Raw genomic sequence first — 72,089 nt, forward strand, 5'->3', positions numbered from 1 at the left:
CATTTAATGACCGTAATTCAAATTTGAACTACATCTACATGCAACGCATAACCATAACGGTTTGAAAAATTATATTTTTGTGTACTTGTGTGAGAATTAAAAAATCATGAGACGATGTAAATATCCGGTGTTCAAAAAAGAAAATGTAAAGATCGGGCAAGACAACCGGCCCCCACACGATTGGCACTCTATCTCGCGGATCGATATTTGGTAGGTGAGTGGCGGGGATCATTAATCAGACACGGTTCTGTATTGGAAACCGTCAGCTAATATGTTCACACATGGATTTTGCTGCGGGAATCATGTGTACTTCAAACTATAGTACTCGTAAATTTCGGCGACCGGCGTGTGTACTGTCCCCGTCGATCTAGATTCTGGCCGCCAATAAATACTACCTTGCTCACGTCGTCCCGCCTGCATTCTCATCTACATCCTCCCCTCGCTCGCCCTCTCTCTCTCTCTCAAATCTCTGCCATGGCGGCCGGTCCGCCCACGCGCCGACGAGGAGTCGCCACCCCCGAGGATGCTCACTCGATTAGCAACGACGCGGACCCCCACGCGCCGCCTGATGAGGTTGCGCCGAACCCCCAAACTTTGGATTGGTTTTGGGGCCAGTACAATCTTTGTCAGTGGAAGTTGCTGCCACCGGCTAAGAAAGCCAGGCAAGTGGCGTTCAAGAAGGAGATGGCAGAGGAGGAAGCCAGGTACCAAGTGGCCTGTGAAGCCCGTGATGCCGCCTGGAAAAAGGAGGCGGCGGAGCTTTGGGGGCGGGCGCGTCGTCGTGCCAAGGAGTTGTATGAAGACGGGTACTTCGCGTGGAAGGTCATAGGCATTGGGCGCCTCGTCGCTGCGTGAAGGTGGGACGATAAGCTCCAGCGTGCCACCGACGAGGAGCTCCGATGGGCGCCCAACGAAATGGCAAGATCGTCCATGCGCGTCCACAAGCAAGAGGCAGATTGGTACGTCAAGCGCTGCGAGGCGGAGGAGGCGGAGTACTGCCTCCGCACTGGGAAGACGCCGCGCACCAGGGAGCTGCTGGCGAGGGGCTGCCGGAATACTGGCCCTAGGAGGGATTATTAGTTTTAGTATTGTTCGTTTTCAATTTTATGCATTGTCCCTAGTAGTTAAGTATCATCACGTATATGTGATGATATTATATATATATATTCTGTGATGAACTAATGAACAATTAATATATATATATATATATTATGAATTCCATTTTCCATCTATTTTTGTATACTAATTTGAATCTAGCAGTTATCATCCACATATACAGGACGGAAAGCGTATATACACACATTGAAACAGAACATATAAGAATGGAAAACAAAGTACACACATTGAAACAGAGCAATAAACAGAGCAATACTATGATTGTTGTGAATACATAGCTGAGGGAGTCCTGGATTAAGGGGTCCTTGGGCGTCTGGACTATGTAACGTGGGCCGGACTGATGGGCCGTGAAGATACAAGACAGAAGACTCTCTCCCATGTTCGGATAGGATTCTCCTTGGCGTGGATGGCAAGCTTGTCATTCGGATATGAAGATTCCTTTCTCTGTAACCGACTTTGTACAACCCTAGTCCCTTCCGGTGTCTATATAAACCGGAGGGTTTAGTCTGTAGAGGCAATCATAATCATACAGGCTAGACTTCTAGGGTTTCAGCCATTACGATCTCGTGGTAGATCAACTCTTGTAATACTCATATTCATCAAGATCAATCAAGCAGGAAGTAGGGTATTACCTCCATAGAGAGGGCCTGAACCTGGGTAAACATCGTGTCCCCCGTCTCCTGTTACCATCGACCTTAGATGCACAGTTAGGGACCCCCTACCCGAGATCCGCCGGTTTTGACACCGACATTGGTGCTTTCATTAAGAGTTCCGCTATGTCGTCACCAGAAAGCTCGATGGCTCCGTCAATCATTTACAACGATGCTGCCCTGAGGGAGGTCTTTCTCCCCGGCCAGATCTTCGTATTCGGTGGCTTCGCACTACGGGCCAACTCGCTTGGCAATCTAGAGCAGATCAACAGCTACGCCCCTGGCCATCAGGTCAGGTTTGGAACCTTGAACTATGTTGCTGATATCCGCAGAGACTTGATCTTCGGCGGATTCGAGCCCACGGCAGCCGCTCCCTGCCACCGCGATGAACATGACCTAAATTTGTCATCGGACCATACCCAGGAGATAGCGCCTGCAAGTGCTCCGGCCCTAGATCCGGAGCAGATTGCAACATCCGAGGACGGGAAGCTCAACCCTGCCATGGAAGCCGCAGACTCAGCGGCGTTGGAGCCGCACACATACCCAACCTCGAGCGGGATCTGCTTCACCGGAACCTCGGATTCGTCTCCGGCCATAGGTTCTGAACCACGTGCATCCGCGTCCGTCGAGCCTGATCAGGCGCCTATCGTCGAACTCAGCTCCGCGGACATCTTCTGGCACTCACCTTTAGGCGATGTGCTAAAATCATTAAAAACTCTCTCCTTAGCAGGGGACTCATAGCCGAATTATATCCGATTTGAACTGGGCGCTGATGACGGGGAATTTCGCTTCCCACCCACCTCCCACTTAATAGCCACTGTCGAAGACTTAACCGACATGCTCGATTACGGCTCCAAAGACATCGATGGTATGGACGACGATGCCGAAGAGGAGCAGGCCCAAAACCCGCCATTTACCGGGCGCTGGACGACCACCTCCTCATACGACGTATACATGGTGGATACACCCAAAGAGAATAACGGTGATAACGAGAAGGAGCCAGTCGAGGATAAACCTCGTGAGATACAGCCAAAGCGCCGACGTCAGTGGCGCCGCTCTAAATCACGCCGTGGAAAAGATAGCAATACCGACACGAGAGAAAACAATACTCCAGACAATGTCGAAGACAAAGAAGACCCCATCGAGCCAACTTCCGAACAGGACGATAGGGAAGATGTGCAAGTCAGCCCTGATGAATAGGCCATAAACGAAGACTCGGGGGACAGTAACTATCTTCCACTCTCCGAGGATGAGGTGAGCCTCGATGACGAAGACTTTATCGTGCTTGAGGAACCCTTCGAGCTAGAGCGCTTTAAGCGCCGGCTAATATCCACTACGAGGAGCCTGAAAAAGAAGCAGCATCAACTTCAAGCTAACCAAGATCTGCTCAATGACAGATGGACTAATGTCTTCGCAATCGAGGAATATGGCCTCGAGCGCCCAACCAAAAGTTACCCGAAGCGAAAATTGTTGCCTCAATTCGATGATGAGGTGCTAGAGCCCGTACCATCAGCGCGTAATGCGGCTGACCGACCACCACGTGGCCGGGACAAAGCGACAACTCAAGCCAAACACCAGCCCATACTACCTCGCCGTAAAGACAGAGACATAACAGCTCGGGGTTATACATATGACCTGCGGCAGGACCTGGAGAACAGAGCAGGTCAGACCAGATCGATCTACGGATCGCGGGGGCGTCCCCCGATGCGCAACGACGGCCATCTGGCCGGACGTGACAAACATAACCACACCCGGGCGGAAAACCGCAGAAGGACTACATCCGAACTACGTCGCGACTTGGCCCGATATAGAGGTGCCGCACACCCCCTCTGCTTCACCGATGAAGTAATGGAGCACGAATTCCCAGAAGGGTTTAAACCCGTGAATATCGAATCATATGATGGGACAACAGACCCCGCGGTATGGATTGAGGATTTTATTCTCCATATTCATATGGCCCGTGGTGATGATCTTCATGCCATCAAATACCTCCCACTAAAACTCAAGGGACCAGCTCGGCACTAGTTGAACAGCCTGCCTGAAAACTCCATTGGCAGCTGGGAGGACCTGGAAGACGCCTTCTGCGACAACTTCCAAGGTACATACGTCCGACCTCCGGATGCAGATGACTTAAGTCACATAGTCCAACAGCCCGGGGAGTCAGCCAGGAAATTCTAGACTAGGTTCTTAACTAAAAAGAACCAGATCATCGACTGTCCGGATGCCGAAGCCCTAGCAGCATTTAAGCATAGCATCCGTGACGAATGGCTCGCCCGACACCTCGGCCAGGAAAAGCCGAAGTCCATGGCAGCCCTCACGGCACTCATGACCCCCTTTTGCGCGGGCGAAGATAGTTGGCTAGCCCGTAGTAATAATAATGCAGGAGAACCTGGCACCTCTGAAGCCAAGAATAGCAATGGCAAGAAACAATGGTGACAATATGGATGACACGACGGCAATGCCGGATTTAGTGGCTCCAAGTCCGGTCAGCGGAAGAAGCCATACAAAAGGAACAATCCGGGCTCTTCCAGCTTTGACCGCATACTCGATCGTCCATGTCAGATCCACGGCACCCCTGATAAACCAGCCAATCATACCCACCGGAGTTGTTGGGTCTTTAAACAGGCCGGCAAGTTAAATGCCGAGGATAGGGAGAAGGGGTCGCAAAGTGAGAACGACGACGAAGAGCCCCGTCTGCGGAACACAGGAGGATAGAAGAAGTCCCCCCCCCCCCCAAGTCAAAATGGTGAACATGATATACGCTACCCGTATCCCCAAGAGGGAGCGCAAATGCATGCTCAGGGACGTCTACGCGATGGAGCCAGTCGCCCCAAAGTTCAACCCATGGTCGTCCTGCCCGATCACCTTCGGTTGCAAGGACCATCCAACCAGTATCCGTCATGGCTGTTCAGCCGCACTGGTCCTCGACCCAATCATTGATGGATTCCACCTCACGCGAGTCCTCATGGATGGTGGCAGCAGCCTGAACCTGCTCTATCAGGATACAGTACACAAAATGGGCATCGATCCCTCAAGGATCAAGCCCACAAAAACTAGCTTTAAAGGAGTCATACCAGGTGTAGAGGCCCGCTGAACGGGCTCAATCACATTGGAGGTTGTCTTCGGATCCCCGGACAACTTCCGAAGCGAAGATTTGATCTTCGAAATCGTCCTCTTCTGCAGCGGCTATCACGAACTGCTCGGACGAACCGCATTTGCTCGATTAATGCGGTGCCACACTATGCTTATCTCAAGCTCAAGATGCCCGGACCACGCAGTGTCAGAACAGTTAATGGAAACACGGAGCGCTCCCTCCGTATTGAGGAGCACATCGCTGCCCTAGCAGCAGAAGTACAGAGCGGCCTTTTCAAGCAGAACCTTAATTCGGCGGCCAAGCTCCCGGACACTGTCAAACAAGTCCGGACTACTCTGCAGCAGGACAGTCCAGCTCGCCAAGAGCTCGACTAGCAATTTGGCCTCCGTCCGAGTCCCGACCAAACGGCGGCGTTCGTACCGCGCGTACATAACTACGCACTCAAAATACCATGGGCATAGATGGAGGCATAACTAGATTGTGGTCCATAATACGGCTCGACCTCCCCTGGACACACATACTTTCACATTTTCTTTTTTCATCCTTTTCAGGTTTCTTTTCCACAGGCCTTTCCTGATGGCATGATCATCGGTCCTTTCGACGATATAAGTGAACCTCTAGGTGGCTTTTTGACGATCACTCTACCTGTTTTCAGGACCCGCACGCAGCTCTCCCTTGGTCGTGGCATGTTAAATAGCCCTGTTGCTTATCGCACTACTTGTACAAATACGCTTTGACGTATTAATCAAACTATAATGGAAAAAGTTTACGGCCCAACTTCTGCGGCACTAGCTTACTACTTCATTTTTTCTCGATAATCTTATCAATTGCACCCGTACACTTTGGCACGCCTTAATTCGCCAGGGGCTTCATTGCACCCCATACTACGGCAACAAAGTCTGAACACTTTTTACAGTATAGTTTGGCACCCCGAATTTAGCATTATATGCATTGGCTCCGAATCATGTCTTTGGTCAATAGTTGGGTTGCCCGGCTCCTGTGCTTACAACATTACGTTCCGCTATATCGGCTAGGGTAGTAATGGGAGAACTACCGCGATTGTGTCCTGGTTTATCCGGATGAGCACCTCAGTAGAGAAAGCCGAAAACTGACTGTCATTATGCTGCGTGAGTCGGTTAGCTCTTCGGAGGTTACAAATCTTTTGCGATTTTTTCCTCATTATGCGACGAATCGGTCTTTACCCGATCAGGTGTTTACAGCACCCTAGTTCGGACTCACGAATACTAGGGGCTGCGCCTAAATTTCTATTGTCAAACTCCTACGGCTAAGTGAGGGTGATAAAGCCACATAGTCCGATTGCCTGGTTCGTTGCGCTAAACACCTCCTTCAAGGACCAAACCCTTGGATCAAGAGTGTTTAGATTCCATCCCGAACACCCCCGTACTACCTACGTGGGGGCTGAAGCCGATGACTGGCTAACTCTCAGATTTAGTAAAAACGGCCACACAGGAGGTAAAATTTCAAAAAATAAACAAGCATTATATTACATATTAGCTCTGTTTCATAGGACAGGATAATATGAATGTATTCATTCAAAAATAATGTCCTTAGCACATTGCTCCGCTACAATGCGGGATCCCTCCAGGACATCGTCAAAATATCGCTCGGGCGTGCGGTGCTCCATGCCCTCGGGCGGTCCCTCGGTCGCGAGCTTGATGGCATTCATCTTCGCCCACTGCACCTTGACACGGGCGAAGGCCATCTGCACACCTTCGATACAGACTGACCGCTTGATGGCGTCAAGCCGGGGGCAGGCATTGACTAGCCACTTCACGAGCCCGAAGTAGCTGCTAGGTTTGGCTTCGGCAGGCCACAGCCGGATTGTCAAGTCCTTCATGGCCAGTTCGGCCACCCTATGCAGTTCGACCAGCTGTTTTAGCTGATCGCTAAAGGGCACCAAATGTCCTGGCGCAAGGTATTGCGACCAGAACAACTTCTCTATTGAGATCCCCTCTTCGGCTCGAAAGAATTCCGCAGCGTTAGAAACACTGCGCGGCAGATCCGCAAACGCCCCTGGAGAACTCCAAATCCGGGTTAGTAAGAGATACCTCTTCTTCACATACTTGCTTTGCATAATAAAAGCCTTACCCGCCGTGATTTTCTTGGCCTCTTGGATTTCCTGGAGGGCGCCCTGGGCTTCAACCCAGGCCTCTTGTGCGCTTTGGCGGGCCCTAGCAAGCTCGGACTCTTGATCCACAATCTTGCGCTCCAAGGGCTCGTATTTCTTCACGGCGTCCTGGAGTTCTTGCTGGATCTCCCCAACCCTGGCGTCGTGCTTTTCGCGGACGGATTGTTCTTCCGCCGCTCTCTCCTGAGCTTTTGACAGCACGGCCTTGAGGGTCTCCACCTCGGTCGCAGCTCCTACGACATATCATGATACTGTGATCAACATGAAACAATTCATATATTTCTATATTTGAATAGGCCATTGCATACCTTGCTTGTGCTCTAGCTGCTTTTTTACACGACCGAGCTCTTCCTCGGTCCGCTCCAGACTCTGCTTCAGTCCGAAGACTTCGGCAGCGTGGGAGGTCGCAGCCAGCAACGACGCCTACTTATTCACATAGACATGTATGGTTAGTCTCTTGCAAAAATTATTTGATCCTCTGTCCGGTTTTTCTTTCCGAACACTGAACAGAGTCTCAGGGGCTACTGTCTATACTGTGACATTCTTTTCACATAATTGCGTTGCTTACCTCAAAGCCTGTTAGAAGGCTTGTGCAGGCTTCGGCCAGTCTGCTCTTCATGGACTGAATCTTCTCAATCACCGTACCCATGAGGGTACGGTGTTCCTCGACAATGGAAGTACTTCGCAGCGCTTCCAGTAGAGTATCCGGTGCCTCTGGTTGGACAGAGGTCACCGGCGGAATGGGCACACCTCCTTCTTTCGAAGGAGGCTGCTTGTCGGATTACGGAGCCGTATAGGTGTCCGGGGCCGTATTCGGCTGGGGGCCAAATTGGATATGGCCCGCATCGCCAGTCTCCATGGGGATTCGCTCCCCCATGTGTCCGGCGGCCGAGGTTTCACCCTCTGGCGCCGCCCTGACGGCCTCCTGCGTCTCTTCCTGGCCTGGGATCCTTCAGGACAACACATCAGTGTCATCCATGGCCTTGGGAGAGGAGGCCGCCGGAAGGGACCCGCTGTCCATCACCTTCGGGTCCAGCGAATTCCCCGAAGATGAGGATCGCTCGAGGTCGGAACGAGCCGGACTGCAAGTGCATGATTCAACATGTTAAAACTATGAAGTAAAGAGGCTAATATGTGAATGCGTCAGGGTCTTTGAGTACTCACGATTCGGCCAGGGGCTTATCTCGGGGGCGTCGCTCTGGGCTGCTATCGATGTCCCACGCGGAGTTATCCGCGACGCAGACCTTCCCATTCTTGGACGCCTCTGCCTCCAGATTTGTGGAGGCCGCCCTCTTCTTCCTTCCCCCTCAGGGGGAGAGTTGCTTTCTCCTCCTCCTCCTCGTCCTCGGCGGCGGAGGAGTGAGTCTCGGTGCCTTCGGACATCACGTCCAAAGCGCCCTTGCGGCGGATACCACTTCTGGTCTCCTTGGCCTTTTTCTTGGCCTTCTTCTCCGGCGCCTGGTAGGGTGCCGGAACCAGCATCTTTGTCAGAAGCGGGATGGCTGGTTCCTTGGGCAGCGGAGCCGAACACTGAATCCACTCCGCCTTCTTTGTCTAGCCCTGAAAAAATAAATAGGGAGGCTTAGGTGCCTTCCCTGAAAAAGCAAGTAAAGGATACACCGTGAAATGCAAAAGACTTACCAGACTGGCGGGATGGACCAGGTCGTGCCACGGTCCTCGGTCGTCTTCGGCCACGTCTCTTTGGCCTTGAAGAGTACCTTCCAGATATCTTCGTGCATAGTTCCAAAGAACCGTTGCAAGGTCCGTTGCTCGGCCGGATCGAACTCCCATAGATGGCAAGCCCGACTCTGGCATGGAAGGATCCAGCGAACTAGCATCACCTGGATCACGTTGACGAGCTTGATGTTCTTGTCCACCATGCTCTGGATGCGCGTTTGCAGCGCTATCTGCTCGTCCGATGAATCCCAATTTAGGCCCTTCTCTAGCCAGGAGGTGAGCCGCATTGGGGCGCCGGACTTGAATTCGGGATCCGCGGCCCAGGTGGCCTAGCGGGGCTCCGTGATATAGAACCACAGTTACTGCCACCCTTTGACGGTATCCACGAAGGAGCCTTCGGGCGATGTGACGTTGGGCATCTTGCTCACCATGGCGCCTCCGCACTCTACGTGTTGGCCACCCACCACCTTCGGCTTCACATTGAAGATCTTTAGCCACAATCCGAAGTGGGGTGGGATGCGGAGGAAAGCCTCGCACACGACAATAAATGCTGAGATGTTGAGGATGGAATTTGGGGCTAGATCATGGAAATCTAGCCCGTAGTAGAACACGAGTCCGCGGACGAAAAGGGTGGAGAGGAGACCCTAGCCCACGGACGAAGTGGGGGATGAACACTACCCTCTCATGGGCCTCCGGGGTGGGGACGATCTGCCCCTTGGCCGGAAGCCGGTGGGTGACTTCCTTGGCCAAATACCCGGCCTCCCGGAGCTTGGTGATGTCCTTCTCCTTGACGGAGGAGACCATCCACTTGACCTACGCTCCGGATCCGGACATGGTCGGAGTGCTTTTTTGAGGCGGAAAAGATGAGAACTTGGGCGCTGGAGCTCGAGAATGGGGGGGGGGGGGCAGAGAGAGAGACAGAAGGCGTGGGTGAAAGAAAGGAATCCTTATCTCCTTATAAAGGCAGTGAATATCAACCGCCTCCCCACTGGACTTAAAACTCGCCTATTCCCAAGGGCCGTGCAGATGGCACGGTTGGATTACCCACACCCGTATTGATGAGAATCCCGTAATAAAGGGACACGATCTCTGCTGCGCCAAGACGTGCCAATGGAAACCGCATCTTGAGGCGTGGAGTGGCAGGCTAAGAAACGGTTTGAAATAATGACCGGGAGGTGACATGGTGTCACGCCACAAAAGTTCTCGGTGGATTGGACTCGTGAAATATTATACTCTCTGCGGTTGTGTGTGGTACTTGTTCTGCAGAGCCGGACACGTTCTTTGTGTTCGAAGGCTGTTTTGGAGTATTCGGAGAAGGAACCCGCCTTGCAATGCCGAAGACAATCTGTGTGCCGGACACATCGTCATTGAAGCCTGGTTCAGGGGCTACTAAGGGAGTCCTGGATTAAGGGGTCCTCGGGCGTCCGGACTATGTAACATGGGCCGGACTGATGGGCCGTGAAGATACAAGACAGAAGACTCTCTCTCGTGTCCGGATAGGACTCTCCTTGGCGTGGATGGCAAACATGGCGTTCGGATATGAACATTCCTTTCTCTGTAACCGACTTTTTACAACCCTAGTCCCCTGCAGTGTCTATATAAACCGGAGGGTTTAGTCCGTAGAGGCAAGCATAATCATACAGGCTAGACTTCTAGGGTTTCAGACATTATGATCTCGTGGTAGATCAACTCTTGTAATACTCATATTCATCAAGATCAATCAAGCAGGAAGTACGGTATTACCTCCATAGAGAGGGCCCGAACCTAGGTAAACATCGTGTCCCCCGTCTCCTATTACCATCGACCTTAGACGCACAGTTCGGGACACCCTACCCGACATCCGCCGGTTTTGACAGCGACAATAGCTATGCACGTCGAAACGACTCAACAAAATAAAACGTGTCCGTGAGACCATGACTAGCAGCCCTTGCCTATGGTAGCACTTGGCTCTGCCTGAACTCGTGCAGGCGTTCGTCCAAGCGGTTGACACGCTCGCGGTACATCTGGAGCGCGATCTCGAGCTCCAGGTTGGCTATTTCATCGGAGATCACCAGCTCGAGGATGCGACGCCATGTTCCTCTATTGCGCCCAGGTGGACACCTGGGCCAAGGAGGCGGTCGAGCCTATCGACCAGCGCGTTGGCATCCAGCGGGCCGCGAACAAGGTGAACGGCGGTACCCATGACGGGCGTCCGGTGCAAGTACGGCGCGGCCGGCCTCTGGTGCAAGTACGGCGCTGAGGGCCTCTGCCCACTCCTGGCAAGGAATGGGGGTACTGACGGGACGTGTACCCAGCTGCGACGCCGTGTCGACTGCAGGCAAGCACCGATGGATCCGCTCTTGCTGTGGGGCGCGTCGCGCCTCTCACGCTGCGGCGCTCCAACAGTCTCGCCGTGCGGCGAGCCGCAGCCTATTGGCGCAGACGCGCCTAGCTTGCTCTACGGCGCGCCATCGATCAAGTTATGCGGCGAGCTGCGGCCTATCGGCGCTGACATGCCTATCTTGATCCGCGACGCTCAACCGCCATGCGCGAAAGGCCTGCTCAACCCTGGCGATGACGCGCATCACGGCGTCGTCCATCGCGTTGTCGGGGAGCGCCTCGGCCCCGACAGGCCGTGGCGCCTGCTCGTTTTCCTCGTGGGTTGGCATGCTTGGAAAAGGTGGATGTGCTACAGGCTGCGCTTGTCGCCTCCGTGCGTCGCGCGCCGCCTATGCGTAATATCGCTGGGTGGCGGGAAACAAGTGAGGAAATGGCGGGAAACGGTGGCGTGTTCATAAAACACCATCTATTGATGGAAACTTAGCATAGAAGGAACATCAAGCTAGCACAAGAAGTAGATGATGATCAGATGAACACGGACCACACTAGGGAACCCGTCGGTGATGAATTCATCAATCGCAAATGATTGAATACTAGCAAGCGTTTGCCCACAACACACACGACCTATTCCATCACAAACAGGTCGGCTGGATCAACTGTATGCCACGTATCACACATTGTCAAAAAGTAATGCGGTAGACCTTCTTTAACACCTGTTAAAAATAAAATAAAATAAAAACAAGGACCTCGAGGTTAAATTAACTCATGGGATGGATCGTATCAGTTATTTAATTTGACAGATATGACCCATCCTATCAGTTAATTTAACATCAACACAACTTCCCATCCAGTCACCCATTTGATGGCTGCTCCAGCGTGAGCACACTTAACTTAAGAGTTCTCTTACATGAGCTACTGGTGGAACAGCTAGTCCTTGCTGATAGGATGCCTCTTCGCATCCTTATGGCGTATCCGGATGACCGCCCGTCCCCCAATGGCCAATAGATGTTGTGTAGACAGAGCATATCACATACATCTTATTAGAAGCAATCGTCTGTGTTATTATCGGTCTTCGCACATATTTCTGATTATAGACCTGTTTGCCGTGTATCACACACATCTTGTTATATTGAACCATTTATGTTCTCTTGTCTCAACGCAAACAGTTCATCCGAGTGAACCGCATGATGTATATCGCACACACCTTCATCTGGCTGCCCGTTTCTTTTGTGTTGCCTAATCACAAACAGTTCATCCGAGTGAACCGTATGCTGTATATCGCACACACCTTCATCTGGCTGCCCGTTTCTTTTGTCCCTCCTCATCGCAAACAGTTAATTAAGCTGAACCGTATGCCCTGCATCGCACATGCAACTAAAATCTGAACCGTGTTTGATGCATCCTCCATCGCAAACGTTTAGCACCTTTTTTGACGGTTATTTTACACCGCCGTCGCGATTATGGCATCGCACATAGTTTCGTCGTAGGGTCTCTGATCGTAGTGTCGCGTTAGCAGCAACCTGCAGTAGTGTACCCGGGGGGTTACCGGAACCCCCCGGGGGAATAATGGGCCTGATGGGCCATAAGAGGGGAGCACACCAGCCCACAAGGGGTGGCGCCCCCCCCCTTTAGGCATGAGTCTGAATAGGAGAAGGAAGAGGGGGTTCGGCCCCCCTTTCCTTCCTCCCTTCCCTCTTCCCTTTTCCCCTCCGATGAAATAAGGAAGGGGGGGGGGGCGCAAATTGGGATAGGACCCCAAGTAGGATTCCTCCTACTTGGGGCGCCCCAAGGTTGTTCCCCTCCCCCTCCCACCTATATATACATGGGGAGGGGGCGCCAAGAACACACACCAACAATTGTTAGCCGTGTGCGGCGCAGCTCTCCACAGTTTACGCCTCCGGTCATATCTTTGTAGTGCTTAGGCGAAGCCCTGCGCGGATCACTTCACCATCCCCGTCAGCACGCCGTCGTGCTGACGGAACTCAGCTTCTTCCTCGACACCTTTGCTGGCTCAAGAGGACGAGGGACATCATCGAGCTGAACGTGTGCAGAACTCGGAGGTACCGTACGTTCGGTGCTTGATCGGTCGGATCTAGAAGAAGTTTGACTACATCAACCGCGTTGTCAAACGCTTCCGTTTTTGGTCTACGAGGGTATGTGGACACACTGTTCCCCTCTCCTTGCTATGCATCTCCTAGATAGATCTTGCGTGAGCGTAAGAATTTTTTTGAAATTGCATGCTACGTTTCCCAAAAGTGGTATCAGAGCCAGGTCTATGCGTAGATGATATGCTCGAGTAGAACACAAAGAGTTGTGGGCGGTGATAGTCATACTACGTACCACCAATGTCTTATTTTGATTCGGCGTTATTGTTGGATGAAGCGGCCCGGACCAACCTTACATGACCACGTTCATGAGACCGGTTCCACCAACAGACATGCAATTAGTTTTGCATAAAGGTGGCTGGCGGGTGTCTGTTTCTCCTACTTTAGTTGAATCGAATTTGACTGCGGCCGATCCTTGTGGAAGGTTAAAACAACAAACTTGATGAAACACCGTTGTGGTTTTGATGCGTAGGTAAGAACGGTTCTTGTTAGAAGCCTGTAGCAACCACGTAAAACTTGCAACAACAAAGTAGAGGACGTCTAACTTGTTTTTGCAGGGCCTTTTGTGATGTGGTATGGTCAAAACATGATGTGATATACGTTATTGTATGAGATGATCATGTTTTGTAGAAGTTATCGGCAACCGGCAGGAGCCTTCTAGTTGTCTCTTTATTGTATGAAACTAGCGGGGTGACCCGCGCATTTGCGCGGCTAGATTTTTTATGTTGTTCTATAAGTAGTCCATATGATAAACATTCAAAATTTAAAGTTTTGTTCTTTTTTGGATTTCACATGCGCTTTTCCAATCATTTGTCGGTGTCTATCGTTCAACCAGATACTAAAGGTACACATTACAGTCTAGCTTCTAACTACTTACTCGCCGTATGTAGCTGTATTTTTAGTTTGTGCATTGTCATGCCACAAATTATTTTCATAGATGCTAACTTTTAAATTTCCACTATAGTTTGGTCATGTAAAGCAATGTAAATACATGCACACAGTCATTGAAAATCTATATAATATTCTCTTTCACTCATTCTTGACATATGAAAATTGTTCTCCCATCTGAATACACTTATTATACTTGACATGGAACTCTCATGAACACATGGATGTAAATTGATAGGGACATGGGTAAACACCTGAATTGCTAGATGCATTTTGATGCCACACACAGAAAGATGAACTGCTAAAAGGATGCACAGAGAGAATGAGAATGAAAGGAGATGCTTGGGATTTTACAATATTTTCCCATAAGATTTGAGCTCATGGTTTTTTTGTTTCTTCAAGAAGTTGTCAAAAAAATGTTGTCCAGTAGAATTCCAACGAAGCAAACTTAGTTCCTCATTTGTTGCTCCAGTAGCAACTGGTTCTAATGATATTTGGAATGGTTAGCTTTGATTCTTCTGAATCAACCACTTTTTTTGTCGCGTCCAACAAACATCATAATATATGTTGGTAAAAACATATATTTCAACATTATATTGCGAACAGAAAAAGTAATTGTCTACAACTTACAGCTCACATACCCATATAGTATTCCACATTGCTATATTTAGTCATGATTCATACTACTTTCAGAATTAACTCATGTGCGTATGATGGATTTTGGCAAGAACAAAATTAGGTAAATGTAAGGTATTCTTGGAACATAAGCTTTGGTAGCTTTCTCCAATCAGGCATTTTTATAACACTTCAAGCCATCGTAGTGTGATAGATGTAGAGAAATACTTATATTCTAGTGAAATAGTATTTCAGATTTAATCAGTGAACACCGCTATACTTCGACTAAACAAAATAGTTGTAAATAGCTTAGAGCTCAGACAATTAGGTACGCGCATTTTGGCACTGATATATTTAGTCCATGACTCATGCAAGGTTTAAAAGTAATTCTGTTGGATATGATTGATTGTGGTGAGACATAGATATGGATGTATCTTCCTTATGGAAGTTATTATCTGTCTTAAATATATATCTTCTATGTCGTGCAATTTTTTATTTGCTCTTAATTGTTTGGAGCGAACAATATGTTTCTCTTCCATAGGGACTATTTGATTCATATATAGTATTTGTTATTTAAATTTTCAAAGTATGAATTTTCTAGAATTTTGAACATAACTTTCCATCCTACTGAAATCTCTAGAAAATAATAGTTTGTTTTTTGCTATGGTTCAACCAAATAAAATTCGAAATAAAACCAAAAAATTCAAATCGATATGATTTTGCTGTTCGTCACATTTTATTTACTTTTTGAGTTACATGAATCCTTCTTATTTGATAATACATAGATGTATTGCACAAAGAAAATTTTCTGCAGATTGAACGTAAACTGGTTTATATGCACGAAAATAGGCTTGCTTCACAGTGGACGTGCTTCTCACCAAGCAAGAACAGATGCAGATATTGAGGCCAAGTCCGGCCGGCCGCTTTCCTAAAAACACATAAAATAATAGAGTTGGGAGCTAATGCGTTTGATTAGGGCGTATATGTAGTGGCAACATGACTAGTACCAATTGGACTGCAGCTTTGAGACAACGGATTATAGAGCAGTGTATTCCATGGAGAGCTCTGTACACGTACGTTTTGGTCATATTTGCTTTTATGGATGAAATATATTTTAGATAATTCAATTCTAAATCATAGCTTTTAATTTTTAGTATCAACGGAGCAAATACTTTAGTCTGTGTGAGAGAATTTGGTGACTTGCCCCTTCTGTTTTAATAATATACAGTAATATATTTTCATATTGTATAATGTAGTTGTATTATTGATCCATCAAATAAAAGTTTCAAAAATTATAAGTCAAGTCGAACGAAGCTATTTATAAATGTTACACAGTGTTTATTTTAAAAAACAATTCCAACTTTTTTCTTATTTCAGTTTCATATATTAGTAAGAAAAAAGCTTCCATACAAAAAAAGGGCGAAAATTTGATGTAAGCTATTTATAAATGTTACACAGTGTTTATTAAAAAAAATTCTAACTTTTTTCTGTGTGCTCTGTGTTAAGAGCACACGGGTCATTGGGTGGCAGGTTGGCTCATGAGTAGGGCGGCTGCCTTCTTTTCTTCGGAATGGTGGCTGTCCTTTTTCCGTCTAGTATTAGATTAGAATTCAAATCGAACTTAATTACTTATTTTCTTATTTGCACGTACATCATATATGGAAACCTACACGTGAACGTGTTGCACTTTCCTATTATAGGTAGCCGTACATCAACTAAGAAAAGATAGATGTACGTGACAGATTGGATATGTGCAGCACAATGCAATAGTATTTGTATGTCACGTTTACATCTTTAAATCCTGTCCGTTTGTATCTAAAATTTATGGCCAAAATAATTTAATCTGTGTGGATGAATGTGGTGGCTTGTTTTACTTACGTTTTAAGTATATAATAGATGAAAACGTCATGTAATTGCTTTACTTTATCACTATGCGTTAGCGATATTTGTAGAAGCAATAGTTGGCGAGAAGACCACGACGCAACGATGGAGATCAAAGGGTCGAGCCGATGACGATGGAGATCAGGACGAAGCTTTGGAGATGAAGATCAAAGGCACAAGATGATGATGGCCATATCATGTCACATATTTTGATTGCATATAATGTTTATATTTTATGCAACTTATTCTGCTTAGTACGACAGTATCATTATAAGATGATCCTTAACCAAATTTCAAGGTATAAGTGTTCTCCCTGAGTATGCACCGTTGCGACAGGTCATCGTGTTGAGAAACCATGTGATGATCGGGTGTGATAGACTCTACGTTCACATACAACGGGTGCAAAACAGTTTTGCACATGCGGAATACTCGGGTTAAACTTGACGAGCCTAGCATGTACAGATATGGCCTCGGAACACTGGAGACCGAAAGGTCGAACGTGAATCATATAGTAGATATGATCAACATAGAGATGTTCACCATTGATGACTACTCCATCTCACGTGATGATCGGACATGGTTTAGTTGATTTGGATCACGTATCATTTAGATGACTTGAGGGATGTCTATCTAAGTGGGAGTTCTTAAGTAATTTGATTAATTAAAATTATTTATCATGAACTTAGTCCTGATAGTATCTGCAAATTATGTTATAGATCAATAGCTCGCGATGTAGCTCCCAATTTACTTTTGATATGTTCCTAGAGAAAAATAAGTTGAAAGATGATAGTAGCAATGATGCGGACTGGGTCCGTGATCTGAGAATTATCCTCATTGCTTCACAAAAGAATTATGTCCTTGATGCTCCGCTAGGTGCCAGACCTATTGCAGGAGCAGATGTAGATGTTATGAACATTTGGCAAGCTCAATATGATGATTACTTAATAGTTTAGTAAACCATTCTTTACGGCTTAGAACCGGGAGTTCAAAAACGTTATGAACGCCACGGAACATATGAGATGTTCGAAGAGCTGAAATTGGTATTTCAGACTCATGCCCGTGTCGAGAGGTATGAGACCTCTGACAAGTACTTTGCCTATAAGATGAAGGACAATAGCTCAGCTAGTGAGCATGTGCTCAGAATGTCTGGGCACTACAATCGCTTCAATCAAGTGAGAGTTAATCTTCTAGATAAGATAGTGATTGACAGAGTTCTCTAGTCACTATAACCAAGCTACTAGGACTTCATGATGAACTATTATGTGCAAGGGATAATGAAAAAGATTCCCGAGCTCTTCGCGATGCTGAAATCGGCGAAGGTAGAAATCAAGAAAGAGCATCAAGTGTTGATGATTAACATGACCACTAGTTTCAAGAAAAAGGGCAAGGGAAAGAAAGGGAACTTCAAGAAGAATGGCAAGCAAGTTGCCACTCCCATGAAGAAGCCCAAAGCTAGACTTAAGCCTGAAACTAAGTGCGTCTATTGTAAAGGGAATGGTCACTAGAAGCGGAACTGCCCAAATACTTGGCGGATAAGAAGGATGGCAAAGTGAACAAAGGTATATTTGATATACATGTTATTGATGTGTACTTTACTAGTGTTCATAGTAACCCCTGGGTATTTGATACCGGTTCAGTTGCTAAGATTAGTAACTCGAAACAGGAGTTGCAAAATGAACATAGACTAGTTAAGGGCGAGGTGATGATGTGTGTTGGAAGTGATTTCAAGGTCGATAAGATCACCATCGCATACTCCCTCTACCCTTCGGGATTAGTGTCGAACCTAAATAAATGTTATTTGGTGTTTGCATTTAGCATGAATATGATTGCATCATGTTTACTACAATACGGTTATTCATTTAAGTCAGAGAATAATTGTTTTTCTGTTTACATGAATAAAACCTTCTATGGTCATACACCCAATGTAAATGGTTTATTGAATCTTGATCGTAGTGATAAACATATTCATAATACTGATGCCAAAAGATGCAAAGTTGATAATGATAGTGCAACATACTTGTGGCACTGCCGTTTTGGTCATATTAGTGTAAAAAGCATGAAGAAAGTCCATGCAGATGGACTTTTGGAATCACTTGATTCTGAATCATTTGATACTTGCGAACCATGCCTCATGGGCAAGATGACTAAAACTCTGTTCTCCGGAACAATGGAGCGAGTTGATGACTTATTGGATATAATACATATCGATGTATGGGTCCGATGAGTATTGAAGCACACGACGGGTATCGCTATTTTTTGACCTTCACATATGATTTGAGTAGGCATGGGTATATCTACTTAATGAAACATACGTCTGAAACATTTGAAAAGTTCAAAGAATTTTAAAGTGAAGTGGAGAATCATCGTAACAAGAAAATAAAGTTTCTACGATCTGATCACGGAGGCGAATATTTGAGTTACGAGTTTGGCCTTCATTTAAAACAATGTGGAATAGTTTCACAACTCACGCCACCTGGAACACCACAACATAATGGTGTGTCCGAAAGTCGTAACCATACTGGATATGGTGCGTTCTATGATGTTTCTTACCGATTTACCACTCTCGTTTTGGGGTTATGCATTAGAGACAGCTGCATTCACATTAAATAGGGCACCGTCTAAATCCGTTGAGACGACACCGTATGAACTATGGTTTGGCAAGAAACCTAAGCTTTCGTTTCTTAAAGTTTGTGGTTGCAACACTTATGTCAAAAGGCTTCAACCTGATAAGCTCGAACCCAAATCGGAGAAGTGCGTCTTCATAGGATACCCTAAACAAACTATTGGGTACACCTTCTACCACAGATCCGAAGGCAAGATCTTTGTTGCTAAGAATGGGTCCTTTATAGAGAAGGACTTCCTCTCGAAAGAAGTGAGTGGGAGGAAAGTAGAACTTGATGAGGTAATTGTACCTTCTCTCGAACTAGAAAGTAGTACATCAGAGAAAACTGTTCCTGTGATGCCTACACCAACAAGAGAGGAAGCTAATGATGATGATCATGAAACTTCAGATCAAGTTACTACTGAACTTCGTAGGTCAACCAGAGCACGATTTGCACCAGAGTGGTGCGGTAATCCTGTCCTAGAAGTCATGTTGTTGGACAACGGCGAACCTACGAACTATGAAGAAGCTATGATGAGCCCAGATTCCAACAGATGGCTTGAGGAGGCCATGAAATCTGAGATTAGATCCATGTATGAGAACAAAGTGTGGACTTTGGTGGACTTGCCCGATGATCGTCAAGCCATAGAGAATAAATGGATCTTCAAGAGGAAGACTAACGCTGATGTAATGTTACTGTTCACAAAGCTCGACTTGTCGCAAAAGGTTCTCAAAAAGTTCAAGGAGTTGACTACGATGAGACTTTCTCACCCGTAGCGATGCTTAAGTCCGTCCGAATCATGTTAGCAATTCCCACATTATGAAATCTGGCAAATGGATGTCAAAACTGCATTCCTTAATGGATACCTTAAAGAAGAGTTGTATATGATGCAACCAGAAGGTTTTGTCGATCCTAAAGGTGCTGACAAAGTGTGCAAGCTCCAGCGATCCATCTATGGACTGGTGCAAGCATCTCAGAGTTGGAATATATGCTTTGATGAGGTGATCAAAGCATATAGTTTTGTACAGACTTTCGGTGAAGCTTGTATTTACAAGAAAGTGAGTGGGAGCTCTATAGGGTTTCTGATATTATATGTGGATGACATATCATTGATTGGAAATGATATAGAATTTCTGGATAGCATAAAAGGATACTTGAATTAGAATTTTCAATGAAAGACCTCGGTGAAGCTGCTTACATATTAGGCATTAAGATCTATAGAGATAGATCAAGACGCTTGACAAGATTTTCAATGAGTACATACCTTGACAAGATTTTGAAGGAGTTCAAAATCGACCAGCCAAAGAAGGTGTTCTAGCCTGTATTATAAGGTGTGAAGTTGAGTAAGACTCAAAGCCTGACCACGGCAGAAGATAGAGAGAGAATGAAAGTCATTCCCTATGCCTCAACCATAGGTTCTATAAAGTATGCCATGCTGTGTACCAAACCTGTTGTGTACCTTGACATGAGTTTGGCAAGGGGGTGCAATAGTGATCCAGGAGTAGATCACTAAACATCGGTCAAAATTATCCTTAGAGGACTAAGGAAATATTTCTCGGTTATGGAGGTGATAAAGAGTTAGTCGTAAAGAGTTACGTCGATGCAAGCTTTTACACCAATCCAGATGACTCTGAGTCTTAATCTGGATACGTATTGAAAGTGGGAGCAATTAGCTAGAGTAGCTCCATGGAGAGCATTGTAGACATAAAAATTTGCGAAATACATACGGATCTGAATGTGGCAGACCCGTTGGCTAAACCTCTCTCACAAGCAAAACATCATCACACCTTACTACTCTTTGGGTGTTAATCACATAGTGATGTGAACTAGATTATTGACTCTAGTAAACCTTTGGGTGTTGGTCACATGGCGATGTGAACTATGGGTGTTAATCACATAAAGATGTGAACTATTGGTGTTAAATCACATGGCGATGTGAACTAGATTATTGACTCTAGTGCAAGTGGGAGACCGAAAGAAATATGCCCTAGAGGCAATAATAAAGTTGTTATTTTATATTTCCTTATATCATGATAAATGTTTATTATTCATGCTAGAATTGTATTAACCGAAAACTTGATACATGTGTGGATACATAGACAAAACACCGTATCCCTAGTAAGCCTCTACTAGACTAGCTCGTTAATCAAAGATGATTAAGTTTCCTAACCATAGAAATGTGTTGTCATTTGATGAACGGGATCAAATCATTAGTAAAATGATGTGATGGACAAGACCCATCCGTTAGCATAGCATATTGATTGTTCAGTATTATTGCTATTGCTTTCTTCATGTCAAATACATATTCCTTCGACTATGAGATTATGCAACTGCCGGATACCGGAGGAATGCCTTATGTGCTCTCAAATGTCACAACGTAACTTGGTGATTATAAAGATGCTCTACACGTATCTCCGAAGGTGTTTGTTGGGATGGCATAGATAGAGATTAGGATTTGTCATTCCGAGTATCGGAGAGGTATCTCTGGGCCCTCTCGGTAATACACATCATAAGAAGCCTTGCAAGCAAAGTGACTAATGAGTTAGATGCAGGATGATGTATTACGGAACGAGTAAATAGACTTTTCGCTGATGGGATTGAACTAGGTATGAAGATACCGGCGATCGAATCTCGGACAAGTAACATACCGATAGACAAAGGGAATAACGTATGTTGTCATAACGGTTCGACCGATAAAGATCTTCATAGAATATGTAGGAGCCAATATGACCATCCAGGTTCTGCTATTGGTTATTGACCGAACATGTGTCTCGGTCATGTCTACATAGTTCTCGAACCCATAGGGTCTGCACACTTAACGTTCGATGACGATTTAGTATTATATGAGTTATGTGATTTGGTGACCGAATGTTGGTTGGAGTCCCGGATGAGATCAGGGAGATGACGAGGAGTCTCGAAATGGTCCAGAGGTAAAGATTTATATATAGGATGATAGTATTCGGACACCGGAAGTGTTCTGAAGTGTATATGGTATTTATCGGACTACCGGGGGGGTTACCGGAACCCCCCGGGGGAAAATGGGCCTTATGGGCCATAAGAGGGGAGCACACCAGCCCACAAGGGGTGGCACGCCCCCCCTTTAGGCAGGCGGCCGAATAGGAGAAGGAAGAGGGGGTTCGCCCCCCCCTTTCCTTCCTCCCTTCCCTCTTCCCTTTTCCCCTCCGGTGAAATAAAGAAGGGGGGCGAATTGGTATAGGATCCCAAGTAGGATTCCTCCTACTTGGGGCGCCCCAAGGCTGCTCCCCTCCCCATCCCACCTATATATACATGGGGAGGGGGCGCCTAGAACACACACCAACAATTCTTAGCCGTGTGCGCCTCCGGTCATATCTTCGTAGTGCTTAGGCGAAGCCCTGCGCCGTTCACTTCACCATCACTGTCACCACGCCGTCGTGCTGACGGAACTCATCTTCTTCCTCGACACCTTTGATGGATCAAGAGGATGAGGGAAGTCATCGAGCTGAACGTGTGCAGAACTCGGAGGTGGCGTACTTTTGGTGCTTGATCGGTTGGATCTAGAAGAAGTTTGACTACATCCACCGCGTTGTCAAACGGTTCCATTTTTGGTCTACAAGGGTACGTGGACACACTCTTCCCCTCTCGTTGCTATGCATCTCCTAGATAGATCTTGCATGAGCGTAAGACTTTTTTTCGAAATTGCATGCTACGTTTCCCAACAGTAGGGTCCGCACACTTAACGTTCATTAACGATATAATATTATATGAGTTATGTGAGTTGATGACAGAATGTTGTTCAGAGTCTCGGATGAGATCACAGACATGACGAGGAGCTCCGGAATGGTCCGGTGGTAAAGATTGATATATAGGACGATTGTATTTGGTCACCGAAAAGGTTTCGGAAGTACCGGGTATTTATCGAAGTGCCGGAAGGGGTTCCGGGAGGCCACCGGTAAGCGGTGGGCCTTATGGGCTAAGGGGGGGGGGGAAGCACACCAGCCCATAAGGGGGCTGGCGCACCCCTCCACCCCTGCCCACACTCCAAGGAGGGAGGGAAAGGAAGGGACAGGCAACCTAAGGCAGCCAGCCCCCCTTTCCTTTCCCCCCACGTCCAAATATGGAAGGCGGGGGGGCGCAGCTAGGCAAGCCTCTAGGGCAGCCGCCGGCCACTTGGGGGCACCCTAGGGCTGCCTCCTCTCCCCTTCCACCTATATATATGAGAGGAGGGAGAGGGGCAACACACACCATGATTCCCTAGCCATGTGCGGCGCCCCTCTCCTTCTAGTTCATCCACGGTCATATTTTTGTAGTGCTAGGCGAAGCCCAATAGAGATAGTTGCATCACCATCGTCACCACGCCGCCGTGCTGCCGGAACTCTTCTACTACTTCACCCGTCTTGCTAGATCAAGAAGGCGAGGACGTCATCGAGCTGAATGTGTGCTGAACGCGGAGGTGTCGTACGTTCAGTACTTGATCAGGCGGATCGTGAAGGTGTACGACTACATCAACCACGTTGATAAACACTTCCGCTTAACGGTCTACGAGGGTACGTAGACACACTCTCCCTTCTCGTTGCTATGCATCTCCATGGATAGATCTTGCATGTGCGTAGAATTTTTTTTGTTTTCCATGCAACATTCCCCAACAGTCTCTACAAATTTGATTAAACTTATGAAATTTATGAAATGTCATCTTGTATATTACGTCCATGTGTTTGTATGTCATCATGGTGGCTTCAAAGTGCTGAAAACTCCAATAGAAACTTCGTTCTTGTTCCCTTTCACACACGCCTTCATCTTCACGCTTGATCACACTCCAATGTTCATCCTTCTGATCCATGCTAGGCCCTTCATTCGTAAGCAAAACAAATGTATCCAATTTAGCCAGCATCATATTCTCATGAACATTATAATCATTACCTATAAACGAAAGTACATGATATTTTAATTGGCATGCGCGAGCTCTACTAATTGGTACAATATGTGAAGCAATAGGGGTTGTGGATTTAACCATTATATTGATGTCCTCATCAATTCACGTGCATGTTGCACACCCGCACACTTTGCCCCAGCCATGACCCGTGGCCGAGCCCGGTCGGGCGAGGTGAGCATGTGCATGGGGTATTCTCTTTCTCTCCTCGTAGCAAGCACTTATCGGTGTGGAAGGACTAAGTAGGGCATTTCGGAGACGGAGCTTCATGGAGGCTTTACTTTTGAAAAATTTCAAAATTTAAACTTTTCGGTTTTAGAATATTCTTCACCAAGGTCCAGTGGGAGTCGCGCAGAGCGTGCATGTGGAGGCACACCTGCTGGACAGCGTACTGCAGGTCGGGTCGAGTCAGCGTCAGGTACTGTAAAGCACCAACAATGGAGCGATAGAACGCTGCATCGGACGCGAGAGACCCCTCCAGAGCAGAGACCTTCGCCTTCGTGTCGACGGGGGTGGGCGCCGGCTTGCTGTTAAGCATACCGGCACGCTCCAGGAGCTCGTGGGCGTACTTCTGCTGATGCAGAAAGAAGCCGTCAGTCCGTCGGACCACCTCGATGCCGAGGAAGTAGTGCAGGGGCCCCAAGCCCTTGAGGGCGAACTCATCACGAAGACGAGCAGTCAGCCGCTGAAGGAGGTCGGGGGCGGACCCCGCGTCGACGTAGAGAAGTAGATATGCAGTGTCGGCTCCCTGATGATACACGAAGAGTGAGGCATCGGAGCGAGTGGACCGAAATCCCAGAGACTGCAGGAAGGCTGCGATACGCTGGTACCAAGCCCGAGGCGCCTGCTTCAACTCGTAAAGAGAACGGGAGAGCAAGCACAAAGTCTGGGTTCTCGGCGTCGACGAAGCCAATGGGCTGCTCACAGTACACCTGCTCGGCAAGATGGCCGTGCAAGAAGGCGTTGGAGACATCCAATTGGTGCATAGGCCAGGCGCGCGAGACCGCCAACTGGAGAACGGCGTGGATCATGCCCGGTTTAACAACTGGGGCGAAGGTGTCGGTGAAGTCCACGCCCGCGCGTTGCCGAAATCCGCGAACCACCCGCTGAGCCTTGTAGCGCTCGAGAGAACGTCCGGGCGAGTCTTGTGGCGAAACACCCACTTGCCAGTGATGATGTTGGCATGAGGGGGTCACGGAACAAGCTGCCACGTGCGGTTGCGCTGTAAGGTGTCGAACTCCTCCTGCATCGCGGCTAACCAATGGGGATCCCGAAGGGCAGCGCGAGCGGAGGTGGAGATGGGTGATGGCGTCGACGTTGAGGCGGCGCACACATACTCGTCGGAGGAGTAGCGTGTGCTCGGCCGAAGCACTCCTGCTCAGGCACGGGTCGTCACGCCGAGAGGCGGAGCAGCCTTGCCGGCGACTGTGGAGGCACCCGCGGCGGCGACGGGGGCCGCGGCGGCAGCAGCGCCAGCCTAGTCGACGGCCGAGGAGGCGACGAGCGAGGAGGACGTCGAGCCCGTCGCCGGGGTGGTGGCGCCAGCCGGGGTGGCGGGCGGGTTACCTACTGGCTCAACCTCGTAGGAGGGAGACGGGGACCCGGGGGCCCGGTCAGACTCAACCTCTGTGGAGGGAGTCGAAAAACCGGGCGGTGGCGGCAGAAGGTGCCGTGCCGGGGGGCCTCCGGGGGGCGCCGCCGCGCATCACTCCAGGAAGGGGGCGCGGGGGCCGGCGCCGAAGGGGCCGAAGCCGGAAATACCTAAAAAAAGGAAACATTGTATCGACAAAGTACACGTGCCTCGAGGTGTACACACGATGAGTGACATGATCATAGCACCGGTAACCTTTGGTGTTAGGAGGGTAGCCAAGGAACGTGGTGCGAGTTGGTGTGGCGTGGTGAACGCGGTGCTAGGATAACAGAGACACCCAAAGATGTAGAGACCATCGTAGGACGGTGGTGTACCGAAGAGAAGGTGGTGAGGGGCGTAGTTCCACCGAGGATGACATGGACGAATGTTAACTAAGAGAGTGGCGGTGGCGAGAGCATCGGGCCAAAACCGAGCAGGCACATTAGAGTGAAAGAGTAACGTGCGAACGCAGTCCTTAAGAGTGCGGAGAATGCGCTCGGCGCGGCGTTCTGCTGTGAAGTGTAAGGGCAAGTCAGACGAAAGGTGGTGTCGTCAGAGGCGAGAAGTGTGCGGAGAGCGACATTGTCAAACTCTTTTCCGTTATCAGTCTGGAGTGCGAGTATGGGGCGACCGAACTGGGTGGTGACATAGGAATAAAAGCAGTGAGTGTGGCTAAAGCATTGGATTTACGACAAAGAGGAAAAGTCCACACATAATGAGAATAATCATCTAAAATCACCAAGTAGTGTAGATAGCCTGTGTTACTCGCAACGGGATACGTACAAACATAATTGTGAAGTAATTGAAAAGGAAAAGTGGAAACTAAAGTAGACACACTACAGGGAAGACGAACTTGCTTGCCCAAGCGACAAGCCTCACAAGTATGCTCGTCGATCTTATTACACGAGAAAGAAAAACTCCTAAGAATCTGGTGCGAAACGGAGGGGTCGGGGTGGCCCAAGCGAGCATGCCAAAGGTCGAGGCCGGCGGCGAGGGCGACAGGTGTGGAGGTGGAGGCGCTGGAGTGCACGGGATAAAGCTCATCAGGGCTATCACATCGGTGAAGCACCATCCGGCTACGGGCGTCCTTCATAGAAAAAACAACACCGTCAAATTCAATAGTAAGTGGATTCTCGCTAGTAAGATGACGAACGGAAACTAAACTAGTGACTAAGTCAGGTGATACAAGGACATTAGACATGGTGATAGCTGTGGAACTAGAAGGAAAACTAGTGCTACCGGCATGAGTGATAGGTAAAGAAGAACCGTTGCCAACGGTGATACGAGTGGGTGTGTTAACTGGAGTGGAAGAGGATAGGTTACCGAGATGAGCTGTCATGTGCGCAGTAGCACCCGAGTCCATGTACCAGTCGCCTCCACCGCCGTAGTTACTCGGTGACGATGCCGAGTGTAGGGCGGCCAGCAGGGTGGGGTACCACGGTGCAGGTGCCGGTGACGGCGGCTGGCCTCCATAGGGCGGCGCCTGGACGGACGCGCCATAGCCACCGAGGGGTGGCAGCGCGAGCGGAGTACCGTAGGGCTGGTAGGGGGCACCGATGAACGCCTGATGGCCCGCGGGGCGGGGAGCAGGAGACCCGATGCAGGGGCCCGTGGGACGGGCATGTGATAGGCGTGGACGACACCCGTCCACGGGTTCTGCCTGGCGGCCCACGGCGGGGGCGACTACTAGTAGCGGGGCGCCCCCTTGCGCCCTGCGCTTGTTGCTGCTGCGGCTGTAGCTGGCGGCAGCCCCCACCGCCCTGCCTGTTACGCCGTCCCCCGCCACCTTGCGGCTGCTGGGGAGGTGCAGGGGGCGCGGGTGGTGCGGGCGGCAGCGGGTAATAGCCGGTGGGCGTGGGCGGCGCGAGCTGACAGGCTGCGGCCGGAGGAGCAGGGCCACCGCGGGTGGTGCCGGCAGCGAGGGCTGTGTGCTGGACCCGCTGCTTCAGCTTCGTCATCCGGCGCTCCTCAAGTTTGAGGTACGCGATGACGCGCTGGAAAGTGGGCTACGGCAGCAGGGTGAGGTTGGACGCCGCGTTGCCGAAGTCCTCGGTAAGGCCGGCGGTGAGGGTGCTGAGCATGAGGTCATCAGGCACCTTAGCGCCGATGTCGCGAAGCTCATCGACGAGCATCTTGAGCCTCATGCAGTACTCATCGATGGTGGAGTTGTCCTGGTGACAGCCGAAGAACTCCTGCTTTAAGAAAACAAGGCGTTGAAGTTTGTTGTCGGTGAAGAGCGCGTTGATCTTGGCCCACACGTCGCACGCGTCGTCGTCCTCGGCGACAACCGTGTGGAAGATGTGCTTCGAGACCGTCTGGTAGAACCAACGGATGACCGTGGCCTCGATGGCGGACCACTCCGGATCACGCGCATGTACGCGGTTTCCACGGAACCGTCGATGTGGTCGGTGAGATAGTACTCGCGGAAGATAAGGTTGAAATAGGTCTTCCACGCGTAGTAAAATGTGCTGGAGCTGTCGAGACGGATAGGGACCCAGCCTTCAATGTTGAGGTAACAGATGGCGGCGGCGGAGGGCTCGGGGCCGGCGAAGGGGTTCGACGAGTGGGTCATGGAGGAGCCTAGGGAAGACATGGTGGCGCAGCTAGGGTTTGTTTTTTTGTGAAGAGAAGAAGGGAGAACCACGGTGGCAGGGGAGATGCGGCGGCGGTGCAGTGGGAGGAGGGCGCGGTGGCTGGCTGGGAGGAGCAGCGGCACGGGGTGGAGGGTGCGGCGGCTGGACGGGAGGAGCAGCGGCGCGGGTGGGCGCAGCAGGAAGCGGCTGCGGCAGCGCAGGTGAGAAGGCGCGATGGCGGCAGCAAGGGGCGCGCGAGGGAGGCGGAAGCGGGGCACGAGCGGCGGCGATGCGGGGTAGGAGGGGGAGTGGCGCAGCGGCGGCAGGGTGCAGTGGTGGGGTTGCGACGGCGGCGGTGGCGCGGCGGCGGCGGCAGGCCCTAGGGTTGTACCGGGAAGGATGATACCATGTAGACGGGATAGTTTGCAATACAATTGACGTTGTATTGATGGGGTCCTGGTGCACGTATATATAATTACAGGGAAGGCCTCTACCTCAACTATACAAGACTAGGAGGTGGGCCTCAACTCCAATATACATGCAACACAAAATACACACTCAACACTCGGCAGCGCTGTCCGCATGATCCGCGACCCCACGGGGTTCAGGGACGTGCAGGCGGCGTGGGCGAGGGAGTCTGGTGCCGAGCTCACCGTGGACTTCCTCTTCGGCTGCTTCATCATCTTCATCCGCGACTCCGAGCTGTCCCACCGTGTCTTCGCCAACGTCTGCCCCGACGCATTCCACCTCCTTGGCCACCCGTTCGGCAAGAAGCTCTTCAGCCACCACAACCTGTCGGCGTCCTGGGAACGAGGGTGCCGAGACTTGCCTGCCTGCGGCCCACGGCGTGGCTCCATCAATGGCCCGGTACGGCCCAGCTTCGGCAGTGACTACTCAAGACCCTCGCGAGGGGCCAAGCCTCGTGAGGCAGACGACACCAAGACCTCCCTGGGGGCGGCCTTGCTAGGCTGGCTCCAGAGGAGCAGAGATATCTATGCAAGGGGTACCTCGCGAGGCTCACATAACGTGAGCCATGACGACCAAGGCCAGGCGGGCACTAGCGGGCGCAGTGTACCAGTTTCCTCTTTGGTGCTAAGGAGGCAAGCGCAGGCACGGGGTCTCGAGGCGTCAAGCAAATGTTTCTTTATCGGTGCAACAAGACCAAGACCACCAGGACGCCAGGACGGAGGTCATCGCGGAGCCTACAACAGCGTCACCGCCAGAGCCTTTGGCAGGCGAAGACTACTTTTGTCAGGATAGCTTGTACTAGTTGTCTCCCTTCAAATTTGGTCTTTTTTTGAGGGAGTTCAAATTTGGTCATTGTGGGATCCCTTCCCGCCTACATTTGGAAAGAGGACCAAGGCCACTATAAATAGGACCTAGCCACCACCATAGAAGGGGATCGATCAATCAGGCTTCCGCCAGAGCTTGGATCGGATCTATTCCATCCTCACGCCCACCAGCTCATCGAGCTCAAGAACACCTCTCCTCCTGAGCCTGTTCATCCACTGTACTAGTTCATCCTCAGCTCTCGTGAGGCAATCCACCACCACACTAGAGTAGGGTATTACACCACACCGTGGCCCGAACCGGTATAAATCTATGTGTCTCCTATTCTTTGGGTTCGTCGAGCTAGGCCGTGGAAATGTTGGTAGGTAGGCTAGGGAGAAAGAGTCCTTCGTGCGCGCGCCAGAGTTCGAACCTCTCAAGGGTCTGCGGAACCCACAATCCGACATTTGGCGCGCGAGGTAGGGGTGCACCGAACCTTTTCCTCCGTCGATCTGCGCACCACCGCTCCACCGCTTCCATGACTGATGCTCGTCGAGCCCGTGCTGAGCACCGAGCTGCTCTCAACGCTCGCGTCGCCCAGATGGCGCCCGTCGGCGGGCCTCCCCGTTGCTCTCTATCACCCGCTGCCAACGCCGCCACCGGCCCGGCGGGGAACGAGCAGCAGGCTTCGTCGCTGCACCCCTCCATGCGGCGGGACGGACGCACTGCCACCCCGTCCCTGACTCCGGCCGGCTCGTCATCCCACGCCCGTCGCGGACCCGCGAACGCGCAGGCTGCGCTGCTCATGGCGCGCGAGCTTCTGCGCTACCGCCCCATCGACGACCTCGATGAGGACTGGATGGACCGTACCGCCGAGCTCGTCAGCGCTGCTGGGGGCTCTCCTGCACCATCCCTCTCGCTGCCTCATCCGCCTCCTGCTTCGGGCGACGTGGCCCACAGAGCGCCTCCACCACCTTCGCATCAAGACGTCTCCCTTGCACCAAGACGCGCGGCCCCGCGCATGAAGAAGGAAGCTGCCAGGAGGTCCCTCGGCCACAGGAAGATTGTCGTGGAATTGTCACGGCAGATGTCCTTAGTGTCAGGACTTAGTCGTGAGGCCAGCGCATCTATGTAGTAGCTTGAGAGGGGTTGGGCGGAATCGAGAGACGCAACACAAGACAAGGGTTTAGACAGCTTCGGGCCCCGGGAAACATCATCCGGTAACAACCCTACATGCTGTTTGAGGCTAGGTCTCATTATGATCACGGGAGAGTCGCCGGGAACCGGCTCTCGGTGTCTAGCCCTAGAGATTGTTTCTTGTTGCTCGTCCCTCTTTGGGGAGCCCCGCCCCCTCCTTATATAAGTCGGAGGGGCGGGTTACATAAGGAGTCCTAGTAGGACTAAGGCTAATCTATTTTTCTTACAAGTTGAATACAAGTCCGGGTCTTGCTTCTGCGTAAAGGAAATATTCGTCATCCCTTTCCTTTTAAGCCGGCCCGCCATAACATGAGCCGGCCTTCTGGGCCTTGGGCCTAGTCTTCTATCTGACCTGCCGTCGGGGTCATCCGTGAGTCGTCAAGCTCGTGAGTCGTCTGACAGTGAGCCGCCAGACCCGTGAGTCGCCAGTCCTCCGGCGGGTCACGGTGAAGTGCCAAGTCCGGCCGGGTCATACTTCCGGCCGGGTCATACCGCGGGGTATATCCCCGACATTAGCCCCTAGTTTAATTTGGATTTATCCATGTTAAACTAATCTGCAATATAAACACAAGAACAAATTTGACAAGTTGTGTTCCGGGTTAAATATTCTTTGTAAGCCGGCACTTGATCATCCTTAAGTTCTTGTCATCTTCCTTCTTGATATGTATCCATAATCTCATAGCAAATCTCTTTAGCAGATATGTTCAAATTTTGCCAATGCAAAAAATCCAGATACTTCCTTTGAAAATCCGGGTCAATAGGCCAGCTTCAGAGTCAATTTGCTGGCATTGGTCTCTTGTAGAGAAATATTGTAAGAAACAATCCACTTGAATCGGCCTTCAATGCTCTGACTTAACCAAAACGTTGGTCTTTGAAATATTCAACTGATATCCAGCCGGTTTGAAACTGTAGAATTTGCCAAGCTATGACTTCCAAAATCACCGGTTAAAAAACTGATAATTCCGGTTTATGATTGTTGCCAACACCAGTTCATGAGTATTGATGACACCGGGTTATGATTGTTACAGACACCGGGTCAATCTGGTTTATTCAAAACTGAGAATTTGAAGATTTTTCTCCCTTATATCCATATTACTTGTAGCCCCCAAGTGCCGGGTTGTCATGCTTGCAGCAACCTGGGACTTGTAATTGCCTTATGCTCATAAAAACTTCAACCAGTGTAGCCCCCAAGGGCCGGGTCATTATGCAATAATGAGCAGGGACTTTGTAGATATAACCATGTAAACTTGAGCAGCAACGTGTAGCCCCCAAGGGCCGGCTTAATAAGATATTACTGAGCTCGGACTTTGTATATGATTCATTGATAATAACATCATATGATGTAATCTCCACCATGGGGCTTGAACCCACGTCCACAAGGTTAAGAGCTTTGTACTCTACCAACTGAGCAGTGGATCTTTCAATATAATGGATTAAAGCTTGTGTACCTTGAATTTTCGACAGGAGCAATTGGTAGCCCCCAAGGGCCGGCTCATTACAATGTGATGAGTCGGGTCTTCAATAAGTTGAGCAAAAAATGTCTTTACATTAGCCCCCAAGTGCCATGTATATGCTGGCAGTAACATGGGACTTGCATATTCGATATAATATCAATTTGAATAATGTAGCCCCCAAGTGCCGGGTCGTAAGCCTGCAGCGACTCGGGACTATTCCTTTCATTGTATAATAAATCATATCCATTGATAAAATAATAGCCAGTGCGCCAAAGCGACTTTGAATACCTCATCTATTGATAAGTCAATCCGGAGTTTAAATACCCGGCGGCTCTTGGCCGATGGCGATTTAATACGCCTCCATTGTAAGCCGGAATTTGTACAACCCGGCGGCTTATAGCCTTTGAGAAAATCAAGAATTGATAACCCTTTTGAGACACCAATTTCCATCTATGATGATGGGCTTGAATTTAATCATTTATGTAAGTCATAGCTCTGTAAGTCCTGCAAAGTTTAAACAACATATACCCTGGCGACTTAACGTCAAAAACCAGGGCGGGTAACCACCCAAATGTAGTCTTATCCTGCACACAAGTAGATCACAAGAACCCTTGGCGGTTTACCGCAGGGCGGGTCATAATATCTCACATATAACCGCTGTGATATTGAATTTGTACTGCCGGTTTACATGACCTGTGCAGTAAGGGTGATAACCCAATCCTTAGAAGCCAATGCTTCCACATAGATGATGATTGTTCATAAGCTGGCGATTTATCATCGACAAATCAAGCCGGGTTAAATAGCAACCACTCATATACACTTTACATATGAAAAAGAGCTTCAAATAAAATCCCAAAATTGTTTGCAAAAAGAGACTTCAAAAATTTTGAGGCTTCTGATTCGAATACGATCAGAAAACCGTCCCAAAGGGGTTAAGCTAAGATTCGAATACGATCATATAGCCTCCAGTGGCTTTGGCGTTGCCGATCAAGAGGGTACCGACAGCTATGTTCTCTTTGGTTCGAATACGACCTATGTTTGAATAGGAAGCCCCCAAATGACCTTGAGAGTTGTTTAACGACGCTGATTCGAATACGATCCACGTCGGTTCTCAAAAGGGGTTGAGCTATGATTCGAATACGATCAAGAAGCCCCCTAGTGATCTCGGCAGTGTGCCGATCAAAAGGGTATCGACAGCTATGTTCTCTTTGGTTCGAATACGACCTATGTTTGAACAGGATGCCCCCTAGTGATCATGAGAATATTTAACGACTCTGATTCGAATACGATCAGGGTCACACCAAAAGGGTTAAGCTAAATTCGAATACGATCAGCTCCCAATGGTCATTCAAGCAGGGTACATATATTTGAGTTGTGCTTTGTAACAGACTCTCTTTGGTCCCTTTAATTTTTCCTGAGAACTCGAACTTTGCGAGAGACAACCTCTTTTTGAACCGGAAATTTGTAAAACGGATATTGAGAGCTTCAAAGCTTTATAAGATATAAATTTACCTTGAGCCGGATGTTTGAACCGGATTTGAAAGCTTCAAAACTTTGCGGGAGAGAGATATCTCTTGAACCGGATTTTAAACCGGAATCTTTATTTTGAACTGGCAATTTTCTGACGGCCTTTAAATTTTCGTCAATATGGTAGCAGCCTCCGGAACCGGGTTATCATTCCCTCCAACGACCCGGGGTTCCCGAGTCATGTCACTGTAGCCCCCGAGTCTCAAGATGACTCGAGGAGTTGGCTTGAGATTCTCCATATTTAACCGTGATATAAACCGGCATAACTTGTATATCATTGGTGTTGATAGCACGATGTGTATCCACAGAAGGTTGAGGTGACTGCGGCGGGTTATAAATGATCCCGTATGAGCCGTGTCAGCAACTCGGCCAATCGTTCCTTCCGACTGGCTGTTTGAAGTTCAACCAAACTGTAGTGACGGCGACTTGTGCGCATGTCCATTGAGCCATCCGGTGCAGACGGCGGTTGATAGTATATGATAATTTGCCTCCAATTTGTTGGAAGAAAAACCGGGCTTCCCAAGTAGTGACCTGCTCATACTCAATTAAACAGCTTATGCAGACAGGTGCGGCCCGATGTGTTGATTTAGACCAGGCCGCAAGAGTCGGATGGTAAAGATGACCGCAACATCTGAGGCGGCACAGACAGATGAACCGGCCGTGGCGTTGTAAGCTGGTGCGGACGGACAAGTTGTCCTCCTTGTTGTAAGCCGGCGGGGTCGCGAGAGACGGCCACGGCGTTGTAAGCCGGCGCGGTCGCGAGAGATGGCCACGGCGCTTGAAGCCGGTGCGGGAGCCCGTTGAGTAACGACGGCCACCCGTGCCAAAAGATGTTGGCGTGCCTCAGTCACCGCAGTATAATATCACTTTTTGTCATAAATAATTGCCCTGCATCAACAATATTGCAGACCAAGGCAAAGATAAACTTGTTTTTGACAAAAAACCAACATGTTCTAATAAACAAACTTGGATGGATATCACCTGATTTGTTTGGACGACAGATGATCCGTTTATCGCGACAGAGACGGCTGAACACGCCCCTGGCGGCTCAGGACCGTAGGAGCGGCTCTGATTTGTTGATATACATATCGGAGTCAACCGCGATATTTAAAGGACAGGGCGGACGCGTGAGTCGGCCGCGGCATTGTAAGCCGCGCAGACAGACGGGTCGGCCGTGGGCGCGGACGGTTGAGCCGGTGCGGGTATGGTCGAATGAACCGGTTACACGCGTGGTCCCGGTGAGTTGATGTAGACCGGACCGCTGAGGCGGCGATTTGCGCACATCTATTAAGCCTTTTGATATAGTGCGGATATAAATGCGACCTCCATTGACAGCGCGCCAGGATCGGATCATACTTTAATCACGAGGTAATTGACCTGATATTCTTGTCAAATAAACAAGGATGCTGGTGTTGGATGGATTTTCCGGTAGCCTGACACGGTACAGATGCTTGCACGGCCTCCAGTGTCAACGTATGTTGGACTGCAGATGCCGATGACGCACGCAGGAGCCATATAAACCGGAGGCGAGGCTTCTGCCGCGGCCGTGGTAAGGGCGAGCGGAGGAAGTGACTTGTGGTCATGCAGCAGAAGCGGCAAAGGCGGAGAGCCGGCCGGCGCATGTGCCAGAGGCGACTCAGGGCCGAAGCGGCTCTTCAGCGAGTGTGGCGCAGACGCGGGTGAGGTGACATGCCAGTGGTGGTGGCTCGTGTGCAGACTTGCGATCGAGGCGCAGGCCGAGGCCAGCTTGGCACGACTGTTGCGGCGAGCGGCTCGCGGCAGAGGCGGAGGCGAGTCAAATGGTCGAGCCCGGGTCTACGGAGACGTCCGCTTCCGGGTCGTGGCTGGATCAATTGGTTTTCGTCCGTGTCCTTCTCCAAATTGTGGTCTTCTTTTCCTTTGCTATGTACATACCAGCGGCGGCTGTTGGAGCGAGGCGGAGGCAGAACCGGTACGGCCAGCGCGAGGTTGGAAACGACTCGGAGTCGACATGCGCCCATGACCAAATCCTCCTCCGATTTGTGATTGGTTTGACTTTTCTTCTCGTGCTTATGGATCATTGGATAGATCACTTTTTGCCTTCACATTTGGAATCGGTAGTACTAGTTGATGGCTCTTTCACATGGAAAACCTTGAAAATCCATAACGCTTTACTTTTCAAGTCAATCAATGAAGACTTGATTTATGTGCGTACATTCAATCGATCTGGATCTCTCACGTGACCTCAAGCAGCTGTCCGGCTCATCGTTTTCTAAAATTGCACTGGTTTAAATTGTACTGGACGAGGATTGATTTGACGTATCTCCTTTCGTTGACCAAACCTGCCAGTTTTAATAGACCACGTGAGGCGGCGGTTTATCTTCGGCGAGACCGACTTCTTGCCTGATTCGGCGACTTGGGACGTGGCGCTGCACAGACGGAACCCTGAACCTTCATACTCAATCTTGTATACGCTGCTGCTGAAAACTTCTTCAATCTTTGACTGATGAGCTTCATGGTTGATGTAAATTCTTCCACGCTGGCTCTTCTTCATCCGATCAATCGCGAGTTTCTCGATCCCTGGGAAGATCCCTCCAAGAACTCAACACCACCGTGCGCCTGCCCCACGGTGGGCGCCAATTGTCGTGGAATTGTCATGGCAGATGTCCTTAGTGTCAGGACTTAGTCGTGAGGCCAGCGCATCTATGTAGTAGCTTGAGAGGGGTTGGGCGGAATCGAGAGACGCAACACAAGACAAGGGTTTAGACAGCTTCGGGCCCCGGGAAACATCATCCGGTAACAACCCTACATGCTGTTTGAGGCTAGGTCTCATTATGATCACGGGAGAGTCGCCGGGAACCGGCTCTCGGTGTCTAGCCCTAGAGATTGTTTCTTGTTGCTCGTCCCTCTTTGGGGAGCCCTGCCCCCTCCTTATATAAGTCGGAGGGGCGGGTTACATAAGGAGTCCTAGTAGGACTAAGGCTAATCTATCTTTTCTTACAAGTTGAATACAAGTCCGGGTCTTGCTTCCGTGTAAAGGAAATATTCGTCATCCCTTTCCTTTTAAGCCGGCCCGCCATAACATGAGCCGGCCTTCTGGGCCTTGGGCCTAGTCTTCTATCTGACCTGCCGTCGGGGTCATCCGTGAGTCGTCAGGCTCGTGAGTCGTCTGACAGTGAGCCGCCAGACCCGTGAGTCGCCAGTCCTCCGGTGGGTCACGGTGAAGTGCCAAGTCCGGCCGAGTCATACTTCCGACCGGGTCATACCGCGGGGTATATCCCCGACATTAGCCCCTAGTTTAATTTGGATTTATCCATGTTAAACTAATCTGCAATATAAACACAAGAACAAATTTGACAAGTTGTGTTCCGGGTTAAATATTCTTTGTAAGCCGGCACTTGATCATCCTTAAGTCCTTGTCATCTTCCTTCTTGATATGTATCCATAATCTCATAGCAAATCTCTTTAGCAGATATGTTCAAATTTTGCCAATGCAAAAAATCCAGATACTTCCTTTGAAAATCCGGGTCAATAGGCCAGCTTCAGAGTCAATTTGCTGGCATTGGTCTCTTGTAGAGAAATATTCTAAGAAACAATCCACTTGAATCGGCCTTCAATGCTCTGACTTAACCAAAACGTTGGTCTTTGAAATATTCAACTGATATCCAGCCGGTTTGAAACTGTAGAATTTGCCAAGCTATGCTTCCAAAATCACCGGTTAAAAAACTGATAATTCCGGTTTATGATTGTTGCCAACACCAGTTCATGAGTATTGATGACACCGGGTTATGATTGTTACAGACACCGGGTCAATCTGGTTTATTCAATACTGAGAATTGGAAGATTTTTCTCCCTTATATCCATATTACTTGTAGCCCCCAAGTGCCGGGTTGTCATGCTTGCAGCAACCTGGGACTTGTAATTGCCTTATGCTCATAAAAACTTCAACCAGTGTAGCCCCCAAGGGCCGGGTCATTATGCAATAATGAGCAGGGACTTTGTAGATATAACCATGTAAACTTGAGCAGCAACGTGTAGCCCCCAAGGGCCGGCTTAATAAGATATTACTGAGCTCGGACTTTGTATATGATTCATTGATAATAACATCATATGATGTAATCTCCACCATGGGGCTTGAACCCACGTCCACAAGGTTAAGAGCTTTGTACTCTACCAACTGAGCAGTGGATCTTTCAATATAATGGATTAAAGCTTGTGTACCTTGAATTTTCGACAGGAGCAATTGGTAGCCCCCAAGGGCCGGCTCATTACAATGTGATGAGTCGGGTCTTCAATAAGTTGAGCAAAAAATGTCTTTACATTAGCCCCCAAGTGCCATGTATATGCTGGCAGTAACATGGGACTTGCATATTCGATATAATATCAATTTGAATAATGTAGCCCCCAAGTGTCGGGTCGTAAGCCTGCAGTGACTCGGGACTATTCCTTTCATTGTATAATAAATCATATCCATTGATAAAATAATAGCCAGTGTGCCAAAGCGACTTTGAATACCTCATCTGTTGATAAGTCAATCCGGAGTTTAAATACCCGGCGGCTCTTGGCCGATGGCGATTTAATACGCCTCCATTGTAAGCCGAAATTTGTACAACCCGGCGGCTTATAGCCTTTGAGAAAATCAAGAATTGATAACCCTTTTGAGACACCAATTTCCATCTATGATGATGGGCTTGAATTTAATCATTTATGTAAGTCATAGCTCTGTAAGTCCTGCAAAGTTTAAACAACATATACCCTGGCGACTTAACGTCAAAAACCAGGGCGGTGGAGGCGACTTATCCTGCACTCCCAGCACCACCGCATCAAGACTGAGCACCGCCTGCGATGGCGGCGCGTGGGTACCAGGACCAGGCTCCACCTCCACGACGGGCTCCCGTGACTACAGCGGTCTGTTTCGCCTTCACTCCCAAGTTACGCATCGTCTTCTGGCCCGGGAAGTTCAAGCCCGACCTGCCTCCGCGCTACGACGGTGCCCCCAACCTTGCTGAGTTCCTGCAGCTCTACGAGCTGAGCATCGAGGCAGCCAATGGCAACGAGAAAGTCATGGCGAACTGGTTTCCCATGGCTCTCAAAGACGGCGCATGCTCGTGGCTCCTGGACTTGCCCGCGGGATCGATCTCCTCCTGGGGCGAGATGCGCGAGCGCTTCGTCGCCAACTTCCAGGGCACTAGCGACTGCCCGCCGGCCGTGGGTGACCTGCGGCGCATCAAGCAGCAGCCAGGGGAAACCTTGCAGAAGTACATCCAGTGCTTCAACAACGTTCGCCTCAAGACCCACAAGGTGACGGACGAGGCCATCATCTCAGTGTTCTCTGATGGTGTCCGTCATGTCAATATGAAGGAGGAGCTCGCCATACACGAGGATCTATGCATGTCTCTAGAGATGTTCAACATGGCGACCAAGTGTGCGAGAGCTGAGGAGGGGCGCTTCTCCCTCCTCGAGCTTCCAGCTGCCGACCCAGAAGACAAGAAGGCCAAGACCAAGGATGTGAAGCGCAAGGGAGCGGCCGTGCTCGCGGCCGAACCAGAGATGAAGCGCGGCTGCGACCACCCGGAGTCGTCCAAAGGCAGTCGTCCGTTCCGCTCCTTCCACAACGTACACAGCCACAACACCAACGACTGTCAGGAGCTCAGGGCCATCCGCGATGGACGCTTCGGTCGATGCCCCGAGCGCAACGACCGAGGCTACGGCTGAGGAGGAGGCCGAACTGGAGGGCACTAGGACGACCGCGGCCCCCTCCAGGAGTGGTGCGGCCAGCCTCGTGAGGATCGCTGGCATGACCAACCTCGCGAGGGCGCCTGGAGTGATCAGCCTCGTGAGGACCGTCCTCAGGGCAAGGCTGGCCTCCCTCTGCTGCCGCCACCGCCAAGGAGGAACGACGATCATCACCAGGACGAGGGGGCTGGGGGCTTCCAGGCACCTCGCGCCATCATGTGCATCTTGGGCGGTGTGCAGGCCCCAGCCTCTCAGCGCATCTTCAAGCAGTTTGCCCGAGAAGTGAACGTGGCTCTCCCCAGGCTCGAGGCCACGCGCCTGCTCAGGTGGTCCAAGTGCACCATTACCTTCAGCTTGTCCGACCAGCTCAAGTGCGCGGCAACTGCCGGCGCCCTCCCGATGCTCTGCTCGCCCATCATCAGCAATGTCGTTGTCACCAAGACCCTCATCGATGGCGGTGCAGGGCTCAACGTTCTCTCCATCGATACGTTCGACCGCCTCCAAGTGCCATATGATCTGCTGTAACCGACCAAGCCCTTCGCAGGAGTGACCGATGGCTCCACCACCCCGATAGGGAAGATCCGCCTCCCGGTCACCTTTGGCAAGCGCGACAACAACCGCACCGAGCTCATTGACTTCGACGTCGCCCACATTCGCGTTCCGTACAATGCCATCCTCGGGTATCTAGCCCTGGCCAAGTTCATGGCAGTGACTCACCATGGTTACAATGTGCTCAAGATGCCAGGGAGCTGCGGCATCATCACTATCGCGTGCGAGGAAAAGGATGCGGTGTGCTCCCTTGAGCGCGCCTACCAGGCCGCAGCAGTCGAGGACCTAGACAACGCAGGCGCCATCTACCCTCCTGAGGCTGTCCCCGAGAAGAAGAAGCAGCTACTCCGCCAAGAGCCTCAAGAGAGCGGCGTCTCCAGCCGCACCACCTCAAGACCTGAGCCCACGGAGGGGGCGCCTCGCTCTCTCGCATAGGAAGGCATGCCCGGCGCCCCTCTCAGCTTGGGCAAGAGGGCTCTCCTCTGGAGGGCCTCTGACCTGGCCAATGTCACGAGGGAGGCGCTCGGGCACCATGTGGAGGCATGCTTCACCAAACGCTTCCCTCACGAGGGCATGAGGCATGGAGTCCCTGGTGCTCAGGAGTTCATCACCAAGCCAACCGAGGAGTTTCAAGAGGCAAGAGCCATGCTCGGCGACCGCCGCCCACCTCCCGGTATAACCCCTCATCCCGGCGAGGACAGTGGGCTGTGCGTCTGCATCGACATTCCAGGGCTCAACCGAGCCGCATCTCAGGAGCGCTTCTGGCCATCGCACGTCGGTCGGTGTGAGGGCCCGCCTCACAGCTATGTCTGCATGCCTGTCGGCTTGCCGAACGTGGCTGTCACCTTCCAGCGCCACCTGCAGGGCATTCTGGCGGCCCAGGAAGCCAGGCACCAGACGGTCATGGCGGAGATGGCGTCGGTCCTTCATGAGCCTCCCGGCCCCCAGAGCCTCCCGAGGCTCAGGGCCCTGGCGGCTCGTGAGGAACAACTTCTTCAACACGCGTCTTCAGCTTCTCCAACACCTCTTCAGCAATGGTGCCAGGTGACATTTTCTGGTTTATTCATCTGGGGGCACCCCTCGGGCTGCATCATCCCCAAGTCGCACGGGCCTGTCCCTGCGACATGTATCCTTTTGCATCTTTAGCTTACTCTGTTGGGGGCGCCCCTTGGGCTACTGTTGGGGAACGTAGTAATTTCAAAAAAAATCCTACGCACACGCAAGATCATGGTGATGCATAGCAACGAGAGGGGAGAGTGTTGTCCACGTACCCTCGTAGACCGACAGCGGAAGCGTTATCACAACGCGGTTGATGTAGTCATACGTCTTCACGATCCGACCGATCAAGTACCGAACGTACGGCACCTCCGAGTTCTATACACGTTCAGCTTGATGACGTCCCTCGAACTCCGATCCAGCCGAGTGTTGAGGGAGAGTTTCGTCAGCACGACGGCGTGGTGACGATGATGATGTTCCACCGACGCAGGGCTTCGCCTAAGCTCCGCAACGGTATTATCGAGGTGTAATATGGTGGAGGGGCGCACCGCACACGGCTAAGAGATCTCAAGGATCAATTGTTGTGTCTCTGGGGTGCCCCCCTGCCCCCTATATAAAGGAGCAAGGGGAGGCAGCCGGCCAAGGGGAGAGGCGCGCCATAGGGGGGAGTCCTACTCCCACCGGGAGTAGGACTTCTCCTTTCCTTGTGGGAGTAGGAGAAGGGAAGGGGAAGGAGAAAGAAGGAAGGGTGCGCCCCCTTTCCCTAGTCCAATTCGGACCAGACCATGGGGAGGGGTGCGGCCACCTTTTGAGGCCTTTCTCTCCTTTCCCGTATGGCCCATTAAGGCCCAATACGAATTCCCGTAACTCTCCGGTACTCCGAAAAATACCCGAATCACTCGGAACCTTTCCGAAGTCCGAATATAGTCGTCCAATATATCGATTTTTACATCTCGACCATTTCGAGACTCCTCGTCATATCCCCGATCTCATCCAGGACTCCAAACTCCTTCGGTACATCAAAACTCAATAAAACTGTCATCGTAACGTTAAGCGTGCGGACCCTACGGGTTCGAGAACTATGTAGACATGACCGAGACACGTCTCCGGTCAATAACCAATAGTGGGACCTGGATGCCCATATTGGCTCCCACATATTCTACAAAGATCTTTATCGGTCAGACCGCATAACAACATACGTTGTTCCCTTTGTCACCGGTATGTTACTTCCCCGAGATTTGATCGTCGGTATCTCGATACCTAGTTCAATCTCGTTACCGGCAAGTCTCTTTACTCGTTCCGTAACACATCATCCCGCAACTAACTCATTAGTCACAATGCTTGCAAGGCTTATAGTGATGTGCATTACCGAGTGGGCCCAGAGAACCTCTCCGACAATTGGAGTGACAAATCCTAATCTCGAAATACGCCAACCCAACAAGTACCTTTGGAGACACCTGTAGAGCACCTTTATAATCACCCATTTACGTTGTGACGTTTGGTAGCACACAAAGTGTTCCTCCGGTAAATGGGAGTTGCATAATTTCATAGTCATAGGAACATGTATAAGTCATGAAGAAAGCAATAGCAACATACTAAACGATCGGGTGCTAAGCTAACGGAATGGGTCAAGTCAATCACGTCATTCTCCTAATGAGGTGATCCGGTTAATCAAATGACAACTCATGTCTATGGCTAGGAAACATAACCATCTTTGATTAACGAGCTAGTCAAGTAGAGGCATACTAGTGACACTCTGTTTGTCTATGTATTCACACATGTATTATGTTTCCGGTTAATACAATTCTAGCATGAATAATAAACATTTATCATGATATAAGTAAATATATAATACTTTATTATTGCCTCTAGGGCATATTTCCTTCAGCTACATCATCCCCAGGCCGCATAGGTCCGTCCCTGTGGCATGTATCTTTCTTGCATTACCTGAACTAGCTAGTCTCCTTCCATGAGTTGCTTCACGATTATTATATGTCTGTCCGGTACTTCGGTACCATGAACGTCGTCTGCCCTTGCAAGCCCGCCCATGACCGCCTCGTGATTAAGGACTGGCACGACGTCTGTGCTAAGTTTCGTCCCTGCAGTGTCGCTAAAACCAAGAGGCTGAGCTCTGGCTCGCGGGCCAGCTCCTGTGTACGTCACCTCCCATGGCCCTTGGTGCCTTGTTCTCGCACGAGCTAATCGCGGACGGACGAGCCAGGGCGCGCGTCCCGGCGCCTCGCCACCACGGGAGCCGCACGCCGGTTGTCTTTCTTCAGGATTTTTCGCATGAGAAGCCTGGACACGGCGTCTGTGCTCGGGTCTGTCCCTGCAGCATCGATAAACCCAACGACTGCGCTCTGTCTGGCGGGCCAGCCCCGTTCACATCACCTCCTGGGGTTGTTGGTGTTTGGCCTTCTGATGTGATCGCCTCAGGAGACTCATTCGGCGCAGGTTGCCTAATCAAATTCAGGCGCAACCCGCCTGTAGGTAGGGCCTCGTGAGTCCCGCGCTGGCTCACGAGTGCCTAGACACACCTCGTCTATCCCTGCCGTGCAAGCCACGTGTCAGGGCGGGGCTGTACACACCCCGGGGGCTCCACTCAGAGGGAGCCCTCACCCACGCACCAATGGAAGCACCATGCTCCGTGCTGGCAGTCAACATGATCAAGGAGCGGCTATGCCCGTGCAAGTATGGAAGCGCTATGCTCCGCGCTGGTGATAAACAACTAAGGGCGGCCCCATGGCCGTATCAACCTCAGGGAGCCACCAGGCTCAGTGTCTGGCCTCGTCGCAACACTTTTCCCTCGGGAGAGTCGCGCGAGGGGGCTGGGCACGGGGGCTACGCTCTGGTCACGCGTAGCGTACGCCACCCTGCCAGGTCCCTCGAACCTGGTCGTCGCGTGCCCCTCCTGAGCGGGACCTCAGCGATGACAGGTATGGAGGCCTGTTCGTACGTCAAGGGGGGCTCCTGAGCATCGTGACTCAGGAGCCTAACTGGTCATGTAGCCCCTCATCCCTTGGCCTCGTCCTGGCGATCCGGACGACCCAACGGCGGCTGAGGTATGCGCGGGGCCGGGCCCTGCCGACGCAGAACGCTAAGGCCTAGTTTCGCGTTTCCTTCCCGAAGGCTGTTCGTACGTCAAGGGGGACTCCTGAGCATCGCGACTCAGGAGCCTAACTGGTCACGTAGCCCCTCACCCCTGGCCTCGTCCTGGCGATCCGGACGAGCCAGGGGCGGCTGGGGTATGCGCGGGGCCGGGCTCTACCGACGCAGAACACTAAAGCAAACGGGAAGGAAATTACGGAATCCTAGCAATTATTACAAAACATGATGTTCTTCAAATACCAAACATAAGTTTTAACGCCTCCATGAGGCATGGTGCATGTTGTAGGAAATAAAAGCAGCGGGAAGTGCCGCCAGCAAGCTTTCTCTTCAGCCTTGGGTGCTGTCGTAGCCCGCAAGGAGTGCCCCCTCGACGTCGGCGTCGCCGTCGGCCGTAAGTGCAGGGTCGGCAGCATCACCAGCCGGAGGCGCAGGGTCGATGGCGAGGAACTTCTCCAGCAGGGCATCCACCCGGTCCTTCACGACTTCAGCAGCAGCTGCGCAGCGCTCTTCGTCCACAGGCTCAAGCAGAGCTCCAAGGTCGGTGCTCGGGTCACGAACATGGAGGTCGCTGAAGACGCGCGTCAAGGCCAAAGCGGAGAGCGCGCGGGCTTCCCCCTCCACCATGGGGCCGATCCCATTAACAACACCCTCGAGCGCCGTGACAAGCCGAGGGAGTAGCTCGGTGGGGCCTTCCTCGTCAGTCACCAACGGCTTCTCTTCAGGCTCGCTAAGAACAGTAGATAAGATAACTCTGGCGCACAAATCGGGCGCTGCACAAGGAATCGCCTCAGGCTCGCTAAGATAAGTCACGCATTCAAGTTAGCCCAGGGCCGCGACTCAGGATTTTTGACTCTTGTAGCCTTGCTTCGGCAATGCCGCCTTCCTTTTCTGCCTTCAGGAAGCTGCTTGCATGCCAAACGGGACCTCTTGAGCATAATAAGCATTGGCGGAAAAGCACTACAGATTCTTTACACACCCCCATGGGGTTCATCTCGATTCCTCACATGGAACAAAAGAAGAAGGCTTCCAGAAGTCCTAACTACAGACGTCGCCGCCGACGCCATCATCAATAGTGGGCCACGGAAGGCCGACGCCAACCCCATCCAGGTCACCGGTGACGACGGGCGGATGCCGCTGCCGCGCTCCGGGCACGGTGAGAGCTTGGTGGCGCGTAGCTGTCGTCGCTCGTCTATGGAAACTCGTCAGGCTCGGGAGAGTCGCTGGACTCCGAGGAGCCGTCGCTGCTGCTGGAGAAGCTGTCGGCAGGGCCGGGGGCAGACTCGGTGCCTGCGGCCGCGCCCTCCTGGCGACTCCCTGCAGGGCAGCACTCCAGGCGGCGGCCTTCCTCGTCGAAGACCTTGAAGAACAAAGTGGAGGCGCCGTCATACTCGAACTGGATGGCGAGGGCCCCCTCGCGACCTCGCCCCACCCTCGGGTCATGAAGATCTTTCCCTGAGGGACGGCCTCAACCTCTGCCCCCGTGATCAGGGTGCTGCATCCGGCGTGCTGCAGCCACAGCTCAAGCGGCCCCCTCGGCGGCATCTCCTCGGCGAAGAACTGCGGGAATTGGATCCATGTGCACGGTGGCATCTCCGCCCACACCACGAACTCGCGTGAGGAGCCCTTAGCTTGGGTTCGTGGGTCGGCGGTTTGTGCGACCACAGCTTGGCCACCACGGCCGTGACACGAGTAGCGCGAGGCGCTGCCCCCTTCTCCGGAGCCTTGCGCCTAGGCATACAAAGGCAGCGGGAAGCCGGGAGTAGGACGCACGTACCTGGGGGCGGCCTCGCTAGGCTGGCTCCTGAGGAGCAGAGATATCTATGCAAGGGGCACCTCGCGAGGCTCACATGACCTGAGCCATGACGACCAAGGCCAGGCGGGCACCAGCGGGCGCAGTGTACTAGTTTCCTCTTTGGTGCTAAGGAGGCAAGCGCAGGCGCGGGGTCCTGAGGCGTCAAGCAAAGGTTTCCTTATCGGTGCAACAATACCAAGACCGCCAGGACGGAGGTTATCGGGGAGCTCACAGCAGTGCCACCGCTAGAGCCTTTGGCAGGCGAAGACTACTTTTGTCTGGATAGCTTGTACTAGTTGTCTCCCCTCAAATTTGGCCGTTGTGGGATCCATTTCCGCCTACATTTGGGATGAGGACCAAGGCCACTATAAATAGGACCTAGCCACCACAATAGAAGGGGATCGATCAATCAGTCTTCCGCCAGAGCTTGGATCTGATCCATTCCATCCTCATGCCCACCAGCTCATCGAGCTCAAGAACACCTCTCCTCCTGAGGCTGTTCATCCACTGTACTAGTTCATCCTCAGCCTTCGTGAGGCAATACCACCACCACACTGGAGTAGGGTATTACACCACATGGTGGCCCAAACCAGTATAAATCAATGTGTCTCTTTTTCTTTGGGTTCGTCGAGCTAGGTAGTGGAGTCGTTGGTAGGCAGGCTGCAGAGAAAGAGTCCTTCACGCGCGCCCCAGAGTTCGAACCTCTCAAGGGTTTGCAGAACCCACAATCCGACACAACCTCATCTACATGTTCGGCAAGGACCACAAGGACCTGCGCCGCCGGATCACGCCCAACTTCACGCTGAGCGCGCTCTCCACCTACGCCGCCATCCAGCAGCGCGTCATCCTTGCTCAGCTCCGGAGGTGGCTCGACCAGAGCGCCGCCACCTGCGAGGCCATGCCGATATGGGTGCCCTGCCGCGACATGGACCTGGAGACGTCGCAGACGGTGTTCATGGGGTCCTACCTCACCGAGAAGGAGAGGGAGAGGTTCGCCAAGGACTACGCCCTCTTGGGTCGTGCTCCTTGCTTGCGGGGGTGCGCCTCAAGGTACGCCTCCAAGTGGTGCCTGAGCACCTCCCTTGATGTGTTGGTTAGGTCAGAGGCTCTCCAAACGAAAGCCCCCGAACCCGTCCTGAGGGAGGCGCTGGGCGCGCTTGCCTATGCGCGAGGAAGAGGCGCCCTAATAGTTCGCGCGGGGCCTGAAGTGCTGCCTGCAGGTTCCTTTGCCTCCGGACGGCCCTTGGGGAGGAGGTGCTTCTTCTTCGTGGGAGTAGCCTCGGGAGGCAGAGCGCCGCTTTCGTCATCTGGGTTGTTAGCCGCTGCGGCGCGGTAGGCATGATCGAGAGCGCAGACTGCAGCCTCCTCATCGCAGGCGACTGTGATGACGCCGCGGCACCCTGGCATCTTGAGGACATTGTAGCCATGATGAACGGTCGCCATGAACTTGGCGAGGGCAGGGTACCCTAGGATGGCATTGTATGGCAGGCTGATGTGGGCGACGTCGAAGTCAATGAGCTCGGTGTGGTAGTTGCCGCGCTTGCCGAAGGTGACAGGGAGGCGCACTTGCCCCAGGGGAATGGTGGAGCCATCTGTCACTCCAGAGAACGGCCTAGTGGGCATGAGCTAATCATAGGGCACCTGAAGTGTTTCGAAGGTCTCGACAGAGAGCACATTGAGTCCTGCGCCGCCGTCGATGATAGTCTTGGAGACGGAGACGTTGCTAATGGTCGGCGTCCAGAGCATGGGGAGCGCGCCGGCAGTGGCAACGCACGTGAGGTAGTCTTTGGAGTCAAAGGTGGTGGCGCCCTAGGACCACCTGAGGGGGCGCGCGGCCCCAACCTTCGGGAGGGCAGCGTTCACCTCGTGAGAGAACTGCTTGAAGACACGGTTCGAGGTGGGTGCCAAAGCGCCACCAAGGATGCAGGCAATCGCGCGAGGCTCTTGGAAGCCCCCCAGCTCCATCGCCCTGGCAATTGTCGTCATTCCTTCTTGGCGGCGGCGGCAGCAGAGGGAGGCCGGCATTTCCCTGAGGACAGGCCTCACGAGCCTAGTCGCGCTAGGGGCCCTCACGAGGCTCATCACGCTAGTAATCCTCATGAGGCTGGTTGCGCCAATCCTAACAAGGGTTGCGGTTGTCCCAGCGGCCTATGCCACGGCGTCCTCTAGGGTCGTAGCCTCGGTCGCTGCGCTCGGGGCGGCGGCCTTGGCGCTCATCGCGGATTGCCCTGAGCTCCTGGTAGTCGTTTGTGTTGTGGGTGTGAATGTTGTGGAAGATGCAGTATGGGCAGTTGTCCTTGGCCGGTTCGTCGCGGTCGCGCCGCGCTTCTGCTCGGGAATCGCATCCCGGGCCGACGTCGGCGTCTGATGTTTGCTTGAACTACGTCGGTATTTCCCCAAAGAGGAAGGGATGATGCAACACAGCAATGGTAAGTATTTCCCTCAGCGATGAGGCCAAGGTTATCGAACCAGTAGGAGAACCACGCAACACCACGTAAACAACACCTGCACACAAAGAACATATACTTGCAACCCGACGTAAGAGAGGGGTTGTCAATCCCTCACGGGTAAAGGATAGGTGAAATTGTAGTAGATTGGATAAATGCAAATAAAAGCAAATAAACCTCGGCGGGGTATTTTTGGGTTTTTGATAATATAGATCTGAAAATAAAAGTTGCAAATAAATAAAAAGGCAAATAGTAAAATAGATCTGAAAGTATATGATGAGAAAATAGACCCGGTGGCCGTAGATTTCACTAGTGGCTTCTCTCGAGAAAAATACCATACGATGGGTAAACAAATTACTGTTGGGCAATTGATAGAACTTCAAATAATCATGAAGATATCCACGCAATAATCATTATATAGGCATCAGGTCCAAGATTAGTAGACCGACTCCTGCCTGCATCTACTACTATTACTCCAAACATCGACCGCTATACACCATGCATCTAGTGTATTAAGTTCATGGAAAAACGGAGTATTGCAATAAGAACGATGACATGATATAGACAAGATCTATTTATGTAGAAATAGACCCCATCTTGTTATACTTAATGGCAGCGATACATACGTGTCGGTTCCCCTTCTGTCACTGGGATGAAGCATCGTAAGATCAAACCCATCACAAAGCACCTCTTCCCATGGCAAGAAAAATCGATCTAGTTGGCCTAACTAAACCAAAGATTCGAAGAAGAAATACAAGGCTATAAATAATCATGCATATAAGAGATCAAAAGGCTCAAATAACTTTCGTGGATAAAAACATAGATCTGATCATAAACTCAAAGTTCATCGGATCCCAACAAACACACCGCAAAAAGAGTTACATCAAATAGATCTCCAAGAGACCGTTGTCTTGAGAATCAAATGAGAGAGAGGAAGCCATCTAGCTACTAACTACGGGCCCGAAGGTCTACAATGAACTACTCATGCATCATCGGAGAGGCACCAATGAGGATGATGAACCCCTCCGTGATGGTGTCCAGATTGGATCTGTGGTTTTTGGAACTTGCGGTGGCTGGAATTGATTTTCGTCGACTCCCATAGGGTTTCTGGAATATTGGGGTATTTATAGAGCAAAGAGGCGGTGCAGGAGGCCACCGAGGTGGGCATAACCCACCAGGGCGCGCCTGGGCCCCCAGGCACGCCCAGGTGGGCCGTGCCCACCTCGGGGCACCCCTCTGGTACTTATTTGGCCCTGTCTTCTGGTCCAGAAAAAATCACCAAAAAGTTTCGCTGCGTTTGGACTCCGTTTGGTACTGATTTCCTGCGAAGTAGAAAACAAGCAAAAAACAACAACTAGCCTTGGGCACTATGTCAGTAAGTTAGTCCCAAAAATGATATAAAGTTGCTATAAAATGATTGTAAAACATCCAAGAATGATAATATAACAGCATGGAACAATAAAAAATTATAGATACATTGCAGACGTATGAGCATCCCCAAGCTTAATTTGTGCTCGTCCTCGAGTAGGTAAATGATAAAAACAGAATTTTTGATGTGGAATGCTGCCTAACATGTTCATCACATAATATTTTCTTTGTAGCATGGACATTTGGTCTTTTATATGATTCAAAGCAACAGTCTAGTTTTGACATGAAGATTTCAATACTCAAACATATCAACAAGCAACCATGTCTTTCAAAATATCAACACTAAAGCAAGTTATCCCTAGCCCATTATGCTCAATCATTGATCCATTCCTGAAACACACTCGCATATTAGCTACACCCAATGCTCAAGTACGACCATAGTGTTGGGAATCGTAGCATAATTTTAAAATTTTCCTACGCTCACCAAGATGCATCTATGGAGTGTACTAGCAACGAGGGGAAGGGAGTGCATCTACATACCCTTGTAGATCGCGAGCGGAAGCGTTCCAATGAACGTGGATGACGGAGTCGTACTCGCCGTGATCCAAATCACCGATGATCGAGTGCCGAACGGACGGCACCTCCGCGTTCAACACACGTACGGTGCAGCGACGTCTCCTCCTTCTTGATCCAGCAAGGGGGAAGGAGAGGTTGATGGAGATCCAACAGCACGACGGCGTGGTGGTGGATGTAGCGGCTCTCCGGCAGGGCTTCGCCGAGCTTCTGCGAGAGAGAGAGAGGTGTTGCAGGGGAGGAGGGAGGCGCCCAAGGCTGTAGGTTGCTGCCCTCCCTTCCCCCCACTATTTATAGGACCCCTGGGGGGGCGCCAGCCCTTGGGAGATCAGATCTCCAAGGGGGGCGGCGGCCAAGTGGGGGGGAAGGGGTGCCTTGCCCCCCAAGGCAAGGGGGAAGCTCCCCCCTAGGGTTCCCAACCCTAGGCGCATGGGGGGAGGCCCAAGGGGGGCGCCCCAGCCCACTAAGGGCTGGTTCCCTTCCACTTTCAGCCCACGGGGCCCTCCGGGACAGGTGGCCCCACCCGGTGGACCCCCGGGACCCTTCCGGTGGTCCCGGTACAATACCGGTAACCCCCGAAACTTTCCCGGTGGCCGAAACTTGACTTCCTATATATAATTCTTCACCTCCGGACCATTCCGGAACCTCTCGTGACGTCCGGGATCTCATCCGGGACTCCGAACAACTTTCGGGTTTCCGCATACATATATCTCTACAACCCTAGCGTCACCGGACCTTAAGTGTGTAGACCCTACGGGTTCGGGAGACATGCAGACATGACCGAGACGCCTCTCCGGTCAATAACCAACAGCGGGATCTGGATACCCATGTTGGCTCCCACATGTTCCACGATGATCTCATCGGATGAACCACGGTGTCGAGGATTCAATCAATCCGTATGCAATTCCCTTTGTCAATCGGTATGTTACTTGCCCGAGATTCGATCGTCGGTATCCTAATACCTTGTTCATTCTCGTTACCGGCAAGTCTCTTTACTCGTACCGCAATGCATGATCCCGTGATTAAGCCTTAGTCACATTGAGCTCATTATGATGATGCATTACCGAGTGGGCCTAGAAATACCTCTCCGTCACACGGAGTGACAAATCCCAGTCTCGATCCGTGCCAACCCAACAGACACTTTCGGAGATACCCGTAATGCACCTTTATAGTCACCCAGTTACGTTGTGAGGTTTGGCACACCCAAAGCACTCCTACGGTATCCGGGAGTTGCACGATCTCATGGTCTAAGGAAAAGATACTTGACATTGGAAAAGCTCTAGCAAACGAAACTACACGATCTTTTATGCTATGCTTAGGATTGGGTCTTGTCCATCACATCATTCTCCTAATGATGTGATCCCGTTATCAATGACATCCAATGTCCATAGTCAGGAAACCATGACTATCTGTTGATCAACGAGCTAGTCAACTAGAGGCTTACTAGGGACACTTTGTGGTCTATGTATTCAAACATGTATTACGATTTCCGGACAATACAATTATAGCATGAACAATAGACAATTACCATGAACAAAGAAATATAATAATAACCATTTATTATTGCCTCTAGGGCATATTTCCAACACATAGTGCCCCTTAGTTGGTGCTTTATAAGAGAAGATGGAGACTCAAATAAAAATAAAAATTGCATAAAGTAAAAGAAAGGCCCTTCGCAGAGGAAACTAAGGATTTGTAGAGGTACCAGAGCTCAAAGCGAAAAAGGTAGAGATAAAACATTCTGGGTGGCATGCTTTTCCTGTCAACGAAAACGATCGAGTAGTTCCCAATACTTTCCATGCTAGATATATCATAGGCGGTTCCCAAACATAAAATAAAGTCTATTCCCTTTTTGACCATAATTTCACATTCCACGGCTAACCGAATCCATGGGTGCCGTCCATACCAACACTTTCCAAGGAATTTATTATTTGACAACATAAAGTAAATTCGTTATTTAGTTCGGGACTGGGCATCCCTAATACCTTTTCCGTACCTTCGTGCAATGACAAGTGAATAAATACTCATCTTGAGAATAACACATCTAGCATGGAAAAATATCAGCCACCCCCTACCGTTTCATGAGCGGTACGAGTAAGGGTGGGCATAAAAACCGAGAAACAAAGACTGGAGCCAAAAAAACCAAGACCGAAGCCGAAATAACCGAGCACCGAGAATTCGGTTGTTAGCTCGGTTGGCAACTGGCAGAAACCGAATTTAGCTCGTTGAATTGGGTTGTTGGAGTTTGTTAACCGAATCCCCGAACTGACCGAAATACTACTGTGTTGTACTAAATACCGTACAAAGCCCAATAGCCCATCCACGTGAGACAGACCATCCAACACCACACAAAGCCTTTTCCTATAGTTCTAAAAAAACGAAGCCTTTTCCTACCATTTTCTCATCCACGTGCAGGCATGGTAGCTGCAGCTTATCCTAATGCGCTCCAGAGTTGAGGCACATCACGCAGCGCCGCCGTTGCGGATTTTCCCAGCTCCAGGCGGCGGCCGACCGGCTCCAACGAGTAGCTCCCATACGGCAGCGCGCCCAGTGGCGCTAGGCGGCCATGGCTCCCACACGCCTATGTCTAGCGGCGGCGCCCATGGCTCTACTTCACGGCTGGCGTATTGGATTGACTTTCTTCCTCTCCGCCAATCTCGGTTGTCTTCGGTTATACCGACGACCGAACCGAATCATCGGTGCACCGAACTCTCGGTTAGTGGTTTCTCAGAATACCGATCGGTTAGTAAAATCTGTAAACCAAATTCCAAATTTAACCGAGGTACCGAGCCGATCGGTTCGGTGTAATCGAATGCCCAGTCCTAGGTACGAGCACACAAAAAGGAAATTTATTTTGAAAATTAGATATGGCACATGCAAATTTTCTTAGAACAGCACAGAAATACCGCAGGTAGGTATAGTGGACTCATGTGGCAAAACTGGGTTTAAAGATTTTGTGCACAAGTAGTGATCATACTTAGTGGAAATGAAGGCTGGCAAAAGATTGAGAAACTTCCAACCAAGAAACGAACAATCTCATAAGCGAGCATTAAGCATAACTAACACTGAATAATGCACCACAAGTAGGATGCAATTTAATTGCATAACTATTGACTTCCGTGCTTGCATAGGGAATCACAAACCATAACACCAATATTCTTACTAAAGCATAATTACTCATCAACATGACTCACATATTATATCAACATATCGCAAAAAAATTACAAGGAATCAAGTTTATTTTGTCCAATGATCTTCATGAAAGTTTTTATCATATCCCTCTTGAATATCTATCACTTTGGGACGAATTTCATATGTTGCTTTTGATAGCTCAAACAGATCTAAGTGCAGCACATGAGCATAAAATTTTCTTCTCTCAAAATAATTTAAGTGAAGTAAGAGAGAATTTCTTTAAAAAATACTAACTCTCAAATAAATATAAGTGAAGCATGAGATAATTTCTTCAAAAATGATAAAGCACACCATGCTCAAAATGATATAAGTGAAGCACTAGAACAATTCCATAGCTCATAAAGATTTAAGTGAAGCATAGAGAGAAATTTTAACAAGCCATAGTATAATTTTGGCTCCCTCAAATAGGTGTGTCCAGCAAGGATAGATGACTTAAAACAAAAAGCAAAACAAGCAAAGACTCATATCATACAATACTCTCCAAACAAAACTCATGATATGTGACGAATAAAAATATAGCTCCAAGTAAAATACCGATGGTCGTTAGAAGAAAGAGGGGATGCCACTCGGGGCATCCCCCCCCCCCCCCCCCCGCTTAGTTTCTTGCTTCTCTTTTAGATAATAGCTTGGGATTCCATGGGGCATCCGAAAGCTTAGACTCTTCTTACTCCTTATTCCTTCATCCATCGTGATCTCACCCAAAACTTGAAAACTTCAATCACACAAAACTCAACAAAACCTTCGTGAGATCCGTTAGTATAACAAAGCAAATCCCTACTCTAACTACGGTTGCAAACCAATTCATATTTTATTTTTTGCATTATATCTACTGTATTCCAACTTTTATATGGCAAAAACTCTTCAAATGAAACCATAGAATCATTAAAAAAAGCACACAACACAAAGAAAACATAATCTGTCAAAAACAGAATAGTCTGTAGTTACCAGGGAACTTTGTATACTTCTGTAACTCCAAAAATTCTGAAAATTTAGGAAAACGTGGGCAATTTGTATATCAATCTCGTGTAAACAATTCAGAGCAAAAGCACGTTTCTGTGATTTATGAAAATTGTATTTCTGAGCGCAAAAGTTACTGTTTTTCAACAAGATCAAATCAAGTATCACCCAACATGATCCCAAAGGCTTTGCTTGGCACAAACACTAATTAAAAACATAAAAACATATATAATCAGAGGCATCTATATATATTTATTTCAAAACAGCAAGAAACCCAAAAAGCAAAATGATAAAGATTAGGTTGCCTCCAGCAAGCCCTATCGTTTTACGCCCCTAGCTAGGCATAATGCAAAGGATCTAAGTATTGCCATCTTTGTTTCTAGATCCATATGATGCCGTCATGATTGATTCATATGGTGGCTTAATTCCAGTTCTAGGGAAGTGTTCCATACCCTTCCTTAGTGGAAATTGAAATTTAATATTGCCTTCTTTCATATCAATCACGACACCAATAGTACGTTAAAACGGTCTACCAAGAATAATTGGACAAGACGGATTGCAATCAATATCAAGAACAATAAAATCTATGGGCACATAATTCGTATTTGCAAGAATAAGAACGTCATTAATTCTTCCCATAAGCATTTTAATAGTAGAATCCGCCAAATGCAAATTTAAAGAACATTCTTCAATATCGGCAAGACCAAGCACATCACATAAAGATTTCAGAATTGTAGGAACACTAGCACCCACATAAGGCAAAACACTCATAATTTTTAATCTTCACTTTGATAGTAGGTTCCCATTCATCATGTAATTTTGTTGGAATTGAGACCTCTAATTCCAACTTTTCTCCTAAAGCTTTCATCATAGCATCAACGATATGCTTAGTAAAAGCTTTATTTTGTTCATAAGCATGGGGTGAATTTATCATGGATTGCAAAAAATAAATACAATCAATCCAAGAGCAATTATCATAATTAAAGTCTTTGTAATCCAAAAGAGTGGGCACATCACTAGTTAAAGTTTTGACCTCTCCAAACCCACTTTTATCAATTTTCTCAACAAGGTTTTCACCCTCCAAATTATCGGGACGCCTTCTAGCTAAAGTTGAATCTTCTCCAGTCCCTTTATCATCCATTTTAACCTTACTAAAAAAGGATTCAATAGAAGAAACACTAGTCATTTTAAGATCTTCATCACTTTTATGAAAGCAATCACTAGAAAACGCTTTTTCTAAAAATTCTCTTCTAGCTATAAGCATAGCGGTTCTGTTCTTACTTTCATCCATAGAAACATATAAAGCTTTAATTGATTCCTGTACCTTAGGCACAGAAAATTTCATCTTGAGATTTTCCACATCATGAGAAATTCTATCAATGCTTCTAGACATATCATCAATCTTATTCAACTTTTCTTCTATTGTAGCATTGAAAACTTTTTGATTATTGATAAATTCTTTAATATCATTCTGAAGATCAGAGGTGTTCCTATTAGTATTATATGAAGGATTACCATAGCAATTACCATAATTATTAGAGAGGAATTACTAGGAAAAGGCCTAGGATTAAAATTACCTCTATGTGCATTATTATTGAAATTGTTTCTAGAAATAAAATTCACATCTACATCATCACTATTTTGCTCAATCAAGGTAGACAAAGGCACATCATTAAAATCAATAGGAGCACTTTTATTAGCAACCAATTTCATAAGAGCATCAACTTTTTCACTCAAAGAAGAAATTTCTTCAACCGAATTAACTTTTTTACTAGTAGGAGCTCTTTCGGTATGCCATTGTGAATAATTTGCCATAATATTGTCTAGCAATTTAGTAGCTTCACCCAAAGTAATTTCCATAAAAGTACCACCCGTGGCGGAATCTAAAAGATTTCTAGAAACAAAATTCAATCCCGCATAAAAAATTATATGATCATCCAAAGACTTAAACCATGAGTAGGACAATTTCTTAGTATCAATTTCATTCTTTCCCAAGATTGTGCAACATGTTCGTGCTCAAGTTGCTTAAAATTCATGATTTACGTCCTAACGGGAATAATTTTCACGGGCGGAAAATACTTAGTAATAAAGGCATCTTTGCACTTATCCCAAGAATCGATACTATTACGAGGCAAAGAAGAAAACCAAATTTTTGCACGGTCTCGCAAAGAAAACGGGAATAATTTCAACTTCACAATATCATTGTCCACATCTTTTTTCTTTTTCATATCACATAATTCCACGAATGTGTTAAGATGGGACGCGGCATCCTCGCTAGGGGTACCGGAAAATTGATCTTTCATAACAAGATTCAACAAAGCGGCATTAATATCACAAGACTACGCACTAGTGGTGGGAGGAGCAATCGGAGTGCTAATGAAATCATTGTTGTTGGTATCGGAGAAATCACACAACTTGGTGTTCTCTTGAGTCATCGTGACTATGCTACAAGATTGCACTCAAAACAGATCTGACGAGAAAACGGCGAACGAAAAGAGGATGAATAAAACGGCAAATTTTTGTGAAGTGGGGAAGAGGAAAACGAGAGGAAAATGGCAAATAACGTAAATTGCAAGGGGATGAGATTCGTGATTAGGAACCTGGTAGATGTTGATGATGTCTTCCCGGCAATAGCGCCATAAATTGGCAAGTTGACGCGAGACTATCTTGACATGATCCTCCCCGGCAACGGCGCCGGCAATTCCTTTTGATGTTTGCTTGAACTACGTCGGTATTTCCCCAAAGAGGAAGAGATGATGCAGCACAGCAATGGTAGGTATTTCCCTCAGTGATGAGACCAAGGTTATCGAACCAGTAGGAGAACCACGCAACACCGAGTAAACAGCTCCTGCACACAAAGAACAAATACTTGCAACCCGACGTAAGAGAGGGGTTGTCAATCCCTCACGGGTAAAGGATGGGTAAAATTATAGTAGATTGGATAAATGCAAATAAAAGCAAATAAAACTCAGCGAGGCATTTTTGGGTTTTTGATAATATATATCTGAAAATAAAAGTTGCAAATAAATAAAAAGGAAAATAGTAAAATAGATCTGAAAGTATATGATGAGAAAATAGACCCGGGGCCATAGATTTCAATAGTGGCTTCTCTCGAGAAAAATATCATACAGTGGGTAAACAAATTACTATTGGGCAATTGATAGAACTTCAAATAATTATGATGATATCCAGGCAATGATCATTATATAGGCATCACGTCCAAGATTAGTAGACCGACTCCTGCCTGCATCTACTACTATTACTCCACACATCGACCGCGATCCAGCATGCATCTAGTGTATTAAGTTCATTGAAAAATGGACTAATGCAATAAGAACGATGACATGATGTAGACAAGATCTATTTATGTAGAAATAGACCCCATCTTGTTAGCCTTAATGGCAACGATACATACGTGTTGGTTCCCCTTCTGTCACTGGGATCAAGCACCGTAAGATCGAACCCATCACAAACCACCTCTTCCCATGGCAAGAAAAATCGATCTAGTTGGCCTAACTAAACCAAAGATTCGAAGAAGAAATATAAGGCTATAAATAATCATGCATACAAGAGATCAAAAGGCTCAAATAACTTTCATGCATAAAAACATAGATCTGATCATAAACTCAAAGTTCATCGGACCAAACAAACACACCGCAAAAAAAGTTACATCCAATAGATCTCCAAGAGACCATTGCATTGGTAATCAAATGAGAGAGATATCCATCTAGCTACTAACTATAGACCCGAAGGTCTATAATGAACTACTCACGCATCATCGGAGAGGCACCAATGAGGATGATGAATCCCTCCATGATGGTGTCTAGATTGGATCTGTGGTTTCTGGAACTTGCGGTGGCTGGAATTGATTTTTGTCGACTTCCCTAGGGTTTCTGGAATATTGGCGTATTTATAGAGCAAAGAGGCGGTGTGGGAGGCCACCGAGGTAGGCATAACCCACCAGTGCGCGCTAAGGTGGGTTGTGCCCCCCTCAGGGCACCCCTCTGGTACTTCTTTGGCCCATCTGGTTTCTTCGGGTCCAGAAAAAATCACCAAAAAGTTTTGGTGCGTTTGGACTCCGTTTGGTATTGATTTCCTGCGAAGTAAAAAACAAGCAAAAAACAGCAACTGGCCCTGGGCACTATGTTAATAGGTTAGTACCAAAAAATGATATAAAGTTCCTATAAAATGATTGTAAAACATCCAAGAATGAGAATATAACAGCATGGAACAATCAAAAATTATAGATATGTTGGAGACGTATCAGCGTCGTGCCGAGGCGGAGGTGGAGGAGCGCCGTGTGCCACCTCGCCTGCGCGAGACGGCGGAGGGCGATGTGAGTGGGAGGCCGCCGGGGCCTCGCCGGCGGCGTTGATGAGCTCGGTGATGCGGCCTAGCCAGGCGTCGTTGGCCTCATCGACGAGGCGGTAGCACAGCAGTTCCCACGCCATGAGGAGCGCTGCCTGCGCGTTCGCCGGCCCGAGGAGAGCGTGGGAAGACGACACCATGACGGGGGTGAAGGAAGGCATGGCGGTGCGGCCGTCGCGTGGCACGGAAGGAAGCAGCAAAGAATCCTGCTGCTCTCGAGCAGCAGGGTCAGTAGCACCGTTGACCATCGGGGAAGGGGCGTGTCGAGGGGCACCGTGACCTACCGGGGCCGTCTGAGCGGCCTGAGCAGCCCGACACTTGGTGTGTATACGGCGAGCTTCAGCCATGGGCACAGCGGACCGGGAACGAAATGTGGTTGATGAAGAGACGGAGCTTCGACACGCCCCTACCTGGTGTGCCAAACGTCAGAATGAGTGCTTTGCGGACCCAAGAAGGTTCGAATTCTGGGGCGTGTACAAAGGATCTCGCTTCACCGGGGCGCTTTGCTCACTATACCCAAGCCTCAACCTTGCCGTGTAGGATGATCGAAGAGAAAGGAAGAGCGCGGAGATTTACCCAGTTTTGGGCCACCTTGCGGTGTAAGACCCTACTCTTTCCATTTGTGGATTGGCCTCACGAGGAGGTTAAGGATGAGCTGGTATAGTGGGCGAGCAACCTCGCGAGGGCTCTATTGGGGAGGATGGGTCGATCCCCTCCTATGGTGGAGGCTAGTCTATATTTATAGTGGCCTTGGTCCTCCTCCCTTATCGTTTTGGCGGGAAGGGATCCCACAATGGCAAATTTTGTAAGGGGACAAGAAGTACATCTTATCCTGACGAAAGGTGGTCTTCGCCTGCAAAGCTTCTGTCCATGACGCAGCGGTGGGCTCGGCGATGACATCCGTCCTGCCAAGCTCGTGGTCTTGGTCTCGTTGCACCAGAATAGAAACCTTTGGGGCCTTCCTCGGGAACCTGTGCCTGTCCTTGCCTCCATAGCACCGAAGAGGAAACTGCCCTCCTCTGCGCCCGCTGGCGCCCGCCTGGCCTTGGTCGTCATGGCTCACGTCATCCGGAGCCTCGTGAGGCTGGGTACCTGCATAGAAACCTCCGCTCCTCGGGAGGCAGGCTCGAGGAGCCGCTCCCTAGGAGGTCTTGGCGTCGCTCGCCTCGCGAGGCCGTGGGCCCTCGTGAGGGTCTTGTCTTGAAGTCCTTGCAGCTGAGCTGTACCAGGCCGTCAATAAGCCCGCATGCTGGGCCGCAGTCAGGCAAGTCTGGGTACCCCCGATCCCAAAACATCGACACCGGCCCCCTCCTCCCCTCTTCGACGTGTACTATATACTCCTACCGCAACACAACCCAAAAAGAAACCTCCTTGTTGGGTCAAAGTGATGGAGGACAACCTCGCGGGCGCACGGATGGAAGCATCGCACGCGAGTGACTGTCCTATATGGCGCGTAGTATATGCTGCCCTCGGCCACCCTCTTCAACGCGTACTATATATATACTCCTACCATATGTAACAAAAACAAAAAATTGACCATCCTTGTTGGTCAAATTAACCTCTCTCACCGCATGTCATAGTGCTAGACGGCAACCTCGCGGGCCCACGGAGAGTGTCACACACGAGTGAGTGTCCTAGGACCACCACGTGCATGTGGCCCAAAGATGCATGTCAAACTTTTCTGCAGCGAACATGCAACCAAATGAGTTTAGTGTTAAAAATTGAAAAAAAATAGATAACATTTGTCGGTTTTTACACATTGATTGATTTTCCAGGGATTTAATGTGCAAAAATCAAATTTGATATACATGAGACCCGTGATAGTGCATGAAAATGGATTGCAAAATCATATGTGTACGTGTCCCTGGGTGCATGTTTAGTCCCCATGCAAGAAAATTTCTAACATCGAGAATCTTGATTTTAAAATCCCGTAAATCCAAAACTAAGTTGAAATTCATGAAACTTATTGTGGTGTCATATGGACACCAATAGATTGTGATTTTTTTTCAAATTTGAGACAAGTTTTGATATAATCTTCTTACAGACAGGAAATTATCAATAATTATCAACCAGTATCACAAAAGGACACTTTATCTGAACTGTGTATCAACAATGTACGTGACGTGCTTCGGTTAAGCAATAAAGCGACAGAATTAATCATCAAAAAGGAAAAATCAATATAATACGTGCCGCACACGCGTCCCGTGTGCCGTACGAGCATGCATGAGTTGACGAGACGCATGCTAGCAGTCCGCCGCGCAAGCAGACCGGGAGGCAGAGGCATGCGCGTGTTCGCTATGCACTCACTGTGGTGCATGCTAGTAGTTGTATGAAATGACGGTAGGCATGCCAGCAGTCCGCTACACAGGCTCACCGGAGGCGAGCCATCCCTTTGACCGCCACCCACCTCGCTCCCACTTCTCCATATTAATGGTGCGCCCGATCCGCTGGTCATAATAGGCGGCCACACACCCCGTCCACTGTTGTCACCGCCGCATGGAGTGTATTAGGATTTTGCTGAAGCACACCATCGGTGGGAGTGGCGATGCCGGGGCTGGTGACACTACAAAAAAAATACACTTCCGTGATGATACGTGTTTGTCACAGTAGGTCATGTTTTCTGTCATGCATGTACATCCATGACGATTTTATGACAAAATCAAGATAGTCATACCTTTGCTGTCGTAGAAGTGTTCCATGACATTACCAAAATTATCATCACAGAAGTGTCGACTTCCATGACGATAAATCACGTGTCATAGAAGTGCTTTCATCAAGGGTGACCGACACGTGGCATCGACCGTAATGGCTCACTGTTAAGCTATCAGGTCCAGTTTTGGATCCGATAACCCGTTAACAGCCCGGACCAATGGGGATTTTCCACGTGTAAAATTCTCATTAGCTGGAGGAAACACGTATTGGCTCACCTTTGGGACAGATGTCATCCACTCATTGGACATGAGGCGCCTATGATATGTCGACACATGGCATGGCCCAACAGAGCCCATTCCGGTGAAAAGGCCGACCCAGCTTTTTTAGACACTAGTGGGCTGGCCCGTTAACAGCCTGCCATGTTTTTGGTCAAATTGACGCCCATACCAGATGAGGTCCGTTCACAGCCTGCCGTGTTTTGGGCCAAATTACGGCCCACATCGGATCAGGCCCGTTAACAGGCCACTGTTCTTTTGGGCCCATTCAAAGACAGGTTTGTATTTCAGCCTGTTAAATGCCCGTTTACTAGTTTGGCCCGATAATAGTTTCGGCGTGTTAGCGGCCCGTGGTGTATCTGGGATGTTGTCGGCCCGGATTAACTTTAGGCCATTTCACGGCCCATACAGAAACTGGGCTATTTCTTGTCCGAAGTAACTTTAGGCCTCTTAACGGCCCATAGTCTTCGTGGATAAATTTCAGCCCAACTGGCATATCGGCCTGTTAATAGCCCGTGTAACAGTTGGGCCTAATTACAGCCCGCGTTGAATTCGGCCTGCTTACAGCCCATCTAATAACGGCCCATGACACTTTTAGGCCTATGGCCCGCGTAGATACTGGCCTGCTTAAAGCCCATAATTTTATTGGGCCAAATAGGCCCGAGATATATTCTGGCCTGTTAACTGCTCATCCTATTTGGGCCAAACATGGGCCTTAGGCTGTTTCAAATTGTATTGGCCCGTGAATTTTTCGGCTCAACGCTAGCCCAGTCTAGGTTTTAGCCTGTTAAAATCCCATGGTATTCTCTGGCCTAGCTGGACAGAACTTTACTCGGCATGTTAAAGGCGGGAAACAACTATTGGTTTAGACCTGCTAATGGCCCAAGATGATTATAGGCCCAGGTTTTGGCCCATATGAGTAACAGGCCGGCCTGAAGACCGACAACACTGAGATCCACTAAACCTTCCGGCCTAAATTATAGCATACCGACCAAGAATAAACCTAGACTATACAATAAAGAAATTACAGCATATTACATCCCCTCGGCATCAATGTTCGCTGCCACTAATAATAAAGGGCAACCAGACAGCAGATTACATAAACTGGGCAGGTCGCCACCAGTGGAAGTTAACAGGCGGACAAAATAATAGACAGAACCAACAGCACTTCAACACAGTTCAAGAAAGGTTAGCCTGGCCCAGGAGCTGCAGCGCAAGCAGCTTAGCAACCTGATGAGACTGCGCTTCTTTGGCGCTCATATCCACCAACTTAAGCTGTGTAGCATCAATAAACGTCCTATACTTATAGTTAATCTTGCATAGATATTGGAGTTCCAGTCGTATTTGAGCGGAAGCATGTATTTCTGCTTGAATTTCAGACTGAAGAGGTCGAACAGATTCAGGCGGCGACTTCATCGAGCTTGTGTCACTGAGTAAGTTTGACACTACATCAAGATGTGACTTCCTGGTTCTATCCCTACCCTCAATATGTGTTGCCTTCTCCTCCGGAATATGTGTTAGAGGGACAAACAATGGGTTCATCTCACTATGATTGTGGCAGTTCTTCCTAGCAGCAGTGTTGTCACCCTGAAAGAGAAGCAAGTAGGTAGATAACAGGTTTTGCACGTATAAGCATCAGTGCTGTTAATTCATCTCATTTCTTTGTCAGAAATAAAGAGACACGGTTTAAAATAGCATTAACATAATAGGCATTGTTCATAGTTAAGACGGCAGGAAATGGCATTGTGCAGGAGCAGCCAGCTTCACCAGACCACTGGATTACAGATCAAGAACACAAGCATACACAAAGTGCCAAAGAAGATAACTTGCTATGTTTAGTTTAATTTACATGGTACGAATAAGGAACTAGATTGTACAACTAAAGACGGAAATTGAGAAGGACAAACTTATGTTTATGTACTTCTACTTTATAAACTTTGAACAAGCAATTTGATGCAGACGACAAAAATAAACAACATTTGCACTCATAGCTATCCAAATATAAACAACAAAGTTTGAAGACTCGAGGAGGACAAACTTACATTAGTAGTGAATACAGGCGCTATAAAGGCCTTGTCCATATTGATGGGGGGCAATTCAAGAAGTCTACCGCACACTCTTCTTCAAGAGTTCTGCCTTTATTCCACATTTTGTTAAGAGTAAATATAGATGTGAAAATATAGGAACAAATGGCGATTATTTAACTTAAGATGCAGAGTACAAATGTAAATACAGCATACAGGCAGAAGGCACTGAAAAGAGGAATGCGTAGCTAAAATTCTTCAGTAACATTGGTTTTATTCAATATTTTGGCAAGAGTAAATGCAGATATGATGTGTAGAAAAATGGAGGACAAGGGAAAATAAGCTGCAAAGTGTACATGAAGAACTAGCTGACAAATATAAGTAAAGTGATGAAGGACAATAGATACTTACAAGAACAATGCAGAACTAAATTTCTTCATAGGCATTGGGTTTATTCTAGATTAATTTAAGCATTAATATAGATCTGATAATTTGGAGCGAACAGTGGATAAGCAAGCTATAATGCACAATGATGTCACATAATCCACCAGGTATGAATGTACGGACAGCGATAGGACAATACGTACTCACAAGAGCAAAGCAGCGACCAGCATAGTTGCGATATCCTAGGTTTTGCGGCACTGGCTGCTATGTGATTTCTCCAGTAGCACCACCTTTTTCAAGGACTTTGCTTGTACTCCTTCAGGTTCTGCAATCACCCTCTTCCTTTTGGATGTCTGAAACACAAGAACAACATTAGAATGGAAAAACATGGTATGACGACAAATGGAATAGTGTTGATAATGGATTGGCATGGCATGTTCACATATATCATGAGTAAACTAAGCATATGGCGATGCAACGAAGCAAAAGAATCGCAAGACACCTTATGCAAGATATGTGCAACCAATAAAACCTTGCCAAATTAGAACAGGCACCTTATTGGGTGAACAAGATAGGCGATCTGCCTTTGACTCCTTGAGCTCAGAATAGTCATTAGGATCATATTCTGAATACGAATCTATAGGTCGGGAGCATGTGGGTTTCATTGCATCCACAATGGACCTCAATCCCTTGATGCCAAGTTTGTTACCCATTGAACTGTTCTGCAATATTCTTCTGATGTGCGCATTCTTATATTCATTGTGATTACATACAATATCTGTAAAGCATGAAAACACAAATAGTAGTGAGATTATCTTTGTAATGCAGAGGCTATTGTAATATAATATAGGCTCCCTGTAAACCGTTGTGTGCTATCACTGGATTCTGATGAGAGAGCCCATGTGTGCTGTAATATGGTGAGTAGATTAATATAATCTGGCACAACTACACACAAAAATAAGTCACTGTTGGCACTACTAGGGAAAAGCTTATTGGCAGATGCTTACTAGTAGCGAGGGTTTATACCCCTCGCTACTGCTACTTACTAGTAGCGCGTGTTTTTAACCCTTGCTACTACTAAGTTGATAGTAGTAGCGCAGGTTTTTAACCCTTGCTACTACTAAGTGGTCTCTACCGTGCCCCCCGAGACATGCCATAGTAGTAGCGAGGGGTATAAACCAGCGCTACTACTAAGTTCATAGTAGTAGCGTGGTTTTACACCCCACGCTATTACTAAGTACGAGGTAGTTGAAGTCGCCATATCCTCGGCCGAATATCCATCTCCTCCCCCAAATCCCTCCTCTCTTCCGCCACTCTCTCCTCTCACTTTCCATACACTCTCACATGGACCTCTTGCCCATGCTCCCCTCCTCCTCCCTGGCGCCGAAAGAGGCTGCCGCCTCGCGCCACCGGCGTCTAGGAGCTCGCCGGTCTTCCACCGACGTCTAGGAGGCCGCCGCCCCGTGCCACCACACCGGAGCACCTCACCACCGGTGACTAGCTCCACTGCTCCCTCCATCACCTTCGTCTCTCCTCGGTTTTCCTTTTCTCTCTCTCCCTCTAGTTTGACTCACCCTCCCATGTTCATGCCCATGCAGGTCGTCGCCATCGACGACCCGGAGCTATCTGGCATGGTCGGGAAGAGGAGCCCCACGCCGCGGCCTGGCTGTACCATAGAAACGGGCCCTCTCCAACAACCACCGCCGGATCTGGTCTTCCACTGTCTGTTCATGCCTCCGGCGACGCCAACCGTCGCTAGATCAAACCACTGCTGCCATTGACAACACGCACGGGATCGAGATTTTTTTTTTGAAAGTAATAGCAGTAGCGCGGGGTATAAGATCCGCTACAGATAATTAGCAGTAGCGCTGTCTGCAACGCACGCTACATCTAACCATGTATAGCAGTAGCGTGTGTTAACACGCGCTACTGCTACAAGTTAGCTGTGGCGCCGTATCAGTAGCGCGGGCACCCGCGCTACTGATACACCCAAAACCCGCGCTGCTGCTAGGCTTTTCCCTAGTAGTGTGGGGGCCCCAGATATAAGGATAGTTTGCAGACAATAGGTTCATAATATACCTTATAGAAAGTTTACAGCCAAACCATGATAACGAGAGCGTAGAGCCAGTAGGCAGATCGTAGTGTAGATAATAGGGGTACACCATAACCACCATAAATAAATTGGGAAAGCGGAATTGGCTGGAAAACATAGGGTTTTGCCGCTACTAATATGCAGCCTATCGATCACCTACAGGCCAGCTCTATTCATCTGTAGGCGCACAACTCTTACTATCAGTTTAGTCTATCAAAGACCGCACGGCTCCCACCATTTCTGGGGTATTATGGCATTCCAACTCAAAGTGCGAAATCATTTAGCAGAACCGGCACAATAGAGGTGTCGACTGCAGATGTCCCTGCTCCCATTCCTGACAAGGAACATACTGTGCTTAGTAAAGAAGAACAGAAGAGGAACATGTTAAAGAACAGAAGAGGAAGCATATTCTGCATGTCTACATGCAATTCGCGTGACTTTTGTCATTTGGGTCAGTCAACCATTTCAGGCGGTTGGATGAAGATCCTATGTCTCCTAACCCTTCTTCTTCCTCGTCTCTGATTCTTCTCATATAGAACACCGCACAGGCCGCCGGCCGAACCACCGGCCCCCACCGCCTGTGTTCCTCCGCCACCCCACCCCCACCACCGCCCCCACCCGCGTCGAGTTTTCTTCGATCGGCGAGGCCCCACCACCGCCCCCACAACCACCGTCCCCACCCGAGCCCCTTCCTTCGCATCGGCAAACTCCGGCGATGAAAGATCGTGGATGTCGCCTAGAGGGGGGTGAATAGGCGCTTTAAAATAATTACGGTTGAGGCTTGAACAAATGCGGAATAAACCTAGCGGTTAATTTGACAAGCACAAAACCTACAACAACTAGGCTCACCTATGTGCACCAACAACTTATGCTAAGCAAGATAAACAACTAAGTGATAGCAAGATATACGACAAGAAACAATATGGCTATCACAAAGTAAAGTGCATAAGTAAAGGGTTCGGGTAAGAGATAACCGAGACACGCGGAGACGACGATGTATCCCGAAGTTCACACCCTTGCGGATGCTAATCTCCGTTTGGAGCAGTGTGGAGGCACAATGCTCTCGAAGAAGCCACTAGGGCCACCGTAATCTCCTCACGCCCTCGCACAATGCAAGATGCCGTGATTCCACTAAGGGACCCTTGAGGGCGGTCACCAAACCCGTACAAATGGCAATCCTTGGGGGCGGTCACCGAACCCGTACACTTTGGCAACCCTTGGGGGCGGTCACCGGAACCCGTCAAATTGCTCGGGGCGATCTCCACAACCTAATTGGAGACCCCGACGCTTGCCCGGAGCTTTACACCACAATGATTGAGCTCCGAACACCACCAACCGTCTAGGGCGCCCAAGCACCCACGAGGAACAAGCTCAAGGGCACCAAGCACCCAAGAGTAATAAGCTTCTCAACTTGTAACTTCCACGTATCACCGTGGAGAACTCAAACCGATGCACCAAATGCAATGGCAAGGGCACACGGAGTGCCCAAGTCCTTCTCTCTCAAATCTCACCGAAGCAACTAATGCTAGGGAGGAAAATGAGAGGAAGAACAAGAAGGAGAACACCAAGAACTCCAAGATTTAGATCCAATGGGTTCCCCTCACATAGAGGAGAAAGTGATTGGTGGAAATGTGGATCTAGATCTCCTCTCTCTTTTCCCTCAAAAACTAGCAAGAATCCATGGAGGGATTGTGAGTTAGCAAGCTCGAAGAAGGTCAACAATGGGGGAAGAACACGAGCTCAATGCATAAGGTTCATTGGGGAAGAAGACCCCCTTTTATAGAAGGGGAAAAATCCAACCGTTATGTGCTCAGCCCGCACACGAGCGGTACTACCGCTCCACGAGCGGTACTACCGCTCTGGCGGAAGAAGCAGGGAAAAGGAGCAACCAAACATGAACCTTGGGGCGGTAGTACCGCTTATAAGCGGTACTACCGCGCACCCCAGCGGTACTACCGCTGGAGGAGCAGAACACGGGACCAAAAATGCAGTAGCGGTACTACCGCCCGACCGGAGCGGTACTACCGCTTACAGGCGGTACTACCGCCCATCAGGGCGGTACTACCGCTCATAGGCGGAACTGCCGTGCCTTACTGCCGTGCAACTACTGCAAAACTCGACACGAAAAATGCAAGACCCAAAATCGAGGCGGTACCAGCGCGGAACCGTAGCCGTACTACCGCTTATGGCCATAGGCGGTACTACCGCTCTGGACAGCGGTACTACCGCTTGGGGCGATAAGCGGTACTGCCGCTCTGGCCGCGGTACTACCGCGGGGAGAAAACCAGAACTGCCATAACTTCTTCATATGAGCTTCGAATTGAGCAAACTCAAGCTTGTTGGATACAAGACGATGAGTAGCATCAAAACAAGCTTGTTGGTTATAGTAAGAAGAGGCAGGGGAGGTATGCCAACAAATAGAGGAGTGAAACCTCCAACCGAGAAGAACCGGCATAACCTCCAACATTGAAAACATCATAGAAGATGCGAGTGAACTCCGTTTTCGATGAACTCGAGCTTGTCATCAAGATGACCATAAGCTCCAAAACTCACAAAGAGAAGAACCAAACAAGAACCAACAAAGATGATGCAAGGATGCAATGGTTTGAGCTCTCTATGAACGATACGATCAAGCTACTCATCGAGAGCCCCCCTTGATAGTACGGCAATCGATCCTATAACCCGGTCTCCCAACTACCATCATGAGACCGGTAAAATAGAAAACCTATCAAGAGCAAACCTTTGCCTTGCACATGGTCCACTTGAGCTAGATGATGACGATCTTGACTCCCTCAAGTTGGACCACCTTTCTTGGTTGTGTTGGCTCGATGAAGACTAGTTGATTGCTCCCCCATACTCCAGTATGGGTGAGCCACTCTTCCGCACATCTTCACAAGTCCATTGTCACCACAATGGAAGGCAAGCTTCAAGCATTTGATCTCTTCATGATGCTTCACTTGAACTTGCACACCGCAACATCTTCACAAGTCCATTGTCGCCACAATGGACGGCAAGCTTCAAGCATTTGATCTCTTCATGATGCTTCACTTGAACTTGCACACCGCAACCTAACCCCACAAAGAACTCTCACGAAGATCATGGGTTAGTACACAAAGCGTAATTGACAATGCTTACCACACCATGGGATCGCTTGATCCCTCTCGGTACATCTTGTGCGCTTTGTGTGTTGATCAACTTGATTCACTCTTGACTTAGTCTTGATCAACCTTGACTCTTTCCAACTCTCTTCATTTGGATGATGTCTTGAAGGTAAACATGAATGATCACACAATCTTCTTCTTCAAGACATGCTTGCAATAAGCTCTACTCTCACATGACCAATCTTTGGATAATTCCTTAATAACACCTTGGTCACCACATAAACTCCTTGAAACCAACACATGGACTTCAATAAATGCCTATGGACAAATCCTTCAAATATAACTCAAGGCAACCATTAGTCCATAGAGATTGTCATCAATTACCAAAACCAAACATGGGGGCACCGCATGTTCTTTCAGGCGAGCTCTCAAAAATCGACTGACCCAATTTTGAAATTTAGTCTACTGTCATTTAACTAGTGTGGAATATAAAAGGGAAAACCATAAGCATTGCGAGTATAGTGTTGAGCGTGCCATGGCGGATCTGAAGGTGCAAACCAGACAAAAGCAACTTCACAACCAATGTTTGCTTTCAACTAACAAGTAAGTGATGGACAAGAGATCAGAGTAAAGCAATGGCGATCTATTTTCTTGCTACGATAAATAAGTTGAGTAGATACGAAAGAGTACCGCCTCCGGTGCGGCGTCGTGTATGCATCTGCTGAGAATTTGATGGTGCTGCGGTAGCGATGGCTGTCGGCGGCGTGGAAGCAAATCTAGGAGGGTAGACGTTGGTAGTGGGGCGCGGTGGACGAGACGGTCATAGGAGCGGCGCCGGCAAGGTGGACGACGACAGGGATGAAGCGAGTGGATGGGATGCAAGGATCTCGGTCCGAAACCATGGATGAGAGAGGTCGATCTCTTGTAATGCACGACGGCGTTGGGGTATCAGCTCCGAGATGCACTACAAAAAAAATACACTTCCGTGATGATACGTGTTTGTCACAGTAGGTCGCGTTTTTTGTCATGCATGTACATCCATGACAAATTTATGACAGAATCAAGATATTCATACCTGTGCTGTCGTAGAAGTGTTCCATGGCATTACCAAAATTATCATCACGGAAGTGTCCACTTCCATGACGATAAATCGCGCGTCACAGAAGTGCTTTCGTCAAGGGTGACCGACACGTGGCATCCACCGTAACGGAACGCCGTTAAGCTATTGGGTCGGGTTTTGGATCCGATAACCCATTAACAGCCCTGACCAATGGGGATTTTCCACGTGTAAAATCATCATTGGCTGGAGGAAACACGTGTCGGCTCATCGTTGGGACAGATGTCATCCACTCATTGGACATAAGGCGCCTATGATACGTCGACATGTGGCACGGCCCAACAGAGGCCCATTCCTGTGAAAAGGCCGGCCCATTTGACTTGGTCAAAAGGTGGCGGGCCGGCCCATGGAAAGCCTGTTAACGGCCTGTTCGCATATAGCCCATTTACAGCCTGCTAACCCAAGGCCCGTTACGCCCTATCCGAATTAGGCCCAGTATCGTCATCTCGGCCATCCAATATGATTCCAGCCCGTTTTCACTTTTGGCCCATGTATGGCCCATGATGTCTTTCGGCCCATATGAGGCCCTATGTAACTCCTGGCCTATTAACGGCCCGTGGTGAAACTGGCCCGTAATGAACAGCGTATCACTTTACACCCATTAACGGCCCGTGGTGAAACTGGCCCGTAATAAATAGTGTATCACTTTATACCCGTTGGGCCGTTTCCAGCCCATGTTATATTTCGACCTTCTCAAAGCCCATTTATTCTTGGGCTCATTTCCAGCATTCGTTTACTTACGGCCCGTTACTGTAATTTTCTGCTTGTGGGCCAAATTCAGCCCGTGGTTACAGTCGGCCCGTTTGTGGTCCGTTAATACGTTGGGCCGTTTTCATAGCGTCATCAAATACGGCCTATTAATGATGGCCCGTTATGGTTGGCCCATGAAAGGACGATTCCAACTCTAGCCCGTTTACGGCCATAATGCGGTCTATTTGGCCCATGTTTGGCCAATCGATCATACGGCCCGTATAAGGCCCATTGATGATACGGCCCGCAGAAGGCCCATTGTTTCTACGGCCCGTAGAAGGCCCATTGTTTCTACGGCCCGTAGAAGGCCCACTGTTTCTACAGCCAGTAGGAGGCCCAGTGTCACTACAGTAAATATTAGCCCATGGTTATTGTGGCCTAGTTTTAAAAAATAGGTTATTGCAGCCACTAGCTAACCGCGGAAAAAGTACTGCAATGACTACAAGCAAACAAATAAACAAGACAACAAGGAAATAAATAAGCAAGCAACTAATGCTAGGCTATCACAGCTATTACACATATTACATCCACTGGGCATCAAAGTTCGCCACCAGTGCAAATATAGGGAACAAAGCAGCATATCATATACACTAGTTGTCAAAGTTGGCGACCAGCGCAAATAAACGCCGCATCAAAACAAATCCAGAACTGAAACCACTTCAAAAGATCTCAAGAAACAATATCCTGGGTACCCATAATGCTGGCAAGATGCTTAGCAAGCTTATTAACTTTCTCTTGTTTGGCGCTTAAATCCTCCAGCGCTTGCTGTTGCACCAGAAAATATGCATCTGAATTCTGCAGGGACTTCCTCACTCCTTCAGCTTCCTGTCGCAGCACATCTGATCGATGTCTTTCAACTTGAAGTTGAGACTCAAGAAGACGAACTGATTCAGGCAGCGAGTTCGAAGAGCTTGTGCCAGCAGTAGTGGCCAGTAACTCGAACACTACATCAAGGCAGGACTTTTGGGTTCCC

General features: G+C 49.2%; 1 protein-coding gene across 1 annotated transcript; it reads left to right on the forward strand.

Annotated features, from left to right (window-relative positions):
- Nucleotides 1-28,824: 28,824 nt before the first annotated feature.
- LOC141042761 (cytochrome P450 710A11-like) lies at nt 28,825-48,184 on the forward strand (the record flags this gene model as incomplete). The annotated part of the gene is made up of 3 exons (XM_073511648.1): nt 28,825-28,994; nt 46,549-46,866; nt 47,944-48,184. Coding segments are annotated over 3 exons (729 nt in total), but the record flags the coding sequence as incomplete, so codon positions are not given.
- Between the last annotated feature and the right edge of the window lie 23,905 nt (nt 48,185-72,089).

This window comes from Aegilops tauschii, chromosome 3, assembly GCF_002575655.3.
Source record: "Aegilops tauschii subsp. strangulata cultivar AL8/78 chromosome 3, Aet v6.0, whole genome shotgun sequence".
Classification (NCBI taxonomy): domain Eukaryota; kingdom Viridiplantae; phylum Streptophyta; class Magnoliopsida; order Poales; family Poaceae; genus Aegilops; species Aegilops tauschii.